Source organism: Neodiprion lecontei, chromosome 1 (genome assembly GCF_021901455.1).
Source record: "Neodiprion lecontei isolate iyNeoLeco1 chromosome 1, iyNeoLeco1.1, whole genome shotgun sequence".
NCBI classification, from domain to species: domain Eukaryota; kingdom Metazoa; phylum Arthropoda; class Insecta; order Hymenoptera; family Diprionidae; genus Neodiprion; species Neodiprion lecontei.
Genome location: NC_060260.1, coordinates 36685956 through 36746903, shown reverse-complemented (window position 1 = coordinate 36746903; position 60948 = coordinate 36685956). Strand labels below are relative to the sequence as shown.

Here is a 60948-nt window from a genome sequence, read left to right as displayed (position 1 = left end):
CCTCCACCCCCACCACCGCCACCTCCACCCCCACCTCCTCCGCCACCCCCACCCCCACCTCCTCCGCCGCCAATACCAGCACGAGAGTACGGTCCTCCGGTAGTCGAAGAACCCGCGCCAGTCTATGGACCACCGGAAATAGCAGCTCCACCGCCGCCACCACCTCCACCCCCACCCCCACCACCTCCTCCTCCACCGCCACCGAGGCCCGTACCCGTCTACGGCCCCCCGGCCCCGTATCCGCCAGAAACGTGCGGGCCTTCAATAGTGAGAGAATCACCAGAGCCTGAGCAACCGTTTGAACAACCATCGCTGCCCGATATTCCACCACCACCTGAACTAACGCCATTCGCACCGTACGAGCCACAGATTTCTGAACCGGGTCCAGTGGAACAACAGCCGGAATCAATTTACCCGACGGATGTTATCGACGTGCAGGAACCCGAGCCAATCGTCCGCGAGCCACTGCCTATTATTCCGGCAGCACCTTCTCTAACGCCTTTCTCTTATAACACGCCGGAAGCACCTCCGCAACCTCAAATCACTTATGGGGCGCCAGATATATCCCAGGAGGTCACTTCCAATCAATTTGTTGAGCCACGACCTGTCTTACCGAGGATTCCTCCTCCTCCGCAGATAGCCCAAGGTCCGTATTGAGGAGCTTAGGGGTACGTTGAGATCCTTCGTATAGCGGAGAATTGTCAAAAATGGTGTTTACACGCTATTTATGCAGAAATGCACATATTTAATAGACATTTCATAGTTGTTGACATGTTATTTACCCAATTGAATAATACTCAACAGCCGTGTCATTTTGTTCAACGACTTGTAATCTACGATTGGAAAAAAAAAAATATTAATACTAATAACAATGATAATTATTATATTTTGTATAAATACTTGTGCAACGAACGTCTTTGAGTAAATCATATACGCCTAATCTATTGTCGCTATTTTTAATTCGCCTATTCTTTACGGTTTATACTCTTTTCAAATGTAAGTTGAGTTTTTTAATAAACATTTTCTTGTTTGTCATTCTGATATTCAATCGAACAATTCAATCTCGGAATAAAATTGACGAATATTACATTATTTTTTCATCCAAACACGAGGTATATATGTACGAAGACTGTGATTATTGATACCATAATTTTTCATATGTTGAGCAAAACACACCTATGTCAGTATACATATGAGAAAATAATCGTTTCACGTTTCATTGCTGCAGTTGAAAACTGCTCGAGTCCGTGAGCATTGAGTGAACGGAAAACTCGTTTGGAAGTGAAACACACGGCTAACGTAAAACAAAAAAAAACAACAAAAAAAAACAACAACTAATTAACATAAAAATAATTTATTTTTGATAAAATACATATATAGACGTTACATAGCTTGTGCGAGACTTACTCTACGCTAATTAAATCAAAAATAAAAATAATTTATCCTGTGTTCGATAGAAGGGAGCAGTTGTTCAACTTCCACAAGATGCCGCGAACACTGCTTGCCCGGAATACCATGGACAATCTAATCCCAATCACCAGTGAGACGCTCACTTGATATAATCCTTGGAAATCTGCTCAATCAGTTCGGTCAAATTGTGAGTCGGAAGACCAACCAACTTTATGCTTGTGTCCCAAAGTCTGGCTGCCTTCGCGTCGTCAAGTGCCACTGACGAAGGTGAGGTTGGCGCACACTCCCTGAAAGAAATTTTTTTGCAGTCTTACCGTTGGATTTATGAGTGAGGCTAACTTGGACTTTAATTTACAGTAATGCCGATGGCAGGCAAGATTCACTGACGAATGCTAACTGGGATTTATCAACGATCACGATACCGTAATGCTCTTCGAGGCATTAGACAGTTTTTGTGATTAGATAAAGCCAAGACGGACGTGACAAAGCAATTGACATAGAAATTTCACAATTGACGGTTGTCGATTTGTTGAATTTGGGGGCGAATGGACTAGTTGCGAATTAATCAGTTTGTACTGCTTTTGAACTGTGAAAGTTTATTTATAAAATACGCATCGTCAAAGACGGTCGTAATGCCCGGATTTTTCTCGTACTTGTAATAAAGGCCCGTCTCTTTGGCTGCTTCCTCGTCAACCGCACAGTGAATGGTTGTCTGAGCTCCTTGCTCGATATTCTTGATGAAGGGTCGAAAAATTCCCAATAAAAATCTGGGACCTGCGCTGAGATGACGACCCAAGTCAGACTTGATGACCCCCGGATGGAGGGTATAGACGTTAATACCGGTGATGTTCGCCTCTAAAACACCAAGTCATTTATAGGTCAGTATCAGTGTTTTCGTGTGAAGTGGTGAGTGCTTTTCAACATTGAAAGTACGTTGACATCGTTTTTGTATCGCTTTTACCTTTCAATCGGCGAGCCAATTCTCGCGTGAACAACACGTTGGCCACCTTGCTCTGGTTGTAGGCCTTCAATGGACTGTATGACTTCTCTGACATCAGATCGTCGAAGTTGATGTCGCCTCCTAAGGGTGAAACAAGACATCGTCAAACTGGATGCGATAGTCAAATACATTCTCGGGTTCTCGGAGCTTTGCCCACATTAGTGTGACACTGAACAAAAGCATGATAACGTCATTCGTGCAGCGGTATGAGAAGTTTTTTACTTAAATCTTATCCCGTTAAGACTAGGAAAGACTAGCACCGTGAACAAGTCTTATCGGTTATTAACGCGTGGTTTTGCGTTACAGTTTCTGCTTAGGTATAATTCTCACGTGCGTGAGCCATGGATGAAACATTGATGATCCTGGAGCAGGGGTCTGAGTCCTTTCGACTTTGAATGATCTTTGGAAGGAGCAGCAGTGTGAAGAGGAAGTGACCGAGGTGATTGGTGCCCAACTGAGTCTCGAAGCCGTCTTCCGTGACCCCTTTCGGGCACATCATGACCCCGGCATTGTTGATAAGAACATGAACAGCTGACTCCGTCGTCGAAATGTGTTTCGCACATTCTCTGACGCTGGCTAAACTGTTCAGATCCAGTTTACAAGCGACAACTTCGCCAGGTTCTCCGACGAACTGTTCCCGGGTCGGACTAAAATTTGCCAAACGTACGTCAGTGGAATGAATTTTCAATTTTCTATACTGTGAACACAAAATTGAAGTAGATTGCCGCGTTCGTACCATGAGGGTGGAACGCTTTTCAGTTCCTCAATCGCAGCATTGGCCTTGTTCAGATCTCTGCATGCTAGGACAACTCTGGCGCCTGTAAAAAGTTAACAGCACAAGGCGCGCGCTTGTTATTCGACTTAAATCGTCTTACACACATATTTATGCGAGCCGATGCAATATCAATTAGAACATGACGCGCGTGTTACTCGGAAATAAAATAACCACGCCTAAATAATAACTGTTCTTCGTCATATTACTTCTGATACGAGTTACAGTAATCGAACGGGACTCTTTGCTTGTAGCGGTACCTCGAGTAACAGAAGGTGTATTCGATAATGGAAGTCTGTATTCGCTGAGATTTCTAAAACATAGAATGGCGCAACGTCAAGAACTCTTTCTTGTCTTTCCTCTTTAAAGACTTATACGTCATGAGCTACGACGAGTGTAAATCTAATCGATCTGACGTCGGCACGGAAATCGATAAACCCCATGACACGCGAGAATATCAGGGGAAAAACAGCCGTGTCATCGTGAAACGGAAGCAACACGTCACGAGCTGTCAAGTTCCGTTTCGTCGGTGACAAAACGTACAAGGAACCGGAACATTTACCGGTTTCGGTATCGGAAAAACTACGTGTAACTGGGTTGCAGGTGCATTCATCGACCACAATTTACCAACCGTAATAACTGGATCAATCATCGGATGGGTTTTTAGCAGTCGTAGTCGTATATCGTGGTTTACCTCTTCTGTAAAGATCCCGTGCGGTCTCCTTTCCGATCCCCGTATTGGCACCGGTTATGACAACGGTTCTTCCGACTAAGCGAGCCGTGCTTTGACACGATCGACTAAACGGCCACATTTTAGAAACAAATCCAGAAGCGCAGCTTCTTGTAACGTCGTTAATACCGGGCGTAGACTATGCGCGGGTAAAACGCAGTTACGAACGAGTCATGTGGAACCTGACAAAGACCCAAAATTACACGCAACCGAAGCTGCTCTGTCCAGGACACTGAAGGTGAGGAAGACTGTTGAACTTGTACGTTGTTTACCAGCCACTTGAAGTGAATGTTACGGCTGTTCCCTCGTCGCGGTCGGTTTTTCCTCGCTGAGCCAATCAGCACTCGGAGTAAGTGGCAATCGCCAATTACAGGCGAACTCGTCATCGCTAACTCTGGAACGAACATATCCGGTGCTTATCACGTATATGCGACCGCGTTGTGTGAGTTAAATATACCGCAGTGGGGGAGCAGATCGAACGGTACTAAGGCCACCGGCACACATACTGTGCGGTTAAAGGCTGAGTCGAGGCCAAATATTTAATATAATGTAACTTTCTTTGCTCGAGCAATAATAATGGGCTGATCGTCACGGTGCTCTTCAGATGATTTTTTTTATTTTTATTTTTATTTTATTTATTATATAGACCCAACAGCCTATTGGCCACTAACAGGGTCACTGATTGTTACATTTGCAGTATATAGTAAATAGAGAGATTTTACAAAATATTTGAGATTAATAATAGGTATTACTAAATTAACTAAATTAAAGTATTTTAAGATAAATTTAATAGAGCTAATTAATTTTTCATCATGATGATCCATTGATAAATTTTTGTTAAAACTGCGGACTTAATCTTCGCTCGGCTCAGCTGTGATTATTTCGCAATTCAAACACACGAGTGCTTTCAGATCGAAAATTATCCGACTTCCATGTAGAATAAAGGATAGTGAAATGGTTTTTAATTATAACCGACCGCTGGACTCGTACTAACGAATTATTGCAGATAGTGAAATGAGCACGGCGTAATGCTCGGGGGATTTTTTCTGCAATTACTTATCCTTGATAACCAAAGGCGACAATGTTCAGATCGATACACTGAGAACATAAAATTCATTGCTGCTATAATGCATTTTTCAGATTTGTTAACGTAATCGTATTGGCAACATTTCCGCACTCTTCGTTGTTTAACGTTACACTGTTGATTAAAATGAACTGATAATTTATCATTCAAATTTTGCAAATTCAGTGGAATATTCTACCACTATACAATTTTTATCTAAATTACCAATAATGCAATAACTGTAGCCCTTAATGGGTACTTGATACAATATACTTGTGAACAATTTCAGGTGACATCGTAGTATCAAACGTCGCCATCAGCAAACCGTTCACATGGCATATTCCTTGGAAATTATTTGGATCAGATCCCTTAAATCGCTTGTTGGAAGACCAACAAGTTCAATACTCGCATTCCAAAGTTTGATTGCGGTTAAGTCGTTCAGCGCCGCGTTTGAAGGTTGAGCCACTGCGCATTGACTGAAATAAAAAAACGATTGCCAGTTTGACCATCAGATTATCGAACGATGGCTGTACTTACATTCGTCTCCTGACTGAAAAGTCTGCCGAAAAATTTAGTGGTTTTCAACTTGGCAATTTTACTCCGACACTTTTCCTTACCTGTAGTAGAGACCCGTCTGTTTTGCGGCACCCTCATCGACGGCACAATGGATAGTTGTCTGGGCGCCCTCTTTCGGAGTCTTTACAAATAATTCTCCTATTCTGATGAAATACCTTACACCCCTAAACAAAACCTGATCAAAATGGCGGCTGAGGTTGGACTTGAAGATTCCCGGATGAAGTGTGTAGGTGTTTACACCGGCGACATTTGCTTCTGAAATGCAACATCCTCCGATAAAACGATGTCTCGATGCAAGTGATGTAATCTCTCCGTTATTAACAGACATTGATCGTTATTACCTTTCAATCTGCGAGTCAATTCACGAGTGAATAATATGTTCGCCAGCTTGCTACGGCAGTAGACCATGAAGGGGTTGTACGTCTTATCTGACATGAGGTCTTCAACCTTGATCTTCACCACTAAGGATAGAATAGAATTCGATCAAACTTGAATTCCAACTAAATGAACGTTGACAAGAACGTGGGTAAATCTCGGACATACGGTCACTATTTTCAGTCAGCGATGAGAATCATCAGCATGACGATCGGAAGTATGATCTTTGTTCTACCGTTATTTCTGCTTTTGAAATTCATCACCGAAGTGTAAGGTCTTACAATTATGAGCTGAGGACGAAACGTTGATGATCCTGCCGCAGGTATCCGGGTGTTTTTGACTTTGAATGATCTTCGGCAGGAGTAGCAGTGTAAAAAGAAAGTGACCCAGGTGGTTGATACCAAATTGTATCTCGAAGCCATCTTCGGTAACCCCCTTGGGAACCATCATAACCGCAGCGTTATTGATGAGAATATGAACAGCAGGTTCTGTTTTCCATATCTGTTTCGCACATTCCCTGATGCTGGCCAAGCTGTTCAGATCCAATTTGTAAACAACGAGTTGGCCAAACTCTCCGATGAACCGTTCTTCGCGATATCTGAAATCAATCGGAAAAAAAACGTAACTAGAATCTTAGTTTAGTTTTTGGTCATTTGATTGAGGTCGTTTCATACCAACTTACGTACTGTCGCACTTGCATGTTATATAAATAAATTTATTCGTACTTAGATGGTGGAATCTTGTATATATCCTTTACAGCAGCTTCGGCTCTGGCCAGGTCTCTGCATGCCAAGATCACTCTGGCTCCTGTGATAATTACAAGATGTAGAATATACCACATATCTGATGCAACATTCAACGCTGATTCTACGTATACTCAAAAATGCGATCACTATGCATAAGCATTTTCGGCCTAAAAATGTTTTGATTATTAAATTTTGACAAATAGGCAGTAGATAGACTCACCTCTCCTGTAAAGGTCCCCCGCAGTTTCTTTTCCAATCCCACTATTAGCACCGGTTATAATGACCGTTTTACCGTCTAAACGTGCTTTGCTATTACAAGATCGACTGAACAACGGCATTTCTAATCACAATCCAGACAGAATTCAACAATTAAGTTTTGGTTTGAAGAACACGGCTTAGTTTTAAGTGACGCTGCAGATGCCTGTAACTTTGTGCCAAGTCTGAGAGAAATTTATTATTCCAAGGTGTGTCATTGAAAGAATGAACATGATGGCAAGTGTTGAAGGTACATTTGCTGACATCTAACGGTGAAATCTGGCTGTCGTCATTGGTTTGTGCGTATCAAACAGTACAGTTCCTTTCTCTAATGGTGGGGTAAAAGCGAAGATAAAGAGACCGCAGGTTTGCTCCAAGAACCGGTTTTATACTCAAGACGTCCCAATCTAGTATCGCGTGAAAAATGTTTGATTTTGAAACTTTATTTCATATTTTATTATTTTAGAATAGAACGATTTGCTTCTTTGCGTTTGAGACATGCTCGTAGCAAATTATCGATAGGTTGAAAAAGATACCGTGTGACGTCAACTGTGCTGAACTAAATCTGTAGACCTTTGTGTACATCAACGCAGTAAAATTCAAACATGGTCATAATTTATGTTACGGAGCGAGTTACCGCAAAGCGTTTTACCGCACTGTTCAGAAATTTGGCAGTTTACGCACGCTTAACAGACTTCGAAAGTCTTTCCCAGCATGTGTTGGAAAAAAACTATTTTGTTGACACATAAAGTGTATATAATATGTATTATAATTTGAGAAGTAATTGTAACAAAACTTCTTCCGGCAAGTCAAGTAACTGTGACAACCGATCACTGACACAATACATGCAGCTGCTCATATTCATAACTTGTTTCAGATCGGACCATCCGATGCCTGGTATGCAGCTTACCTATTTCCCAACGTCCTTCGATGATCAATAATTTATCTAATATACTCGGTGGAGATTTTTTCGATCAACTTAGTTCAATCGCTTGTGGAGAGACCGACTCCTCAACCGCCAAAAAACCCCAAACTCATAGATAATGCTAAATTCTTATAAGAAAAAAATTGAGGATACGAATTTACACCCAAGAGTGGGCATTTTTCCGTGAGGAACAAGCTTTGCACTAGTGTCCTAAAGTCAACTCTCTGTTTAAATGCGGCTAGTTTTGACGGTTGAAGCTTTGCTCCGAGCGATGATTTATAGGCTACATCATTGTATTAGACGGAGAATTGTCTAGTGATGAAAAAAAATGTTTTGTTTGAGGTTCAAGAATTCACAACTTTGAAGGCGTATAAAATATTTTTATTGGTAGATAAAGTATACACGTATAGTTTGAGAAATATTCTTATAACAAAACATTCTTATTGCTCTCCCAATGCGGCAAGTCAAGTCATTCGCGTTGTTTCCAGTCTATGCAGATGAAACTAATTTATAGTTACTCAAGTTCATAATATGTTGCGGATCACCCAATCCGATGCTTGTCGTAAAGTACGCCAATTCCTCAATCGTGGTCTTCGGGCGAGCAATTATTTACCTGTCATACTCGGTGGGAATTTTCTCGATCAGTTCGGTTAAATCATTCGTTGGGAGACCGACAAGCTTCACACTCTCGTCCCAAAGTCTGGCGGCCATTTCCTTGTTCATTGCTGACGACGAAGGTGAGACTGCGGCACACTCCCTGTAAAAAATTATTTTTACTGTTTTACCAGCAGGATTCTGAGCGCAGCTGATATACTCGTTCGATAGGATTAATTTCTTCGTAAGGTTTCGGAATTCAATAATTTAATGACAGGTTGTTTCAAGATGCCAGACAGAGCGTTTAAAAGGGCCGAACACAGTTTTTTCTGGATTGCCATGTCAGGATTTTCCCTTACCTGTAATAGAGGCCGGTTTCGTTGGCAGCCTGCTCGTCGAGGGCGCAATGGAGGGTTGTTTGGGCGCCCTGTTCAACGGTCTTTATCATGAAGCCCACTAGACTGTACAAAAATCGCACGCCACGGAAGAAAGAGTCATCGAGATGACGGCTGAGCTCTGATTTTATGACTCCTGGATGAAGTGAGTAAGTGTTGACACCTTTGATATTCGCCTCTGAAATTTGACACCCCAGCTCAGTCAGTAAAGCCGCTTGATAGAAGCGACGAAAGCTTTCGCACGCTGGAAATTTCCCAACGTGTCTTAAAACTTTGTTTACCTTTCAGTCGGTGAGCTAATTCTCGAGTAAAGAGCACGTTGGCCAACTTGCTCTGGCAGTAAGCCGATATGGCACCGTACGATTTTTCCGACATCAGATCATTGAAATTGATACCAGTTGACACTGTGATGGAAAAAAACGTTCCGTGAGAAGATCAGTTCTCAGTAAACTTGGGCATATTAACACTAATCCAAGATCTGTTTATACGGTTATTTTATAGAAATTAATGGAATTCCGTTCCGTTCGAGAGTGAAAGTTCAACCAACCATGAGTACGAAAAGTCTCAACGATAATCAACACGCGGTTCGTGATATTGGACGCCTTACTTGAGTGGAAGACTTACACCTGTGAGCCAGAGACGAAACATTAATGATCCTGCAACAAGGATCAGAGTCCTTTCGACTCTGAATGATCCTCGGCAACAAGAGCAAGGTGAAGAGGAAATGACCGAGGTGATTGGTGCCCAACTGAGTCTCGAAGCCGTCTTCCGTGACCCCTTTCGGACACATCATGACCCCGGCATTGTTGATTAGGATGTGAATGGCTGGCTCGGTTTCCAATATTTTTTTCGCACACTCTCTGACACTGGCCAAACTGTTCAGATCCAGTTTTTGAATAACAAGTTCACCCGGCTCTCCTTTGAACTCTTCCTTGTTAGGCCTGAATCAAGTCCAGCACAAAGGTGATGAGAATTATTCGTCAGCATATGTTACAGATCTCGAAATTCAAAGTGCAAGTTACGTAATAGGCAAAGGAATGTTTGTCAAATAAAGTGTTTTGACATGAATATCTTATCGTGTGAAATTCTAGTCTTGGTATGTCTCTTGCGTGTTCATGTTCATTGACTAACTTAATCACTTCCAATTAAGAATCGATGTGTCCATCACTTATACCGCCTTGGAGTATTCCAACTCAGTGAATTTCAAAATAGTAAAAAAAAACCGATTCAAGCTGAATAACATGCACGTTTGACTTCATAAAACACACGTTCAATGTGGTAATTATATTCATACTTGGAAGGTAAGGTTTTTTTTACATCCTCCAGCGCTGCCTGGGCCTTGACAAGATCTCTGCACGCCATGATTACCCGAGCCCCTGTAATCAATATTAAGATACACGTTCGGCCTCATTAAGCATGTACGGTCACGGGCAGAAGATATTACGGGCTTAGTTCCGTCAGAATTCTCTACTTGAATTCAGGTAAATATTTTATGGGCAAGCAACCTCGTCCACTTCCAATGCTTCGCCGTAGGTATAAGTTCCCACATTACACGATAATGGGTTTTGTTGTGTATGAAATAGGGCATGGCAAGGTAGGTGTATATTTGTACTCTTTCCAAAGTGCTGTCCCAAGCGTAAAATTGACTATAAATAATTTGGAATAGAGTTTCGAGTCATGATATAGTCTCGCCATAAAATTGTGAGCTGAAGTTTACAATTCAATATTAATTTGTTTTTTTTTTAGATGGGAGTGTAATGGAGCTTAGATGTGAACGTTTTTGACGCTGGTATAAAATCTCTTTTCTTCAGCGAAGAAGAATAATCTAAACTCGTTTCAACCTACATCAGAAACCAGAACGTGACATGCTATGAGAAAAAGTACCTAGTTGAAAATATTTTTTGGACATCATAACATTTCTCGGTAATTGTCATCAAAATGTTGGTGCCAGTGTTTTGACAATTGTGACAAGTACAATCACGGAGCCTTACCTCTTCTGTACAGATTCCACGCAGTTTCCTTGCCAATACCAGTATTGGCACCGGTTATAACCACGGTTTTACCTTCCAATCGAGACTTGCTTTTACAATATTGACTAAAGAGCGGCATTCTGACTATAATTTTTACGAGCAATGGTATTGAAACGTAACTGTGGCCACGCGCGACGTTAATTTATGACGTTGGTTGCCTCTTGAGTGGGATTAAGAAACGAAAACAGAGATGCCTCACTCGAAGCACTGCAACCACCGGCTGGTCATATTCGGACCACACTGAATTCGCAGACTTGTTATCAACGCCTGGCTGTCTCGACGACTCTTCGAACAGTGCGGGAAATGAAGATTTTTTAGGCTCAGGTGGTCGGCACAGGATCGTTAGTGCTCGCGATAGTTTATTCGTTGACTACGGTATAAAGTCCAGGGACTAAGCCAATAGAGGTTCAAGATATATCGGCCATCGCCAACGGCAATCTCCTTGACTTCAGAACTCAGTTACGAACGACAAGTGTCTGCGTCTCATCGTGCGAGTGGGAAAATCAAGTGTGTGTCAAGGAGACTTCTGGAGGGGGAATCGAACGTGCGCAAAGTCGCAGGCACTGGGTTTTAGTCTCCAGCCACCGGTTTCACGGTCAATCGGTCTCTACTGCCTGGTGAACACTGCCAGCGGGTCATCAGACCTCTGAAACTGTTGATGTCGATATCGAGTTTCAGGAATGTGTTTCTACATGTAAACAGGAAGTACTAATCTTAACCGCAGCTTGTCGAGCTCGAGTTTAAACGTGATTATTCGAGAATTACTTCACGTATTGAATATAACGAGCATGTGTAACAATATGCCTGTGTTCAAACGATACACCCTCATATCTCACTTGCAGTTCTTCTACAATCGGGTTTTTTTCGTTCTATGTTAGGTTTCACTATCCTCGTGTTAACTTCTTTTCATATGCTCAACTGATCGCCAATTATCAGGAAATACTGAATACAATTATTTTCAATGGATTTTTGTTTTCAGTGTCCCAGTGACGAATGAAATTACCGGTTTCTTGATCAGTGACCCCCTTCGTAACATCGATGATAGTGTTTACAAGGTGGGTATAAGATGTCTCTACATATTGTTGTCGCGATTGGTTGCGGTAAGGAGACTCTCGGTCATTGATTTGTCCTTGCGGAAGGTTACAACACTAATAAACATTAACGGAAGGCTTAATTGCTTAGTTGCCAAATTATCCAATCGGAATTTTCTATAGCGCACACGCACTGCGTCCCGTAGCAATCCGCTAATCGAATAATTAGAGAGTAAGTTAGTCGTACTTATCATTTATTCTTGGCTTACTCAGAATTGGCTTTGCAACGTCACAATTAATCGTTTATGCTAATCGGTTAGAGTTGTTCGTCAAAGCTGACCTCAGCAAAATTCGAAAACGAGCAAAACTTCTTGAAAAACACAATGAGTGCGCGACTGCAAGGTGAAGATCTGATCGATAACACCAAGACTAAAATTAAAATAAGATTACATTTACTGTGTTTTTCCGGTGTAATATCGACATCGATTTACTTGACTTATTATCCACGCACAGTGTCTAAACTTTGGGACAATCTGATATCAGCCATGGCTAACTTTCTACTTCATTATCGTTACTCCACGTTACACAACGGAATTACAAAATTTTGTCACGTTCTTCGACTATAAATACCGTAAACGATTATAGTGGGACCGTCTAAAAATCTTCGAGGGCTATATTAACATAGATGATTGGAAACGGAACTGAAGTATCAAAATCAATTACAGGAAATAAGAAAATATCTTATTGGTGGATATTATGCAAAGGTGATATTATAATAAAAATGATCGGTACAAAACTAATCTAATGTGATGCAAGTTGTTCATTCCGAAGTGCAAGGTTCCTGTGAGAGTTTATCGGTTTCATCGACCGTACCGGGAGAACGAAATTCTTTGGTAACATGCTCCATTATTTCCACCAGATTCTCGCTAGGAAGTCCAACGAACTTTACACTTTCTTTCCAAAGTATGGCGGCCTTTTCATAGTCCAATGCGCCGGGTGAAGGCTGGCGTACCGCACACTCTCTGGGAAAAGAAACAACTTTTGTAAAAAAAAAAAAAAAATTACAAATGACAGAAATCAGTTCGATTTGGAGTTGGGATTAAAGTTGATTAAGTTTAATACGAGTAATAAAGTCCCGTCTGCTCGGCTGCAGCTTCGTCAACGGCGCAATGAATGGTCGTCTGGGCACCCTGTTCAACAGATTTAATGAACGTCCGGAAGAATCCGAAAACTAATCTCAAACCTCGGGAGATGGTTTGCTGAAAATGGCGGGCTAGTTCAGAGTCGATGACTCCTGGATGGAGAGCGTAGACATTGACACCGGTGATGTCCGTCTCTGAAATTGAGGGTTCCTTGGTCAGTGCTGCCCTTTCTGCAGGAAAAAATTTCTCATTTTCTCCACATTTCGTAATAAGTTTCACCTCTCAATCGACGAGTCAATTCTCGCGTGAACAACACATTGGCCAACTTGCTTTGGCAGTAGGCTTTGAAGGGGGCGTAAGACTTCTCCAACATTAGATCTTCGAAGTCGAGTTGACCTCCTGAGGGGGTGGAGTAAAAATTTATCAATCTAGGGTGTAACTCGGATTGAGTATAAGTTCCGATCGCAATGAGAGCTTTGGAACTGGTCTAAGGTCAAGGCGTGAAAGAACAACGACGTGAACAAGTCTCGTTGATGTTTGATTTATGCAATTTTTACTTATTGTTAGGTGTGGAGTTCTCACGCGCATGAGCCGCCGACGAAACGTTGATTATCCTGGAACGGTTATCAGAGTCTTTCCGATCGGGAACCATCAATGGCAGGAGTAACAGCGTCAATAGGAAGTGGCCGAGGTGATTGGTGCCGAATTGTATCTCAAAGCCATCCTCCGTGACCCCTTTCGGGCACATCATAACCCCAGCGTTGTTGATGAGGACGTCGACGAACAACTCCGTCTCGTATACGCGTCTCGCGAACTCTCTGACACTGGCCAAACTAGTCAGATCCAATTTGCAGACAACGAGTTCACCGGGCCCGCCAATGAATTGTTCTCGTTTTGGACTGAAATGAGGAGAAGAAAGGCCGCGGTTTAAAATTCAATCCAAGTGTATCTTATGCGGAACGCTTGTGTTTTCAATATATTCATTCGTCTCGCATCTGCGAATTATTTTTGATCGATTCTCTATAAATTTTCAGGAAAACGCCGAGACCTGCGATGGACAATTATAATATCATTGGATACTGGTTCAGAAAACTATTGAAACCAGCTCGAGAAGATCAAAAAAATCTTCCAAATCCGCGGTACATTTAGTTCAAACGCATACTGAGAGGTGTGTCAGTTTGCACGAGTCGTGCATAAAATTCTGTTCGTACTCGGAAGGTGGGACGGCTTTAAGTTCCTCCACAGCGGCGTTGGCCTTGTCAACGTTTCTGCAGGCCAAGATGACTTTAGCACCTGCAACAAATGATTTCGAATTCGAACTTACAACCAGACGTGTCATTTTACACGTAGTCGAAGTGTGTATAATGTTATTCTAGTCTGCGGTGTCACCGCAAACGGTGATTATCACAGTGCCAGCAGCAGCAGTAACAGGAAACCGCAGAAAGCCTCACCTCGCCAGTAAAGATCCCTCGCCGTTTCTTTTCCAATGCCTGTGTTAGCCCCTGTTATTATAACAGTTTTTCCAGTCAACCGCGCCTTGCTTCGACAGGAGCTACTGAACGGCCACATTTTGGTTCACCCTCTGTCCGAAGAACGGCAACCGTTGATGAAAGCCTTTCACAAACACACGCGGCACAATCACCGCTCGATTTTCCAGCTTGAACTTTTTCGCTCGACGTATTTTACCGTCAGCCTGAAGTCACCGGTGAGCAATGTCTCCAAACTTGTTCAACATCCATCGGTAACCACGGTTCGAGGCAAACTTGTAAACTGCGATGGGCGCTGGCGTCAGTTTCTTGCAAGGCGGTAGCACGTAATTACGTAGTATCTTATCGCGCGAGTTTCGAGATAAAAATACGTATTAAAATAGACTGGGAGGAATGCAGTCGGAGCACGTGGACAGCAGCCGGCAATTTCTCATGCCGAACGTAAACACTGTGTATTATAGTCATTGGAAGGTCGTCGCACTTTCCATATATTTCCAATCAATTGCATGCGGTTGAATACCGATCAGCGTGAATTCAAATTTGTGCAGATCTGCTTCTACACTTTGGGAAACTAATCACGTCGTTATTCATTCGTCCTATCTTTGCAAGGATTTTCACCTAATTCGCCTGCGGGTCTTTTTTTGTAGAATCCCGCTTATCCGATGTGATGGGTAAATATTACACAACTGCAACTTTCCAGCAGGTACTCCCCCTATCACAAGGGAAATAATAAAACGGCTTACGTAATTGCCCGGGGAAAAGAAAGAGACGATATCGAAAGATGTTATAAATAAAATTCTTCGGAACTCGAGTGGTAAATTTGTGGACGTGTGAAGTCGACGAGTATCTTACGCGCGTGGACAAGAATACTATCAACTTTTGACGCTTGGTTAGACGGAATCCTCATACGTCCACTTATTTCGCAGACTGTTTGGAACGAGTGGGAAATTTATGAATGTTGCGGTTTAAACGGCGGTGCCAAACGTCAGTCGAAGACGTTGACGCGTACGGGGATTTCAATCGAAATTTATCACCAGATTATCGCCACACCCGAGCAGATCTGCTTCGAGACATGAGAGCACGCAGCTTCCTCCATTTGGACGTAATAACGAAAATGAGAGAGAAGAGGAAAGCGAAACCGGAACTGATAAGTCCCAGCACCGAGCTGAGCGCGGTACTCGCAGATTCTGAATTTTACGTCATGTGGGAACGGTTAGGAATGTTTCATTCATCCGGAATCGTTTTGCGTAAAGAACGATCTCGGAAAATCAACGGCGTTTTCTCGTCGGCAAATTCCATTAAACGGAACCACATATATCACAGGATCCGTCAAACATCCTGGAGCTTCAGAAATGACGCGAAAAAATCGTGAAAGTGAGGAAACGATTACAACAAGGCCCTTTAAATCAAGTGAGTTTCTGCCCAAAACTGCGGTTTAATGATGTAAATCATAGAGATTTCCTTAAAATCGTAGGTAAGATCTGAAACCATCCATGCACGAGTATTTCCGTAGTAACACGGAATACTTGAAAATAATGCTCAATACTTGTATATAACGAATCAGGAAATACTGACTTTCGCCGACTCGCAATATAGAGTCGATTTTCCTTTATTGTCATCCGGAGTTTTTCACGATTACACATACCGAACGAATTTACCCGTTTACACTGTAATATTGTATTTATATGTATTACGTTTTGTACTCGCGCAATATGTTTCATCATTTGTGCAATCCGATGAAATTCATACATAAACGGTTCGCATTACGAAAATATAGGTAAAAATCCGACGTTGTCTTTAACGCTTAATCTTCATATTTGTAAAAACTTAAGAGCTCATACATTATTGACATAGATTATAATTCTGGATCATTAGCATAACCGTGGAATGATGCTGCAATTATTATTATGCCGTCCGAATATAGAAGAATGTTAATTGGACAGGTATTTTATAATCAGTAGGTAAAATCCGACATTTTTCGGGTTTTTTTACTATTATTTCCGAACGGGAGTTACCAAGTTATTGCGACATTGACCGTTGCGTTTGTTTTTTCTCAATCCACGTTATTATTTTTGTCAGACGAACGTGTTTAAGGACTAGATTTGATTTATTATATCCTACTAGTTGTTTCAAATAACTGATAATGTCTATTCGACAATAATCGATAGATAAAATATATAGTCATACGCGAATATCTTTTCTCGTCATCATTTCCACAATGTGAGCAAAATACGTGTTGTCATGGGAATTTTGAAATTGCGCATCATTTTCCACATAAAAATATTAGATTCACACCATTGCCTGTACACGTACTTATAACGTTATAGGTGTCATAAGCATTTCCGTATAACTTGTGCATCCAAATTTGAAGAGTTAATTACATTGTTGATAAAATGTAAATAAGTAAATACTAAACGTTGCGAGTTTGGTCATTGAAAATAATAGATGCAATTAAATGTAAATCAAATTACCAAATTGTCGCGGGTTTCTGGTACGCATAAATTTTGTAAAAAATGTATACAAAATTCGCAAATTTGACGTGTAGAGAAGAAAATTATCAGTAAAAATGAGAAATCTCGATTCTGCCGAAAATCCCAAAACCTGTGAAAAAGTCTACAGAATTTGAGTTTTCTGATATTGTAATTTAGCAATAATCGTAAGGCAGGTAGTCACTTGGTTCGACATGACTGCCAAGTCAAACTTTCCCTGTAAAAAACAAGGTCCACGATCTATGGGCGTCATGGAGTCTTATTCTGAGGTCAGAAAAGCCAGGGAATTTTGAAAACCCACAGAACCTGGTAGCCTAGGATTCCCGCTGGCAATGGGGAAAGTCCCGTAAGCGGATGGGCCGATGACACATCCGAGTAGCAGATATCCACTCTTCGACGTCCCCCGTAATTTACTTAAAGACCGGCAAACGAACGCTCTCGAAGTCATTCCAGCCTTGGTCATTGCTCAGAACCACCAGGAAAACAACGAAAGTCGGTCGGAGCTTGTGGATTTTCCCCTTCCTTCCAAAATCAGCCGGCAAATTTAAAGTTTAATCGCGAACTCGTCTTTGGATTTGCCCAAAATAAAAGTGCGCGACGTGACATAGGCGACGATGGACCTTCGACCCTTATTTTTCGCCGGAATCGGTTTTCTCGCCATCTCCGTTTTCGGCCTGTCAAACGGACTCAAGAATTCGAACGTGGTGGAAACATCGTCGGATGTGATGCCGATTCAACTGGAAAACTGCTCCAGCATCCCGGCTGCGAATTTCCAGTGCGTCAGAACCGAAGATTGCATGGACAAAAGGCGACCGGCTGACCAAAAATTCTGCAAATGGGAAGGCAAACCGACTCACGTGTGCTGCTTGAAAAAACGGTAAGGAGTCGAGTGAGTCACGTGCGTGGCTGGTTGAAATTCAGTGTAAAAAATAATAAAAGTAAAAAATAATGCGGTGAAACAATTCGTGATTTCCTTGTAAAAATCCGATCGTTACACTATCGATACAGGCGTTTTTGCAAGGAACAATTAGCACAAATTGGTTTATGGTGTTATGGTGTCGGTAGAAATTTGACTGATTTCGAGTCAAAGTTATTGAGAATAATTTGGTCTACGGTGATTTTCATCGGCCTGGAATGTGGCAAATAGATTTTCCTCCTCCTTGCGGATGTGGTTTTAACGCTCTGACCTTTAGCAGTGATCGTCTTATGGGGGGATTGGCCCGGAGACTTAAGCGAGAGTATCAGTCATACTACGACGATGATGACTACGAATCCTCGATAGAGTATTTCAATCACGACCATCGTGGCTGGAGGCAGGAGTACTATGACTGGGAAACGCCGTGGATGAAAGATAGGCGACATGCGGGTGACAGGACTAAGCATGATTTTGGCCGTGACTACGATGACGATTCCGTAATAATCGAAAACATAGGCTCGAGAGGTGCATTCGACAGTGACGGTAAGAAATTGGTAATTCATTCGATCGTTTCAACGTTTTATCCTTTCTTGAGGATTGGATTTTACGTCACGTCGGCACACCGATTGTGAAATATATTAAGCTGTATCCTGTCATTGATCCTGTCTTCATTACGTAGCGTTGCGAGGAAAAATTTCGCCTGCATAAAACTGTCAGGATAAAAGTATAATTTGTTTTAAATCGGATACGCGCGACGGTATCTAGTTCAAGAATCAAGGAAGTTGGTTGGTTTAATCGAATACGTTTCACCGCCACGAAGGCAACGACACAAGCCGCTTATCATTATCAGTCCAAAAAAAGGAGAAAATCGTAAAACCTTGAATTTATACATCCGTGACCCTTGACCGTAATAGAATATCAATCCTGCGGTTTCCTGACCGAGCAGTACGTTCGTTTGTGTGTAATAAACGGTCGTGACACTCGGCTGATGTGATAAAAACGGCTAATTGCAATTACGCTCACACCACATTGTCACTTCCCGTAGATGCGGAATGCGGCGTTTTGGCAAAAGAAACAAACGACAAGGTGGCGGGGCGAATTTTCTACGGCACGCCCGTTCAAACAGCCGCGTCGTCTCCATGGATGGTAAACACGTAAAATTTTGTGGTTGTTTAAAAAAAAAAAAAAAATTCCCACCACAAAAATAAACGTATTGAGAATAATTATAGCGCACGAATGAGTTCGTTAATCTCTTCTTCCGACGCAGGTTGCCATCGGGAAAACTGAGCCAACTGGGAAGCCAAAATTCTTTTGCGGCGGAGCTTTACTCAGCAAAACAATCGTCTTGACCGCTGCCCACTGCGTTACGCAACGGTGAGAATTGCGCTTTTACTTTCGGCTGTCTTTTGCAAAGTCATGCTTATTCTTCCGGCCGTCTCCTCGCTTTTTCTCGTCTTTGAACAAAGGCGACCACGGTGTACTTACATTATCTTGCATTCGCAGGTCGCCCAACATGGTCAGAGTCGGCGAGCTGGACATGAATTCAAACACGGAACCTGCTGAGCCTCAGGACTTAAAAATCGAGTCATCGACGATTCACCCGGATTACAGCAAGCCTCGCCACTACAACGACATCGCCGTTGTCAGGCTGAAGACCCCGGTCAGGTACTCCGAGTATGTCAGACCGATATGCCTTCCTCCGGACGACGGAAATTTGTACGAGAATGCTGTAGTCACGCTGACCGGATGGGGAGACGTCAAGTCCGGTAAGTGTATCCTGATCGTCCTTCGGTGACTTCGAAAATGACGTTCTAATCCTGCTTATTTTCTCCAGACGGTAAAGCCAGTCCTTTGCTTCATAAAGTGGAGATAAACGTCATCACCAACTCTCAGTGCAACGACAGGTACAGAGATGCTTTGAAAACCAGTCGGAACATCCGGGCCTTGCCCAGGGGTATTATTGACTCTCAAATGTGCGCCAAGGACAGGTTTGGAGGCAGAGATGCGTGCGAGGTGAGTTATTATACAGTACCTAAGCCCTGGCGAAACAATGGCTGAGAATGTGCTTGAATTTTGAAATTTTATACCCTGACAGAAAATTATTCGATTCGTGTAGGGTTTGTTTCATTAAAAATTATTTTGATCTAGATATCAAATTATAAATTCAAACAGTCACCGTGTAATGAGAAAAAGAATAAATAAATAAATGAACCCCGATAGAATCGAATGATTGGCTGTCGAGATATATAAATTTTCAATATTTTCCTACTTTTTTAGCGGTCTACTTGTAAATATCCCGTCAATTTACGACCTGCCGCGTTTTCGTATTGAGAAATCGCTGCACAGTTGCCGGACTTTTTGAAACATTTTCCGTCGTAAAACCGACGCACAGAGTGCACGAGGATAATTTCTTTTTTTTTCCCATGATAACGTGAAGATTGACTCGCGTATTGAAATCGACGCAAGAATTGTAATATCCCGTTGTTAATACGGAATGAAAATTATTTGTAGGGGGATTCTGGAGGGCCGATAGTCAGGCATGACGGAAGAAGACGGATCGTCGTAGGCATCGTATCGTCGGGACTTGGCTGCGGAGAAAGAGATCATCCGGGAATTTATACGCGGGTTTCGCGTTACACCGACTGGATTCGCAGCTTCTTGTAGAGTGGTTTTGATTTTAGATTATAATTTAAAGGATAAACAATCCGAAACTTGACTGATCTCAGTAACTAAAATGCTCAGAAAATTGCGCGGTAAATAATACGCAATTTTGAAATCTCACTTTTAGTTTTCGGTATCTCACTAACTTTTGGCAGTATTTATGTCTATTTATTTGCAATTAATTTATTACGAGTTGTGAATATCGGGTGTTTTATAATTCATTAATAAATAAGATCCTGAAAATTCGGAATCTGGTCGTTGGTAGAAAACTCAAAAAAAAAACAAAAAAAATATTTCCGTACGAACCTTTCCTCGCCCTAATGCATAAACAGGCATTTCCAAACTAATTTAGAACGTTGCGGGATTGAGAAACAAAAAAATATTTTCGGTTTTAGATTCAACACCGCCTTATTCTAATAGTGCATTAAAGCCTTTTCGTCCGAAAGGCATGAAAAAAAAACCAAAAAAAAAAAATGCAGCCAATGGACAGTCATTGTTAGTTTATTTTCGCAGTTGCAGCTTTGCTTCAAACAGTGATTTATAGGCTGAGTCATGGCATTAGCAGAGGTATTATCGAAGGTTGTTGAAAAGAAAATGTACGTTTGAGGTCCGAAAATTCACAAGTTTGTAGGCGTAGAAAATATTTTATTGATGGATAAAGTTTACGTGTATAGTTTGAGAAATAATCGTGTAATAAAACATTTTTACTGCTCCCCTAACACGGCAAGTCAAGTCATGTACAGTATTTTTGCAGTCATTGCAGATATAATAATATTATAGGTACTCAAGTTCATAATACGTCGGTACCAGTCGAAACTGTGAAAAAGAAAAACCTTCCGTGAGAAGATCAGTTCTCACAATATTAATACTACCCCAAGGTCAGTTTATACGTTTATTTGCTTGAAATTGATGAAATTCAATTCCGTTTGAGAATGAAAATTCAACCAAGCATGAGTAGAGAAAGTCTCGATGATAATCAACACACGGTTCCTGATATTAGACGCCTCGCTTCGGTGGAAGACTTACACCTGTGAGTCAGAGACGAAAGATTAATGGTCCTGTAACAAGGACCAGTCCTTTCGACTCTGAATGATTCTTGAATTAAGAAACGAAAACAAAGATGCCTCACTCGGAGCACTGCAACCACCGGCTGGTCATATTCGGACCACACTAAATTCGCAGACGCGATATCAACGCCTGGCTGTCTCGACTACTCTTCGGATAGTGCGGGAACTGAAGATTTTTTAAGCTCAGGTGGTCGGCACAGGATCGTTAGTGCTCGCGATAGTTTATTCGTTGACTACGGTATAAAGTCCAGGGATTAAGCCAATAGAGGTTCAAGATATATCGGCCATCGCCAACGGCAATCTCCTGCACTTCAGAACTCAGTTACGAACGACAAGTGTCCGCGTCTCATCGTACGGGCGGGAAAATCAAGTGTTTGTCAAGAAGACCTCTGGGGGGGAGAAAGGAATCTGCGCAAAGCCGCAGGCACTGGACTTTAGTTTCTAGCCACCGACTTCACGGTTAATCGCTCTTCACTGCTTGGTAAACAATGCCAGCGAGTCATTAGGCCTTTCAAATTGTCGACGTCGATATCGAGTTTCAGAAATATTTTTCTGCATGTAAACAGGACGTACTAATCTTAACCGCAACTTGTCGGCCTCAAGCTGCATAGCGGCTTAGCCTAGAGCTTCTCTAATTTGTCCGAAAAAGTCACTGCACTTTGCTATCTGTCTTCTAGCACCCATCGAAGCAGAGTCTATATATGATCTTTATTGGGTCCGCCCTGACCTGCAGTGACAAGGACAGTGCGATGGTCCTAGTATAGCTCTCATTGCCGAGATTGGTGTGCACTTTCACATGGCCATGATTTCTCTGAGAAAAAGATCCTGCATTCGGTAAAGTAGTTGGCAGTCCGTCTTCCGCAGAATCGTTCTCCACCAGACAATCGAGGTGAACGTGATCCTGCAGACGATGATGGCCTTCTACGAAATCGCAATAGCAAATTCGTAGAAAGCATGCCGTTTCTTTACTTTCGCGTCATGTGAAAATTTATCGGGGTGTTTTCATTTATTTCACATCGGCAAATTATTCTTGACCGATTCTCTGTAAATTTTCAAGGACATGCTTAGGTTCGTGATGGATGATTTTAATGGCATTGGAAACTGGTTCGTGCTCACGGTTCAGAAAACGAATGAATCTGGCTCGAGAAGATCAACAAACATTTCGGAATGCGAATTACATGAGTTCATTAATAACGTGAGCTCAAAATAAGGGGGAAGGAGTCGACCAAATCTCATCAAGGATCAGAGGGTTTCAAATAAAATAAAAAAGAAACACTTCACGTAATTAATGGACACCCCCAATCTACTGAATGGTGACATTTTGTTTGACCTTCTATCCGAAGAAAGGCAATTAATATGTTTCTTTTGCAAACAGTACGGTTCAAGACGAATCATAATCGACCACTTTCTTTTTGTTGATATAACGTTCCGATTCCAAGATGACATTGATCAGGAATTTTTCAATTTCTTCGACCCCAAAATTTTCGCTGATGAGATCTTCGGTACGGGGTCTTGAAATTTTTTTCAAAAAATCACGGCAGGTCCGCTCAATCTTGAAGCTGTCAAGGTGCAGAGGTGGCCGAGTTCACATGCAAAGCCCCAGATTGTAATAAGTATGACTTCTGAATGGGGAAATTTACAATTTATAGAGTTGTGTAATGCATTCTACATGCAAAATGCTTTCTTTGTTTTTATAACCGATATGAACTGCCGAAGCCCGGAACCGGTTTAAAACCTTCAGTGATCGTGTAAGCGGAATTTACGCTTTGATTATTCCACAGCTAGAATCTTATTTCGACCTAAGTAAAACTGTTTATCGTACATGGCGGTTACTCAGCACTAAACAATCTTACCTCGGATCAAATTAATGCATGGTATTTGAAATTCTATCGGCTTGGGGCACACGGATTACATGAATAAGACGATCCAGGGGAAGGAAAAGGCTAGCTTGATCGCTTCTGCAAGAAAGAAGGAGACGAAAGAGACGGAGAGAGGATGGGAAGCGACAGCAAAGATGGGCGACGAGATACGTGCAAGAAGCCGTCGACAGAACGTCCAATAATTTGAACAGCTCTTAGTTTTCGGCTTACATCGTGACACAAAGGTTGTTATTTTTGAAAAATAGTGCGTCGAGTAAAGTAGGCATGAAGTTACGGTTTAAAATGCTTCACGCTCGTGCCCTGAGACCGTTGCGATTGATAAAACGATTTCAAAGCGGAGTAAAAACAGCGCAGGATGTCAAACCCTTCAAGGATATTCCGGGGCCGAAATCTTTCCCTGTAATTGGAACCCTGTATCACTATTTGCCGTATTTTGGTCAGTATAAACTTTATTAACAATATCAGGTATACAATTATTATTCTCATTGTGTGCTGAATTCGGCACCGTTTGATCGCGGATAGTAGTATAATAATCCATTAATGAATGGTACATCGTAGCTGATTCACTCCAAGATCTCGGCAAATTATAATCTCTGTTTACAAACAAAAATATAAATTAAGAGCGAGTTACATTTAAGCTGGTACCTTAAGCCGCTTTCACTCACGACCGTGGATGCGAAATAAGCCTAGCAAATCGATTGATGCTTGAGACTTTCTCTGGTCATAAAAATTTTCATCGATTCGATAGGAAAATACAATTTTGAGAAACTCCACGAGAACGGTGCGAAGAAATTGAAGCAGTACGGTCCGCTGGTTCGTGAAGAGATTATACCGGGAGTTAACGTCCTCTGGGTCTTTCGCCCTGAAGATATAGAGGAAATATTTCGCATGGAGAGTCGCGAACGAGGCTTGTATCCAAAACGAAGGAGTCATCTTGCACTGGAAAAATACCGCACCGACAGACCCGCCATTTACAATACTGGCGGTCTTCTGCCTACGTATGTAAAAACATGAAATAAGCGTTTCGACATCTGTGAATTGGGAACACTGTATAAATTAAGTTTACTCAAATTTCTATCAGAATGACAATGAGACGCAGAATCGTAAGAATTTTCTTTTTTTTCCCCCTCCAGTAATGGATCAGACTGGTGGAGGATTCGACGGGAATTTCAAAAGGGTTTGAGTCGGCCTCAAAACGTTCGAAGTTATTTGCAAGAGACGGACGAGGTGATCGGCGAATTTATCCAGTTCAGTACGCAGGCGAAGCATGAAGATTTTCTACCTGTGTTGTCAAGACTGTACTTGGAATGTAATGGGAATTGGAATTTCAAACAAAGATAACGTAAAATTAAGAAAAACGCGATCCAACTATTGAGTGTGCGATGAAAAATGACCTGTCGTTAATTTCCAGTAACGTGTCTCGTGGCCTTTGACGTTAGACTGCACAGCTTTTCGCCCGATGAATTGCACAGTGATTCGCGAAGTTCGAGACTAATAGACGCGGCCAATTCCACGAACACTACTATCTTAAAGTTGGACAACGGGCCGCAGCTGTGGAGGTTCTTCGATACGCCGATGTACCGGAAATTGTGCAAAGCCCAAAGCTTCATGGAGGAGTAAGCGCGCTAAGATAACAGAGGCCACCTTCGTTCTAGTTGCACCAGTTAATGTTCCATTTTTTCTTTTTTTTTGCAAAGAGTCGCTGTGGACATGGTGAGCAGGAAAATTGAATCGATGAAACAGACGAGCTCACCAACCGAGAAGCAATCGCTGCTCGAAATGTACCTGAGCAATCCGAACATCGACGAGAAAGATGTAATCGGAATGGCGTGCGACATGCTCCTTGCGGGAATGGACACGGTGAAGAATAATCAAAAACTTGCGGACTGCAACAACCGATACGACTGTTTCCTTAATTTTTTACGGGTTATTTCAGCTGGCGAATAGCACGTCCTTTGTGCTTTATCATCTGGCCAAAAATCCCGAAGTTCAAGAGAAGCTGCACAGAGAATCGATCAACTTGTTGCCGACGACGGACAAACCGATCGACGGCGATGTGCTGAACAACGCGACTTACACCAAGGCAGTGATCAAGGAGACATTCAGGATGAATCCGATTTCCGTTGGTGTTGGAAGGATTCTGCAAACGGACGCAGTTCTGAACGGGTATCACGTGCCGGAAGGTGTAAGTAAAAGGAGTTCGATCATTCGTTGGCTTAGCTGCGTGAAACTACCCAAGACCCACTGTCGCACGACGTTTATCTGTGAACATCGATTTTTTTCAGACCGTTATCGTGACTCAGAACCAAGTGATATGCAGACTTGAGGAAAATTTCAACGATCCGATCAAGTTCAAACCCGAACGATGGATTCGGGAGGGCGAAGCGTCATCGGATGCACCTTTCAACCCCTTTTTGGTTATTCCGTTTGGCCACGGTCCTCGATCATGTATCGCGAGACGATTGGCAGAGCAGAATATTCAAATATTCTTGCTGAGGGTGTGTTGAAAGTTTGATAGTATTTTTAGATCCTTGGTTCCGGAAGACAAAGTCATGCTCATCCTTCTTCTTCAGATCTGTCGGGACTTGAAATTCTCGTGGGAAGGAAAACTGTTGGACTGGGTTTCGCTGCTCATTAACGTACCCAACGTGCCAATAAAACTGAACTTTAGCCGTAGAAAATAAGGCTAATTCGGTCTGGAAAATCAGATTTTGTAACTGATCTTCATCTATTTTCGTTCGAAATTTGAAGAAAAAAATCTTTCGCATATTATGCCAGAGCATATTCATATTGTTTTTCTAATGTTTCATCACCCGTTCCTCGATTCGCCACTTTTGAAACAGTAGCGATTTGGTTTCAGTCCGAATGTCGAGATCGAATCTTGACAGGTGAGGTAAAAATTGTCCATATTAACAGCGATGATTGCGAAAAGGAATGACGAAAACGACAAGATCGCCGAAGACGAAGAAGAACGGAAACACGAATCCATAAGCGACGTGGAATCTGTCGGACATAAACACTCTGTTATTATCTCGATCGATTTCCTAGATTTAAGCTAGAGTTGACCGATTACACCCTAACCGCTACGTGAATTTTTAATTCGAGTGTCTTTTCATCTTCAGGAGAATCGGCGGTGGGATGAGAACAAGGTATTTCGAAATCGCCTGGAGTATTTGGCTATCCTCTTCATTCTGCAGTCGGGAAATAACAATTTCATCGTTACCGTTACAAAGTCCGCTCAGTATAACGGAAGTACGTACTCAGAGTAACAAACTGAACTCCAAAAGTGAGAAACCCGTTTCGAAATACGATCCAGAAATTGATTCCGATTTAATTCTCCTTGAGGGACACATTGCCAATGTTATTTTGGTTCTCGGGTTACGTTACAGTATCGTTTCTGATACTCTACTACGGAATTCACCACATCGTGATAGCGCCGCTTCAATGTCAACATCTCTTCCTTGGATACTATTCAAAGTTTGGCTACATAAAGATATGGAACATCTTCCCAATCGGTTACGGTAAGGATTTTCGCTTCACGGATTACGTGATACCAACAACTCCAAATTTTCGCGAATAATTTACAGGCATTGGCGCGAGCATGATGGCCTTTTCTTTATACACTTGTATTTACTGGAGTGCGTTAACCGGTCAACTCGTCCTACAATCCATCCTGATACCCTTCATGCCGGAAAATTACTGGTCCGATTGTACCTACGAGTCTGAAAACTTGCCACCCTGCTTCGAGCTCAGTTCAAAACCCAAAAATGTCGATTGCAACAACACCTATTATCCAGGAATCGCTCAGTACTATCGGTGAGCTCCAGTTCGGTAGCCGTAAGGTGTTCACCAAAGAGTGGCGAACACATAGTTCATCCCCTTCGCTCATTCCTAAATGCATTTCATCTGCTTAATACTAGGGCGTTAAAGAACCCTTCGATACTTTGGTCTGCAGCGTGTCGAACCTCTGGCGACCGGATGAAAAACCCGACGGTATCGGTCCGGTAAACTCAAAATGGGTAGCGGCCTCAGCGCTGGTCTGGATAATCGTCGGTATTCTGACCACTCGTGACTTCGGATCGTTCAAAGGAGTACAAGGCCTTGCTTATTACTCATTCACTGCATCTCATTCCAAATCATTACCGAAGAAGAAATTGACTTTGATTCATTCTTTCCCAGATGTTTGCTAAGCTCGCTTATTCCGTAACGACCATCTACTTCCTGATGCTACTAATAGATTGGGCGAGCGAGGGTTACTCGGAAAAAGGCACCCTTCTCATGCTGGACTTCAGTGGCTTGTTCAATTACAAAGTGAGCATTAAGTTGACATCACGATGTCTCCTAAGCTTTTCAACTCTTTGATTTAACCCATTTTTTACTGGTGCGCTGAAACCTGGTTCACTCTTGGACTTAAGATCTGGGTCAAAGCATTGACTCACGCTATTCTCATGTCGCACATATGCGAGGGTACCGTCATACAACTGGGAAGCTACGGCCCAGATAACTCCATGCCCGACACAGACGTCCTTCTGGTTGGCTTTCTTGCCAGCATACTGCAGTACCTTGGAATCTATTATGTCTTTTCCTGTTACGGGTCAATGGCTGATAATCAGGGCCTTGATATGAGCTGCTTCATCTGGCCACGTTCGTTGAATAATTATTCTTTATACCGGCGTTGCGTTGACTTCGGTTGCCTTTAGTTCTTCACCTCGAGTAAACTCGAGACAACAACTAGCCAGGTTTTTTTGTTGCAGACGAGGTGGTCGTCACGGCTTTTATCCCAACCCAATTATCCTTGCTGCCGATGGCAAAGCTTTGGATCGTTGCGGTTTTTTTGATTTTTTTTATAAAGGGAGTCATGGAGATGGTGAGGCTTTATTATGTATGTCCATGCGACCGAACTGTTCAGTGTTTTCGCCGACAAATGATACCTTTTCGATTTCAGACCATAGTCTTCACCGCAACGGTCAATTCTTTCTTGGAAGCTTTTCCATCTGTAAAATCGTACCGGTCATATCTTGTCAGCATAGTGACGCTTTCCTGTTTTGCAGTTAGCCTTATTTTCACGACAAAGGTATAAAATGCGGTTTAACAGTCCTGGAGATGAAATTTTTTTCTCAATCCGACACCCTCTTCAGGTTGGAGGAATATTTATCAACGATTTTCTCGACTTTGTTGGAACCTTGGTGACCCTGTTGATCCTTGCGATCATGACTTCGCTTATCCTATTTTCTTACTCCGTAACACGGCTCTGCGACGATATACAATTCATGTACAAATTCGAACCGAATCTTCTCATGAAGGCCATGTTCTATTTGACGCCGCTGATTGCCACGGTTAGTGAATCTTGCTTTTTGTCCATGTACACGAGGTGATTTCTAAATGCTTGTTCAATTCCAGTACTACACGATCTACCACCTCGCAGTCTTCTTCTCTCTGCCCACTAGGATAAATACTCTATATGACAAACTTTGGGAGCTTGAGGCTTTCCTGATCCTTTCCTGCATCAGCCTCGTAATTCCTCTTCTCATTGTTGGTCTAATCACGTACGGCATACACGTACGAACTCATGTGAGTAATGTTTCTAGTAAGCGAAAATCATCAATCATCAGTATAAGATCGATCGTTTCTTAGTTACTATATGCATACGACAAGGTAGACAGTGGGGCTACTATTTTATCCGACGAAATACTGGGGCTGCCCCGACGAGGAGATGAACGTAACACGACGAGGCTTCAATCCCAGGAGAGAATTGCGTTACAAGGTGAATAAGCCGTGCGCTCACATCTGTCTGCTCGACAACAAGCGAATGGAGGCGGAAATCCGAAAGAGGGAAGCTATCAGAAACAAGCTGAAGCAGTACGGATTGAAAACCTTAAAAGACGGCGTTTGAAGAGCCCTGTGATACTCCAATTGAAATCCTAAAAAAGTTCCGTTTCTTGGTAATCAGTGAATCGAGGAGGTGAGGGTACAATTAAATAACGACAATATTACAATACGATGATTCTTTATAAGACAAATTATCATAATGAAAATTCGCATTGGATAAATTAGCAAAATTCAAAGCACGAGTAGTTGTTAAAATTTACCAAACTGTTGATACAAACAATGGTTGAAGCCTAGCGAGATTAATTGTAGGTCATGTATCTCGGGGTGGCGGAGAACTTGGCGTACGATTTAATCACTTTGTGAATAGCTTCTAGGAAGTCTTTCTCCGTTGCTACCTTGCGACGCGCTCTGATTGCGAACATGCCGGCCTCGGTACAAACTGAGCGAATTTCAGCCCCTGTGCTGTTTGGACATAATCGAGCGAGTAGTTCGAACCGAATATTTCTTTCGACGCTCATGGAACGTGCGTGAATTTTGAATATATGCGTTCGGCCCTCTAGATCAGGCAATCCGAATTCTACTTTTCGGTCCAAACGTCCAGGACGCATTAAAGCCGGATCTAGAGTGTCTGGTCTGTTAGTTGCCATCAGTACTTTGATGTTACCTCTCGGATCGAACCTGGAAAATTGTGGTCATTATATCGGACTGTGCAGTCAATAACCTGGCGACGATTGGTTATGCATTATCTAAAGACACTTCTATTTATAGTATTTCTAAAACTCACCCGTCCAACTGGTTGATCAACTCGAGCATAGTACGCTGTACCTCATTGTCTCCACCGGCGCCATCGTCAAACCTTGCACCACCGATCGCGTCAATTTCATCAAAGAAAATTAGACAGGCTTTCTTGCTACGCGCCATTTCAAACAGTTCTCTGACCATTCGAGCACCCTGTTCAGGTAAGTATCAATGAGTTATAATTAATATTTCTTTCACGAACAGAGCTTTTCCTTGTTTGCTACATACCTCTCCAACGTATTTCTGAACTAATTCAGAACCGATAACACGAATAAAGCAAGCGTCGGTTCTGTTTGCTACGGCTCGAGCGCACAGCGTCTTTCCCGTACCTGGTGGTCCGAACAGTAAGACTCCTTTTGGTGGCTCGATACCTAGGTTGACGAATTTCTCAGGCTAGAAACGCGCAGAGGAAAAAATTAATCAACATTGAAAACAACGACAATTGATGTTACTATTTTTTCCAATCTCAAGTACTCCTGACAGTATGTGACGCCGAGTTTTTGCATAAAAGTTAACGACTGTGCAACGAAAAATGACAGTTTTCATAAAAAATTATTTAATAAAAAGTAAAAAATATCCATATTTGTTACTAACAGTTGTCTCCGCGATTATGAATTATTGACAAAATTTGTTCGTACATGTAAAAGTGGCGTTTCAACAACTTCTCTAAGCTTTTCAATCTGCTCTTTGCATCCTCCCACATCGCTGTAGGTGACATCAGGTTTTTCCTCTACTTGCATCATGGTGACGGTGGGATCGATCTTCGGAGGCAGAGGTATGTGGATTTGGTACTTATTGCGGTCGACACCGACGCGCATTCCCTCTTCTATATCCGTGGGGGCGACAGAGTCGGCGAGATCTACGACGAACTTTGCAAATTGCTTCACGTTTATTATGTACTTGGGATCATCCGAGTCGGCATTTATGATTTTGGTGCATCTCGCTACTTGCAACGGCTGCTCATTCTGCAGCGTCTGTTTGTCCGCTGCCAAATCCCAGAGCGCAGGCGGCGCCAGTCCCGTGTCCGACTCTTTGATGCCCGTCAATTCATTTACGCGCTTTATTATTGTCTGAATGTCTTCCTCGACGACTTTTATGCTCTTTGTGTATTGTCCCTGGCCCTGAAACAGGAAAGAGAGTGAATCAGGTTGAATATAATTTTGCGATGTGTTTTAACACAGGTGTTTCTATCGCAATATTTACAAACTTACGTATGTTTTAAGTAATGCGATATCTCCCTCGTCAAGAGCTGAAACAGTAAAATACAATTCAATAACCGAATAAAATGCCGTGTAACAGAGCATCGATATTTCGAATCAAGCGAAAGTTTCCCTGGCAGGATTCTCACATTTTATTTCCTTTTCTTCCTTCTCTTTCTCCGGTTTCACCTTACGCATATCGTCTCCTAGATGGTCCGGCATTTTTATTGATTTTATTATCAATACTCCGGAATTATAATATGTTACACTTCGTAAATTTGAGAATGACAAACGGTCGGTCGACTAGGTTAGGTTAGGATCAATCTGTATTACAAGCAGAATTACCGTTCGTGACAGATGGGCATGAAATTTTTTACGTATGCATAGATGGCGAAGGCGAATCATCAAAATGGATAGGCTTCGTTCAAGTAGTATTTCATTTTGCCGCCAGATAGAAGCAGCAGTATTGAAAACTAGTCCAAATTTGTACCTATGTTACCATCGGCGGTTCGAATTCGTTCGAATCACCGTTGGAATCACGACCAACCGCGAAAAATGGTGATACAAAACTTTACGTTGAAAACGGGAGGCAGAACGGTTTCTGTAGCAGTTCTACACAGCCTGTTTGAATCTAAGATAGAAGAATGTGTTAAATCTTTATAATTCGTATTGCAAAGAGGACAATTCTTACGTATTACATCTGAGTTCGATTTATTGGGATAATCGGTCAACAGTTGTGACGCTCGTTTTACTTATAAGGAATGCGACGTCTCAACGACGGAATGAAGAGAATGTATTACGCAGACGGTATTTCGTTATTGTGTATAAATCTTTCATGATTCATTTTAGCACTGCACTGTATTACATCTGTATAATTATATTATTCATAGAAATTTGAATTAACCGTAAGAATTTTCCCCTTTGTTAAGTGTTCATTTTCGATCTATAGAAAATATTAGGTGAACGGGGTTTGGAATTTTTTTGTTCTGAATATACAAGTAGAAGTTATTTACATCCGGGTACACAATATTGCCTTGTGTTTTGGAGATAGCACCATATATCACGATAGATGTGTTCTAATCGTGATCTGACGTAATTCTAAGCCGCAGCTCGCTTTCCACTAGGTTTGAATTGTCGATATTTTTAAGGTGACTATGACTATAAATTCTGGTATTACCGATTGAAATATGCGAAAGAATATTGACATGACCTATTTGGGTGGCAGCGGTTGGCATATTGTATAAACGTTGCGTACATCGATGTTTCAGATTAAGGCTTGTATAAATTGACGCTTTCCAGTTCCACAAAACCTAATGTTTATTGATCGTTATCATCATAATGTTATCATTAATATTTTTCCCTGAAATTTCTGTCTACAAATGTCATCTGCTCTTGCGAAACATTTAAAAGATACGCCCACCTAATCTCGAACAGCGAAATACTCGTTTTTTTCTTAGCACTCCCTGAGTACGCATAAAAAAACATTTATATTCTATGAGAAAAATGTTCGAGGTCATATTTCTTTGCGAAAGATGTATGATCCTTATACATTGGGTTAATGCGGCATAGTGCAAGAGAATACGTGTCCGCAAATAATGTTCGCAAATATATTTCTCATGCGGGCAATTGCGTTCCAATTCTAGACCTGTTTTTGCTGTTCGAGTTACGGGACGATGAATATTGGATAACATATGTTATAAACATATTAAACGTGTCATATATACACACCTACCGTGATCCGGATGTTCTGTAACACGGTCATAAATTCTCGCTAAATTCCGATCAAACTAAAGTATATATAAGTAATATATGTGGTACAAGAACGATTCACTAACGGTAAATGTCATATGCTGATGACTTTATATATTTTTGAAAAATGGGGATTGAAATACTTATGGTCGTCGGTATATGTTTTTTATTCAAATTCCGTTATACATCGGACGTTAATTACAATAGCGTTAATCGCATATAGCTGGATTATCGATAAAAAATGAAACAGATCTAACATGAATTTATGTGTCATAATTAATATTAGTTCGTTTTAGGGTTCGACGGCGGTCGCAGCTCGTAGCCTTGTCGGTCAGCCTTGACAGTCTTTTCGCCAAGTCTCATTTTTTAGCGGCAGAAGCGGCTCTTTTCTGGTATCTGGCGGTGCTCGGGATGTGGACTCCTTGGGGATGGAAACCGTTTTCATCAGCGGTGTAACGGACTTGGATGGGAGTTCCGTCGGGGGCGGTGTAAGCGTACTCTCCGACCACAGCCTGAAACAAAAATTGAAAGGCAGTTGAGCAGTGACTTCCGTTCGAAAAAACGAGAAAGCCGAAAATATCAGAAAGAAGGAAAAAGGGAAACGCATAGAGAACGCGAGAGGTATTGCAGAGTCGAATGGTTGCAAAGACGGTAAACCTCATTAAGGATGATGATCGTGCCAAAATAAAAAGAGTATTTCACACATCAATTTCGATTACAACACCTAGGCGTGGCAATTTTATGCCACCAACTGAGAAGCTCGCGTTGAATGTTAAATCAAATTCAGAACTAGTGTTCGCTCATTCGGAGGTGATCTTCTTTCGTAAGAATTTAAATAACACGAATGTTTCGACAAGTTTTACAGCTCTTTGATTAGCTTCGCGAACCACTTTATATCGTCGCGCTGATTTTTAAGTGCCGATCGATATCAAGCTCGTCTAGATTCTTCCCCTCGGTAATGGATCCGAACTTCGACCAGTTTCAAGAAATCAATTCATTTGATATTATCTCGAATCGAGAGTGTTTCTGGGCTGATTAAACGCATCGACTCGCTCTTCAATATATAAGACATCGGAAAGACGGATGGTGACGCATGGAGTTAGGATTACACGGCTGTTCAATAATTGTGCAAACCTCTGCTGGACCGTTGCGACCAACGACTGATGAGCCGCTCTCGGCAGCAGTGATTCCATTCTCAGTCTGGTAGCTGTACCTGTAACTACCATCCGGAGCGCTGGCCTGATCCTGGTTGACGATGCGGGCGTAGGATTCGCTGGAAGAAAAAACAAGGATAATCGTTGAATAAAAAATACCCAATCCACACTTTCCGCCGCGGAATTGGAAAAACTGGCGATTCATCCGCGAATCTGGTCCTTCGAGAGCAATTTCACCAAGGGTTTCCCTCGTCAGTGAAAGAAGACCTTGGTCCCGAGTAGCAAATCAAATTTTCGTACCTTCCCAACGCCTTCGGGACGATCGGGACGACTGGAGCGACTACCGGATACACTGGGTTAACCTCGGCTACCGTTGCAATTGTCTTGAATGCTTCCTTCGCCTTTGATTCGATGGGCTTGACGGTCTGGTAGCCGGCGTATCCGGGGTAGCCACGGTATCCGTCGTATCCTGCGTATCCTGGGTATAATCCAGAGTATCCTGAGTATCCCGAGTATCCTCGGTATCCTGGATATCCCGTGTATCCTGGGTATCCCGAGTATCCTCGGTATTCTGGGTACACGCCGGAGTATCCAGCGTATCCTGCGTATCCTGGATACCCGATGTACTGGCCAAGAGCCACTCCCAAAAGAGCACAAGCGACGATCTGGAATAATATAGAAGTTACGCTGGGTGAGTTTCACTTTTTCCGATGTTTCCGCAGATTCGAGTATAAATATCACACTGTTTCCAATTTTCGAGACAATCGAAAAAGAGCTAATGCGTTTGTCGAGTCTTTGTAATATTTGAAAAAGTACTCACTAAGAACTGCATGTTCAACGATATGATGCTGTCGAGAGGATTGAGCTCCGGGTTAATTTGATTTCTGGAGTCCGAGTTCGCTCTATTTATATGAAAGTGATCAGGACTCCTTCTCCGTATCTACCAATCGGATCGCCCGTATTCTGAAACCAGTTCAATCCCTTAACAGTTTTAAAGCATGTGTATAATCGTCGCACGTGAATCGGCGAATGAGTTTGAATAAAAAAATAATAATAATAATAATAAAAAATGAAGACAAAATTAAAACTCGTCCGGTACACACCCATCAATTTACCAATATTTCTCAATCCGAACTATTAGCATTAACATTTATACAATTTTTTAGGACTGTGTTCAATGCCCGTAGGCGTAAACATACGATGATGAACGGATGTGACGAATTCAGCTATGCGAGTAACATCATTGATCTCAATGTCACCAGATTAGAGAGAATTCAAATTCGGTGGGTGTTACCATTTATGGAATGTCAACAGTCGATCGTTTATTTATATAACATATTTAATGGCTTTCGAAGGCCAATCGTTGGACTTGAGATAAGATTAAATCCTCGTGTCAATTTGGAAACTGGTATACCACAAAACTGCGGAATTATCAGGACGACATTGTTTTTCCAGGCGCCAATTGTACAGGACATTAAAAACAGCCGCATAAAGCTTTATGGAGGTGTGAACACGTAGGTACGATGATAAATTTATTCGCACTGAAGCCAATTATCATACGGAAATGTTTTCGGATTTGCTAAGGATCGAAACACCGATACGGCCATCCAAGAAATTTAATCCGTGAGGCAGATGATCTCATTGATCGAACCACATCTATCCGGATGTAATCGAAATGGCGCCACGCTAATTATGACGTACTATCGCCAATTCGCAGGGCTTATAGGTGAAGTAATGAAAACAAATCGTAAGGACAAAATTTTTCGGGGTACTCTTCATCGCCATTGAACCCAAAGCGATCACTGGAACAAGTACCGTCAATTATCATAAAAATATTTTAGAACGAGTAATTTCATTGCCAAATTTGATAGCAATGTTTCATGACCATCAATTAACTGTCAAGTTCTACAAATTTCAGATTTTCCTATCGCGCCGTTCCCGAGATCATCGCGAGAGTTTGTCGGGAGAAACCGAAATCTTTCTGGCAATCATTTTTTGACTATTGTAATGTTCCAAAAATGTCAAAATTGAAATTACAAAACTTCATTTTCAACCGAAATTAGAAACTTTTTTTTCAATCTATATGTGATTTAAAGCAAAAGGACAGGAGAACCTGGCAGGGGAAAGAAAATGTTAAGTCGTGTCGAACTCGCTATGCTTTTAAGAAGGGATCGAATTTCTAATTTCCCGCTTCGGAACCGCGCGCAAATTTCGAAATACCGCTCGCAGAGCGAGCCGAATTTCACCTACGTATTTAAATGCGTCTGAAGCATCGAAGCGGGTTTCAGAGCATGATGCATACGAGCAGTTGCCATAGGTTCATTAATGTTACCGATATAGCGATCCATCGGGTTGTGTTATTTTCGCGAAGTCGATACTTTGCCTTGCCGCTAGGTAGAGACAGCGGTGGCAAAAATTTGGACAATGTTCATCGTAGCTGCGGCAGCGACTTTGAATTCGCCCGAGAATCTCACAATCCAATGCGAATAATTAGGACGAAAAGGAAACTATACATTTTTTTAATTTGCGAAAGATAAAATAGTTTCTCCTCGATAAATTAATTTTTATTATTATAAACCTATTTTAAATATGTGACATACGATAAAATTAGAAGCGTGCGCGCGGCTTTCGTGAATTTTGGAAAGCGTACAGTGTTTCAAACTTCGTGAAAATAATATATTGATATTATTTTCTTATAATGTTCGATTCTGGCTAGCAATCAACAGAATAACGAAATCAGTCCTTTCGCTACGCAATTTTTATTTTCGTTTTTTACAATTTTCTCGAAACATACTGCATATTAAATAATTGTCAAGTATATGAAGTGGGGGTAAAATTTCTGAGAAATCGATTGCCGCTATTTATTTTTTTAAATTATTCTCACATTGCGAGAAAAACGCAAATTTTGAAAAAAAAAAACAGCTCTTGAAACTTGTCCAAAACATCTCAAAATCGGCCAAAAAGTGTTTCTTCACTCAAATGAAGGCATTTTGAGTCAATGTTTTCATTTTAAAGTGAAGGGGTTGAAAAAACTGCGAAACAGGATTCACTTTTTTCCGATTCACATCGGTAGGTACGCATCCCCTTGTAAAATACGGTTCAATCAAGGTCTGTCAAGCTATTCGGTCTCTGATTTATATGCACAAATGAAATTCGCCTCGCATTACGAAATAGAAGTTCTTGTATATTACTTATCTTGTCTGATTGATTACTGTAATTTGTCAACGATAATGCGCGTCTCGCTTATAAGGATAATGTTGCGTTACAATGTTTCACGATGGACTAATGACAATATTTTGCAAATACTGTACAACATGCCATCAATGTATACAAAAATAATGTTAAATTAATGCTGTTTTCATTGTTCACAGGAATTTAACCACGCCTAAGCTTGTTTTTCCCAGCAGATTTAATTTCTTATTCATCGAAACGTAGCACGTGAAGTGCATGGCCTCAGTTTGCGAATTCCAATCCTAATCTATGACACTATTTGCAAATAGTTGTCAATAATACACTCGTGGCTAATTATACAATTAGTCATACCGCACAGCAGTTTGAGATTACCCGAAATTGAAAGTTCTAGAGAATATTAATTCCGTATCCGGGATATCACAATCCGCTGAAATACGGGAATACTTTTTCATCGATGACCTAATTGGATATGAAGACGTGGCATTTTGTGCCAAATACTTCGTTAGATCGATGCAACGAACAGTTTGCACGGATCACGATATGCAGTTCTGTAAAAAGGTCTATCGAGCGTACATGCGGTTGGTTGACGTAACGTGTAATTCGAAATATTACGAGCGTTTATACGTCTGAAAATATCATTTGCCATTGCCCAACAACACCTTTTGATAGGTAGGCATACTATATACGTCCGCCTACACTGGAACGGATCCACACCGACAAACGAGCGCAAATATACGTATATTAGACGGTCCTTGACCAGTATAATAAAATAAAAAATGCAAAATCGTGGAAGATACTTGGGATGCGTAGAGCACTTTCACCTTTGCCTAGGCGGGCCGAGCCGCAGCCTCGCCCTGAGCCTATACACACGGGTGTTGTTCAGTGCCAGACATCGGTTCGAAGGGGGGGAAATGAAGATGGAGATAAAAATAAGAGGGAAAAAAAGAATGGTAATAGACAAAAAGCGGTTTGGTCTGTCATGTGTCAGCGTGAATAAATTCCAAGCAACTAAGTTATTCAAGGGTCCAAACGAAATGGCATGGTCTCGATTTTAAATTTGAATTTTTATTTTATCCTCCATTATTCCACCCGAGTTGACGTTGTATGTGTATTGGGGCATTCCACGTCAAATCAACCGCCCATGTGCCTCATCCTCTTCGATTTTAATCATTTTTTGATACGATGTTCATACCGTCTCGAAAAAGGTCTGTGAATTTTTTCAGATTTTCTTCAGCCACCGGTAAAATTTGGAAAAAAAAAGTAAATATCCAATTCCAAAAACACCATTTTTTTAAAACTGTACAAATTCGCACAGGTTCCATGATTAGAAATGTGATTTTTAAGCACCGCATGATAACGGGATCTCAATATTTACTATTTTTTTTTTTTTCAACATTTTAGTTTTCCCATGTTCGAATTGGACTTTATTTTCCTATTCCCCGGTCTAAATAGATCACGGAATCATACAAATAATGTGATTCTGCAGTCTATTTAGATCGAGGCGCATGAAAAATAAAAAAGCACGACCACTTCGGAAATAGTAAATAGTAAAAATAATAAATAATATTGAGACCTCATTATCATGTCTTGCGTAAAACCCATATTTCGAATCACAGAATCAGTGTGAAATGTTAAAAAAAAATTCAAATCGCGTTTTCGTCATTGTTTCTGCGAGTTTTTACCCATTCCACTGGTGGCTGAAAAAAATCTGAAAGAATTCCCGGGATCTTTTTGGGTTGACAAGAACATCATACTAAAAAATGATGAGAATCGAAGAGGGTGAGATGCATGGGCTGCTAATTTGACGTGGCATGCCCCATATATCGCATTGAGAACGTGTTCGTCCGGCTACTCATCTCGACCTTCGAATTTGCCCAAACCCGTGGGATTGAACGTGGATGCCTCTTGCTACGAGGAAGTTGTATTACACGGTCGTAAATCACGGAATTTCATTAAAACTTAAGGTATAATAGGCAGACAGACGTGAGAATTTGATTCGCCAGCATTGAAATTTCCATAGTTCCGTAGGTTACTGTAGTACACAGTCCTTGACTATTCTCATTTTTTACCATCACTGAAAAGTGTAGTTCTGAGCGTGACGCGAAAATCAGTCTTGTACCTGTAATCTGCTGAAAATCTAGCATGTATTACTGTACAGTTTTTGATCTACGGTCACTGTTCGTTCCAAACTTTTTCCAGCCATTTCGATCATTTCACGTTTGTACAACAATAGATTGATATCAAGACCTTGTTTAGCCGAACAAGAAGCAGAAATCTAAACAAACACATTCGATGTTGTAATAACCATAAAATGTAATAGCAGCGACAATCACTACGATTATATACTGCAAATAGTTTCTTGCGTCACATTTTCCTGCAATTCTAAAATTATTCGCATCGTTTTTGCAACTGTACCCTGGATTTTGCTGAAATTTTCTATAATAACAATATCTATAATGTGATACTCGTGAGGATCAGATCAGGATGTGTGTAACAATATGATAAAGGCAAATTGTTTTGTTTGAATTATAGTTGAAACTTTATTAATTCATCTTCCACTTCTACAATTCTCATGTCGGTCGGTGAAATTGCACATTACAACAAATTTGGCCCTCAAGCCAAGCAGATTAATAACTAACGCTAGTTTGTTTCCAAATAAATACGCAGGTCCTTATTCCTTGTTCTTTGCTGCTTCTACGGGCTTAGCCGCAACGTTAAGGGCGCGACCCTCGTACTGTCGGGCGTATCCTGAACCTACAGTGCTGATGTGGACACCCTGGGGGTGGAAGCCGTTTCCGTCAGCGACGTATCGGACTTGGAAGGGAGTACCGTCGGGGGCGACGTAAGAGTACTCTCCGTTTACAACCTGGAACGGAAATGCGCATGAGCGTTTGACATTCGGGAGGAAGAAGGGTTATCGCTCCGTATCGAGAGCGGTACGAGTAGTGGAGTGCGGTCTTCGTACGCGAAGGTGCGTGTGCATCGACGATTGATAAAGTGAGATAAGGGGACGTAAAGTCCGATGCAAAATGCCGGGGGGTTTGTCTGGATCCTGACATCGCGGTCGACTTTATACCTCGCACGGCGGTGTTTCGAAATTTTTAACTGCGGTGGCCTTAAAATCGTGACCTTACTCATCAGGTATTGTTTGACTCTTTTACCTTATTTTCCCCTTCCCAATTCGGTTTGCTGGTAATAATCAATCGTTTACGACTGGCGTGCGCAACGGAATTGCACGAGAAATCGTAATTCTTTCAACGGAGGGGGAGGAGTGAGAGAGAGAGGTTAATTAAAAGGCAAAGCGAAGAAGAATAAACTGGGCAGTAACCGGTCGAGAGAATCGATTACTCGGGGATAAAAATGTTTTGCCACCAATTAGACCGAGTATTATTTACCTCTACTGGACCGGTGGGACCGTTGGCGGGAGAGCCGCTCTCGGCAGCGGAGATTCCGTTGTCAGTACTGTATCTGTAGGAGTAAGAACCGTCCGGAGAGACATCCTGTTCCTGGGCCAAAATACGGGCGTACACTCCGCTGGGAAAGATGATGCAAATTTACAATCGACGTTCGTTCCAGGGTAGAAAATTACCATTTATAAACGGTCAAAAAGTCGAAGGCCTCATGTCGACGACCGAGTCAATAGTCAGGATTCGAATTCTGGCCTACCTTTCGTACGCTCCCTTGGTGTAGACTGGAGTGACGACTGGATTGACGGGGAAGACCGATTTGACCGGGACTATTTCCTTCTCTTTGGTCTCAATAGGCTTGGCGGGCTGGAATCCGGGGTAGCCACGGTATCCCTGGTATCCTGGGTATCCCTGGTATCCCTGGTATCCTGGGTATCCCTGGTATCCCCGGTATCCCTGGTATCCTGGGTATCCCTGGTAGCCCTGGTAGCCTGGGAAGCCTTGGTATGTGTTGTACTGGCCAAGAGCCACGCCCAAAAGAGCGCAAGCGACGATCTGGAATTAAAGAATAATTAAGTTCGTACGACAATAATTCCTCGGGTAGTAATTTAGTCCCTTATTTTTTCGCTTCGATTACCGAGTACCAACTCTGCCTCGTTTTCGATTATTAGGTATATTTTATCGATCAAAAATTATAAGTGACTGTAGAAACGATCGTCCGGTGATAATAACTCGATAACTATTCGGATAGATCACTCACTAGGAACTGCATGGTCAGAGTAGAAGATGCTCCCGATAGGATAAAACTTCGGATGAATCTGATTTCTGGATACGGATCCCGCACCATTTATACCAAATTGATCAGTAGCGGCTAATCGTCTCCTCCAATCAGGTGCCGGCGCGGTATTGTCAAATCAGCTCATCCCTTGATTAGTCTCGACTTGTAGATGTTAATTCGCGCACGCAAATCCGAGGATGAGTTAATGTGAAGGGAAAAAAGAAAAGATAAAACAAAACCAAACGACAGAATTCAAAATGGTAAAAAACAAATATTATTACCACTTGTCCGGTGTACATCCATTAATTTACAAATATTCATAGATCCCCGGCAGTTTAAATTTGCACGTACACGTACACGGATTTCGCGGTTTCTACGTGTTTGTTCGCCTCAGGCATACATATCGAATTCAGGTTGTCGTTAAAATGGATGTCGCATGACGACCCTGCGCCAACACTATCATACCACGTGTGGAATTCAAATTCCCTGCGAATTTGTTACCGATACCGGAATGTCGCCCGGACGCGATCCGTAATTTATATCACACATCCATGTTATACCTAGACATTTACAAATGGATTTTTCATTTTTCGAAGGTCGATCAACAGAATTCAAAATATCATGAAATTCCGATGTCGTACATGGCAGGTATATCATCCCAGCAGCCTTGGCTCCGAGCCGTGATCGCGACCCTTTCTCGTTACGATTCCTCCGCGACTCTTCTGCAGCCCCAACGTCGCGGCGATAAAACTGCACTCAGTCAGCCGATATTTGCACGATATTCTCACTTATTTCCAGACGGTTCAGCATCCAACTATCCTCACCTCTGCGCTCGAGTGATGAGCCAATAAAGTTACAAAGGTCAATCCCGAGATCAAGTCGCTGGTACCTTAGCTATTATAACTACTCATTCGAACTCCGTGCTTCATTATAACCCGACCGGCATGTTCCACACGGAGCTGGATCAAGAACTAGAACCGCATCGCAACTGTATAATTGCACCTGCAGACTGCAACTATCCGTGGTACTCAATTTTGCAATGTTGTTTTTTCGAATGTGTGCGCAGCGCACAATTATCCGTTATCCGTTAACAGCCAACCCCTGCAATTACCGTCCCGTCGTAACATCTGTCACAGCTAATTACAATCGAAACGATTATAATAACTCTGAGAAAGTGAGGGAGTTTAATTTTTTTTCATCTTATCTCACCTGCCACATCGTTTAGAGATTTACGGGCTTATCGTTACTTTCGCGGATGTTTCGCAACGCACCTGTCTCGTATCGCATACTCGAAATCGGATTTGTGTGCAACCAAGAGCCATGCTGACAGGTGTCTTCTTGATCGTTCGGAATGCCTGATAATCATTGCTTGCATTTTGAATATTTAGTCGACAATTCGTGCCGACGAAATCTTTCAGGGAGTAATTGCGTTACGGAGAAAGTGCTTCTTTAAAAATACTTGAGGACATCCATTCGGTTCGGAATTGGAAATCCCGGCGTTAATCTAGATATTATATTCTCCCTCTCGCTCTCTCCCTCCAACTCGCGATTCTCTCTTTATCGATGGTCGTCTGCTGGTTTTGTGCAAAATTTTATTACGTTGTAAATAAGTGATTTTTTGTTTATCGTCACTCAACATTGAGAGCTAACGCGGGATCCGCCCACAGATTTCGTATTTTTTATTTTATTTTTTTTCTGTTTTTTTTATTATTCATTCTTACTTTTCTTTTTTCCCTTCTCTTCGATATCGATTTTCATCGCGCCTCCCAGACGGCCTACAGCCTTACGCTGTATAACGTAATCGCCGAGCCTCCGTCTCACCGCGTACGTGTAGAATCGGCGGAAACAAGAATCCCAGATCATCCGCGAGTCGATCGTCGATAGATAAGATGAGAACAAGACCTATCGGAGGGAGGAAATAATGACGAGATAAAAGTAGAATAAAAAATTGTATTTCTGGCGCAAGATCAAACTGTAATGAAATTGTTTTGTACGCGTTGTAGCGCGCAGTTGCACCTTGGCCGAAATATTTCTAGTGGAACGGTAGACCGAGGCGCCGTTTTCCGATTGTATGCAAAATACAGATTTCGTGTGTATCGTTAGAATTTATAACCATAATGGGAAAGGGATTCGGGCCGTGGTGCGTGCGATTCTCACGAGCTATCGCGATTAATATCGTATCGACGTAAAGGATGTTCGGCCGTTTGTCCAAGACCCTCGTGTTTGATAGAAATCGCCGCATGCCGGAGAGATGTAATATCGCAACTCCATAACTGATCGAAAATTTTTAACCGCTAGATACCGTGTTAATTCAAAATATACGCCTGTCAAAGTGAACACGTTTACCTGGAGGAAAGGGATTCGATGTTGCTTGATATTTGTTTGCTCATCGTTAAAATTTATACACTTATGGGTTACAATTTAATTATATAGTAGGGATCGAAATCTCGTCAATTTTCAACGTTAATTACAGGGCCTTAAAATTGGGCAAAAAAATATTACGCGTTAAATTTGACCTCCTGCACACCGCGAGGTGAGGTAACGTGTCAAGTTTCAAATCTATTACAGCTGTGCTCTGTTACACAGGTTATACTGATATCGTTACATAAACGATCGTTAATCCTATTTTAGAAACGCTAATTGGCCCTGCCGAAGATCCGATAGTTCCAATCGACCGTATATCATAGAATTTCACATACAGATAAAATCTACGCTTCCTCTACCGAGTTTTAAATTTCATCTGTTGTAGTCACCAGAGAATCGTAGTCAAATACAAGATTTGTTGCAATAAAGATTTAAGTATTGTTTGAATTGCGAGAAAATGTGGTACAAGTAACTATTCAGTACCGTTTTAGTTACGAATACTAAATTTTCTGGTTACTTCAACGTCAAGTTAATTTATTTAATTTACCATATTATTTTTTTTTTCTAGTTGAGTGAGGTTGAAAATTGATTTATCCTGGAACCAATATAAAATTTTTGGTATAATTGGAAAAAAAAGTTGTACAAATGATGATAAAACCGAGCCGAATAGTATCGTGTATCCAGATTTTTTGGTCGAGGTTACAAAACTGATTTTTATTTTGTATTGAAATTTATCGCGGTGTGGGATTTTTAATCTTTTGTTTATCCCTGGAAATTTTCATCTCGTATCTGTTTCGAGACGCGTTTGATCCCTCTTGAAGAGATTTGGAAAAATTCCATTGTTATTTTCATTCTGCGTAATTAAAAGTGACCTGAAAGTCAGCGGTATAAGGAGCGGTGGGGATAACATTGTACAGCGTTGACTTTATCGATAGAGTTTGCACTCTGCCCACGGAACAGAAACAACATTCAATAACAATTATTCAAAAACCGGTGTGTTTAAACGTAATTAATGAAGATCGCGAGATGAAAAGAGAAATTTTACTTGCAGACCAGCAATTAATTTTACGTAACTCGGTATTTTGGCTACATATCTTCAAATCTCGGTTTAAATGCGTAAATCGTGTCGTCACAAGCAGAGCCTCTGCTGTTTTCGCTTGCATGCCATTGTCTATCTCGAGAAGCGTACGTTCTCCAAAACACAAAATTTACGTAACAATCTTATTCGTCTCTGGTAGAAAAAAATTATGCGACAATTTTTCAACAATGAACGAGTCTAATAAGCCAGTGCAACACTTTTGAGTTGATACGAACGCGGAAGAACAATCAGAGAACGCGAAGTCGAGAATGCCGAGCTTGTCTTAGAAAGAACAATAAATTTGCGCCGCATAACGTGAACTCTTGTGTCTAGATTCAAACAAGAATTCCCACGGTCATTGTTCACACGTCATACGTTGAAAATCATCCATTGTATGAATTTTTCGCGATACATCACAAACATGTTTCCATTCGCGGATTAAAATCGTTTCGCTAACAGGTTTGCAGATATTGAAAATCTCTCATGGTGAAACAGCGCCCTGTTCAACGCTGTTGTAGTTTTCACCACGTGCAATTGAGAAGACATCAATCATCGTTGTATTAAGGCCTCGTAAATTTTTCTCCGAGAGAAGATTAATCGGCAACGGTGAACAATGAATAAGGTTCAAAGACTGCGATTGATTGACTAATTACAAGCAGTACTTTCGAAACTGTAAAATCAGTTAAGACTCGAGAGTAAAAATTGCGAAAACGTTTAATACGAGCGCAATTAAAAGCTGTGAACAAAATCGCGATCTGGGTGGTTTATATTATTTGATTTTGTAAAATGTACGTGAATCGCCTGACCGAATGCCGCGTTAGACCCTGACACATTGTTGTGTAATAGGTCTAGGTAAGTGATGATGTCCTGCTTTCACTGGCTCACCTTTATCACGATATTACGATCACTAATATTTCATCGACACGAACCCGGTTTTAGCAAAATTTACATACGCATACAATAGTATATATCCATGTACATAATAATTCCATGGTTTATAGCAATTATACATATTATAGATACGAAATTGGTATTCGACAACCTCCAAGTTTTACCCATTTTATTTACTTTTGTTTATTTTTATTCAGCCACTCCTTGACAAACCACGCCTTGCACCATACTAAATAATGAGCTGTTAAATGCCAATCGTCGCTCTTGGTGTTAATAGATTTTGCTCAATTATGCAAAATTTAACGACCCAGCGCCAGTCGATATGCATAAAAATTGTTATATCAAGTACTAAATCGCGTGTAAAACTGCATTGCGAAGCCAAGTTTTACAGTTTCAACCGAAGGATGCACCGCGTAATTGGCTTCTTGTCTTGACAACTCTCTGAAATTAGCCTCTTTAAAATATTCCCATACTAAACTCAACGATTTATGAATCCAGTCGACTCTTCTACTCCGCTCCATTTCCGACCGAGAAGACAAAATAATCGATGTAAATTACAGGAGAAGAAGGGTGGAAAAAAAAACGTCAGCAACGAGACTCGTATAACTGTAAATAAACTGCATATGCCAGGTTTTTATTCGTGCATGGATATTACAATAATACCAAAAATAATAATAATTGTACAATCACTGCACTGGGTTAATCAATGAAAAGAAAATAAGACAGGCGTATAATCCGACGGAGTATACCGTCTAAGATAATGATTGGATAATTTTTTAAATTAGATAACACTTGAATATCGCGGGCTAAACATAGGTGTTATACAGTCGCGCGAGTTGCAATAATTGTGGCATCGTTAATTGGTTAATTGGATCGCAAGGGAAAAGGAGGGAGGAGAAGGCGGGGCAGGGGAGGGAGGAGGGGGGTTGGCCTCGGACTTAAAATGTAGGCATAGGGTCGCGATTCGGGGCGATCGGTGCGAGTTCTCGGTTCCTCAATTTCGCTGCAGGCACACCGTATCAGTATCTCCTGTAAGGCGTCTGGGGCTCCGGATGCGCGGCGTTGAAGGCCAGGGATTTCTGGATCGCCCGGGGGATTGGCGGCGGTGTCGGAAGGTGGGCCCCGCTGGGATGGAACCCGGTTTCGTCTGCGTAGTACGTCACTGTTATGGGGGTGCCGTCCGGTGCCGAATAGCTGAACTGGCCTCTGACCACCTCGACTTGGTTGCCGGGTCCGAAGCTCTTCGGTTGTCCCTGCTCGGCGACGGAAATTCCGTTCTCCGTGTCGTAGCTGAAAGATTGGAATGCGGAGAGAATGGAGTAAGGGTGAGTCGAGCTAACGATAAGCCAGATATCTATTTTTCATTTTATAACGAGAGTTTTCGGTGAAACTTGCCGATCTGCGCCGGCTGATAGGCAACACAAGGTACACCGTGTATCTCTGCCTGTTCGAGGCGTACCTAAGATTGCCTATCTGACGGCGCTGAGCGGCAAGTTTCACAGAAAACACCAGAACGTGAGGCTTTTGTTACGGGAAACGGATTTAATTTTTATTCGAAGAAACTTTTTGTCAAACTAGTTTGTCTAATGAGCACATCAATTTTTTGTAGAAACAAGATAAGATTTTACTGTTGATTCAAGTCAACATTTTTTTATGCGGATCGGATGAGCTTTCTAATTATCGGTTCGGAAAATGATACTAGATAATTGAGCTGCTGCTAGCACTCTGATTTTCTGGATTTTCATCAGAGAGAAAAATTATGCAGTCGGATAAAATGTTATCCCTTTATCCGATTCCGTTCAAGGATATATATGATCGACGCGATGCGACGGTTTACGCAACGCCATTATGAATCCCAACGATTATCCTGTAACGAAAGCCTCGAGGCGTGGCTTCCGTGCAATATTTTCTCAATGCATCGCAACGAAGTAATAAAGAATATTTAAATACTTCACAATCCGAACGGCCCAAGATTTCTTGGATTTCATAATCAATTCTCCCCAATTTTTTTTTTTTTTTCTCTTTTGCACTAAGTTGACTTAAAATTTTTCATCATCTAATTCCGACAAATTGAATAGAAAAATTATCACCTGCACTCAGGTTAGGAATCAGTGAATGCAGAATATATAAACGGTAATTTCTAAAGTGCGGATTTTGAAATAATTGGCCAGCTAGAATATCGCGCGCGGGCTGCAACCAGCTTCCAAAAATAGCCAGTGATAAATTTAATCCTCTCTCCGCACCGTGCCGCCGATATCCATGCGTAATTGCCGGTCATTCGCTGTCAATTACGGCAGATGATTGCCGGTAATAAAGCTGTCGGAATTTATAATCGCGATCCGAAGATTCGACAAGTGACTAATCCAAGTCGAGGATTCGATTGGCGATTGTTTTTACCGACCGAGGATCGAACTGGGTACCAGATTGACGCCTGATTAAAATCGTGCTAGCCAGCTAATCGGACGGAGACAAGAAAAACCTCCCGTAGGTCAAGGTCCTCGGATTAGACGGACAAAGGATGTCCCAGTTTTAATTACGGAAACGTGTGGGCCACATGGTCGGGCTAATTATGTCGTATTGCGCAAGTGTTGCGAACCGCTGTATAATGCCTGTATTCATGTACTGCAGCCTCACGGCGTATTATTTCAACGATTAAAATCAGAGGTAATTATCCACCGTTCCTTCATGCTTGTGTAGCCGTCTCTTTGTTCGGATAGAAAAAAAAAATGATATACACCAAAGAATTAGGAAATAAAATTCATACCGAAATTTCAACTATCACTTTATCAGTCGTTTCAAAGATAGTTCAGTTATAATGTACTTTTGAAATTGCAATTTTTCCATACCACAATTTTCTCTTTTTATTTACAAAGTCTTTTTGACTAAATCCAGAACGAGAACCAAATCTTACAGTAGCTTCGATCGCCATTTTGAATTTATGGGGAAATTCGTTTTTGTCAAATGACTCGTTCATTTTCAAGTTTTTACTGAAAATCGTTATAACTAAACTTGTAGGAAATTTAATTATCTACAACTTTGGTTTTGATACCGATTTGCGATCGGTATTTTCCTACTTGAACCGTAAATTCGAAATGGTAGTGAAAGCTACCGTAGAATCTGGTCGATACCCTGGATATAGAACACAAAAAGCTCCCCTCCCCTCAGCGATTAGAAAAAGAAAATTATGGTGTCTAAAAATAGCAATCATCGATGTTTTTTCGTACACGCCGGTGGAGCTGACGTTCCAAGGATGAGAATAAACCCATCCCATCAAATTCGCCGGACAATTAAAGTATAGGTGCCGATCATAATGGCGTTATACGTAATACCGAGTGAACGACACGTCCTTCGAGTAGGCAAGGTATGAGAATAATTGCGAATCATAAAATGAATCAAATGACGTAAAAAAAAAAACAAGAAAAAAAAACGAAGAGAAGAAAAGAAATATAATATGAAGCACGAAGAAGCAGAGAATCTTGCGAAACGAATGTCGTTAAATAAAATTAATAACGATAATTCAGACTGGAATGCGGTCCAGGAAAACATAATTAATACCGGATAATACGAGCCCTAAGATTAACAATTTACGACGGCCGTTCGACCTTCGCGTATTATTATTATTATTATTATTATTATTATTATTATTATTATTTTAAATCGAAGTTTGCAATTCACCTGTAAGCGTACGAGCCATCCGGAGAGCTGTCCTGGTTCTGCTTGAGGATCGCCCAATTTCTACCCCCGTTGGTGTTGTAGTTATACTGAGGGTTGTACCTGTTGTACTGCGCCTGGGCCACCGCCACGAGTCCAAATACCGCTATAATCTGCAACGCGTTAATCGGTGTGATGAGAAATCGGGTATTTACGCGGGTGTGGAAAAAAAATTCCCGTCGAAAAATATAAAAAATAAAAATCCACGGTCACGCGAAACGGTAACGAAAAGAGTAAAAAAAAATAAAAATAAAATGGAGTAGGTACAAGATGATACAGGGAAGAGAGAAAAAAAAAAAATGGAAATCGTTCACTCACGAAGATCTTCATGATTGCGAAGGGATCCAACCGCGCTGCAGAGCTCAGTGAATCGGGAATTGCTGGTAATTTGATACTCGGTCGAATCGGTAGGCGAGTCCTGCAGGTACTGATGCAAATACGGATGAGTACGATGCGAATTTATACTAACTTGCTGAGCGCGGTTCTTGGTTAATAAGGGGGTACCGTGGGTAACGCGCCCCCTCCGGGTTCGCGAAGAGGGGGCATCGGGCGCCCAAGAAACAACCTCTGAGAGTACCTGCCTGCACCTCGTCTTTCAGCGAACACAATGGGAGGCACAAAGAAGGCAAGGAACTACGCGTGCACACGACCGTCTAATATATATATATATATAACATTTATAACATTTATAACACATGTATACGCACACGCACACACATACACACATATATATATATATCCTTTGTACGTATCCATCTGGAATTGCGTTCGCCACGAGTATCATACGTATATACATATGTGTGTGTAATACCGACATGCATGTATATTACGCAGACAATCTCGGCCGGGCAGGTTGCTTGGATTCAAATCCGACACGGATCATCGTCGCAGGGCGTATTCCTTTCACTGCAACGCCGGGCCCTCGTAGTGCAGATGATGGCCTGGATGGACGGATTCCGCACCGATCCGATCCGGTCCGATCCGATGCGCGGGATCGATCGAACTTTAAACTTGCAGCCGCTCGTTTATTGCATGCACTTTCGTATACGTATATACGAGATTCAGATCGCGGTAAATAGAAATGCACGGGTCGCCAGTTAGTTACAGGGGGCACGGGGAATTTGTCGATTTTGTAAAATCGATATTAATTATTGGATTATCGGGGCCTTTGTGATTCTAGTTTGCACTTTTAAATAACAGGTTCGCAGATAAAAGTAAAGAAAGTGCAGAAAACACGGAAAAATATGGATAAAAAATTGTGTTTTATAAATACATGCTCCAGCATCGCACCTTAACCTTAACATGCGACTATTCTTTTGTTTAAACATACAAGGTGGGAGGGTGAGATCTTCTGTATATTTGTTCGCCCGGATGACCCCGAATAAATTTATTTATTGTTTTTTTCTTTCGCTTTCTCTTGGCAAGTTCTCAAAATCGATTAAATTTCAATATTATTGCAAAGTTTTCATTCGCATTATTATTTGTATTATCGAACGCGTTCCTCGCTTAATTACAGATGATAGAAAATGTGGTTAAAAAAAAAAAAAACAAAACAAATAATTGTACGGGTCATTCTCTCATCCTCGTCATAATTATATTCAGTATAACGTTAAACGGTTAAGTCGACGCGTTATTCCGTGTTTGTGAAATTGCAGGTATGAAATCTCTATTGCTCCAACTGCAAATGACGTATTATTCACGCGTTGAAAGGCAGAGGCGCACTGTCGTGTCCCGGCATCGACATCCATCACCTTTGCGGCACTTTACTGTGCGTTCCTCTGAGCGGACGTAAGAATTTTATTCGTAATCTCTGAAATTGTCGACTTATGAATAAAAAATTACCAAGGAATGCAGAAAGGAATTAATAATCGTAACAGATAAGGCCGCACGTATCTCAACCATATTATATTACAATAATATATTGGTCGAGAGAAAAAGTGTCTCATTATTTTAAGGCGAATATATATATATATATACGTCGTTAAAACAACACCGTAAAAAGTGATTAATTTTCATGCTTGTGCAGGTTACGCGTGTATTATTACCTGTATAACTGGTATAATAGACAAAATCCTCCGCCTCATTACCACATTCCATTGCAATATTTTAAAAACTATAAACTGGCTTCTAAACCGCGTTGCTCGACGTAACTACTCCGGGGGTCGTAAAATTCTCCCATTTTTGGCTTTATTATGCGAGCTGAACACAGTCAGTCCGTTGCAAAACTGGTGCAAAGCGATTGTAATCGTCGAAAGCACCGCCCTGGAACAGCTCTTGCATACAACGTAATATCACACCGAAAAGGGTGACGAGATTAATCGTCCTGCGCCGGAATTAAGGGGCAGAGCTATGATCGAGCCGATAAAGTAGGTACCCACGTCACTTATCAGAAACGATTATTCAGCCGAGTAATCGTCCTGCCTCGTTGTGATATCTGGTTTGTCACGCGGACGACGGACCGTCTCACGATCAGGTGGAAATACCCGACGAGTCGCAAGCTCAAGTGAGAGCAAGAGTGCGAGGCGTAACGCCCACTCGGCAACTTAATGCAACGCCGTATACGCACGCATGTATGCACGCATGTGTTCGTGTATACGCACACGTGAGTGAAAAAGTATTATACGGTAATCGGTGTACCTATGTTGTCACCGCATTGCGGCGTATCGATGGCAATAAATTACGGGGAGTCCGTTGCCGCCAGATAATTTCTGTAAGACGACTCATCATCCGGCTCAATTAATGATGCTGCCGGCGTTGTAGGGAATCGGTCGAGGCGATACGATCATCCTGCCGTGCGTTACACCTCGTCTATGTATTTATGTAACACCATGCAACTGTCTGTTAAACGTGAGTGTGCTAATTTCTGCATATCGTAACATTTACCGTCTGAGCGATTTATCCTTTCGTTCCTATTTAAATATGTATTTACATATTATTTTGGGATTTGGTTTTTTTTTTTCATCTTTTGTTTTTCTGGTTTCGTTTTACTACAAATATTATTCTATACGGATCTTATAACTTGCCAGAGTCATTTTTATTTTTTTATCTTCGTTACGCTATAACCGCTGATCAAGAGATTCGGGAGAATCGGATAAATTTATCACAGTTTTTGGTGAGTTTTATGGACAAAAAGAGAAAAAAAAAAAATACGATGTAATATTACGGTTTGGGGCACCTTTACATATCGTTCTGACTGTGCGTGGGATTAAGTGCCCAATCCATTCAACTAGTTAATTTCAATTACTGTTTAACCTCAATTTGTTTCCGTGATGGTTAAGGATTTTTTGTTTTCTGTAATTCCTTCATCAATCACCTAGAAATATGATAGTCTTTGATGTGTTGTGTGCAGCGTTATAATTGCACGGATTACTCGTATGTGTGATGAGATTTATCTTACTTAGTCAATTTGATTAGAGACGCTTTTTCTTTCATGTTCAGTATATATATATATTCAGACAATATGTTCCATACTTAAATTCGCGCAAAATCTCTTGACGGACCCAATCATGAAACTTGACAAGCGAGGAAGCAAATAATAATTCATTCTCACGGATCAGCGACGATTTTGCGTAGGAAAAAAGTGAGCCATGATCTTGATTATGATATAAATTGATCCATGAATTCTTTTGTTTTGAAGATGATCGGAAATGAAGGCCTCGAATTTTGCATCCATTTAATACTCGCCTTTTCGGTTTTTTTCTCTAGCCATAGAGTCCAATTTCTTTCGTGTTGCATAACTGTAAAAGTTTATGAAAAGTTGATGCTGGCTAGAAATAACTTTTCATCTGTTAATTTGTAACAACTAGAATTATTCACTTATCCTCCGTTTTTTACACATATTACATATTTGATGCGTTGCGTCTTTCAGGGTTGAAAATTTTGACAAATTTGTCTGTTTCTCAATGCATGTAACAATAAATGCGAAGCTGCGCTTTCGAAATCACGTTCAAATGTATAATACGCAGTATTTTCATACGTATACAGGAAGTTTTGACGTTAACAAAATGTATTTCTGAACGCTACAGCATGATCGCAAATTACAATTCAGTCAGTCTCGTTGATCCTGAGAAATTTTCAAATAATAATTATATGCGGGTGAGACGCGATTGCAACTGTATAACAGGTTTAATAATAAATTAGTGCCCACTTGTGCCGTGTTGCGTTTGGGATTGGCCAATGAACCAAATTCCGCACAAATGGTGTGAATATTAGCGCGATCCCAGCAAAGTGTAATATGCAAAGGCGGTGTTTTATGCAAATGAAATAAAACTTTAGGTGGGACGAAAGCGTTGCGTGGTTCCCTTTCGCCTTTTTCATTGGGTTGCGATAGTCAAAATAAATTGTTCCATTATACAGAGGAGCCGATAGGCAATCGCGTAAAGGTTTCGTTACCGGTATAAATGAGCCGCGGGTCTCGACCCAATTCCAAGGATCTCGAATTCCCCTCCCCCGCCAGAATCTTACACGTTTATTCTTGTGTTATGTTACACGTAAAAAAAATACTCAAAGTAATGCCATGAGAGCGCTGATCGTTCTTCAAAGGAACAAAAGATACCTTGACATTAAAAACTGGATAAAATATTCTTTCCTCGTGGCTTTCAGCTCATTGTCAGCCTAAACCACAAACGAATCCATCCTTCTTTCGGTGTAATACAGTGACCTTTCCTTTATTGTTGCGGTTACGTATAGTACGAATTGAAACGTTCTTCTTCGGACATTTCTCGTCGCTTAAGCATCCGGTGTGATACGGTACGTTACGGATTGTGAGAATTACACGAACAAGGTAACGACGAACGATTACATATTTTGTTACACCTCTTTTTGTAAACTATAAATTTTTCGACGGAAAAACGAGGCGTCTGTCAAACTCCACCGATAAAATGTAGGTATGTAAGAAGAATTCAGTCGTGTCGTAATCACTGTCTGGTAAAAGTCCCATCTTCTATCATCATACTAACCGTAAAAATCACTTAAATTTATGTCTGTGGTGAATAATGAATATGTCATTGATTCTCGTACAGCGTTACATAAGTTTTTGAAAATATTCAAACGCATCCATGGAACCGTATCTTCACAGTAATTTTCTGAAATAAGAAAACAATCAACTGTGCTCCCAAGTGATACCAGTGAAGAGAGTTCTCTTTGCGATTGTGCAAACGTGATGGCTTATTTTCCGAATAGGTAGAGACTCGAAATTTGAATTCAGACTGCACATATTGACCTGCAAATTCGAAAGTTAACAATAACGAGTTATATGTCGGTTAAAAATAATGACCCGTTGATTTCTTTCGAGTGTCGTATCATCGAAGTGATGGAATAGAAAACAACGTTCCAACATTCGTATATCGACGGCACAGAACTCGTCTGTTACTCGTCAAAAAAAAAAAACAACCAAACTTATTTATTCCTCTACTGAAAATGATCATGTGTTAAATTATAAAACGTTGTGACTGAAATTCACATGTAATTTATTACATTATTCATCTTGTGAATTCGATGTAATATAGTACAAAAAAATCACGTAGTAAATTACAAAAGCACGAATCGTCAGATATCCTAGGACAAAAATCAAACAGTGAATTATAAATAATCGTTGTATGATTTTCGATCTAGTACATCTAATGATTTGTACTGTTGTAATTTATTATGTGATTTTTTACACATCTGATCGAATTCATGAGATAAATCATGTAATAAATTACACGTGAATTTCAGTCACAACGTTTTATAATTATACACGCACGATCATTTTCAGTAGATTCACCCTCGACTACTTTTTCTAGTCCTTGAATTTTCAGGATTATGTTACTTTTCAGTATAATGAGCGTACGGTTTCGTACTTTGTAGAACCGATTCCGGAATTGCTGGACCAAGGCTGCTACCGTAGGTATAACGTAACAAAGTCACCTCCGGGCATCGGAGATGGAAAGGTCATCTGCACGCAAGTGGGCACGCATCGCCGCAGAAACCTCTGCCTAACGGCGGCGTAATCGTTTCTCTACGGTACGTGACGGTGATTTTATCAGAGTTAAAACAAGCAGAAGGATTAATCGGACAATGGAGATGCTCCGAGCGCCATCCGGAAGACAACGCCTAATGTCAAGGTGAGGTCAATTTGTGACGTCAGCGAGGTCCCTGTGAAAAAACGGCGATTCGTCACGACGGATACACGACTTATACAGGGTGGCTCATTTTCATCAATTCAGTCGAATATCTCGAACTTCCAAAACTGTGACTGAAAAACGTTTCGGTCAAAAGTTGTGAAAAAAAATTAATTAATTAAAAAAATTCTAAAATCTAGACAATTCAAGATAAAACTTTAAAAAAAAAGAACCTAGTACGATACAGAACTTTCCGTAGTAAACCTTAGGTGGTGGGAGTGTGAGTATCTTTTGATGCGGAATTTGATGCCTTTTCAGATGCCGATGAATTAGAAATACACTGTTCTGTGTAAAAAAAGAAACAAGGTTAAAACTCAAAGCTAGTGATACTCCGTGTCTACATACGGAAAATGTGACACTCTCATCTTCTTTCCCCCTTTGAACCTTGCAATTTTTGCCCGAAAGATTTTTCCTTCACACTTTTGGATTTTGTGATACTTGACTGGATTGATTAAAATTAGACACCCTGTATATAGGGGTTAGGCTTTGGTTCTCCCCGATTCTGCAACTAGTATCTCAACCCTAGTACTTCACACCGTAGTAGAATCGCCTAACGGCCAATGGGTGAAATTGGGTGAAATTGACCCGAAACATGATATTTTGGTGAAAAAATCAGGTCTCTGTTTCGCATGAAGAATAGCGCCACGAGGCCCATTTCCACGACTAAGAGACTCTGTGAGAAGTTGAAAAAATGTTTGGGGTGAAATTCACACCAAGTGACCTGATAGGCTTAATTCAAGATTCTTCGATTTCACAGTGTAATATATGTTTTGCTTAACGTTTCAACGGCTATTGTGATTTCCATTTGTCATTGTACGATTAAGAGCTTTTAGGAGATTGAATTAATTATAATCAGGTACTCGACTCCAAGGAATTACTCGGTGACTCACTGCCAGCTGACGATGAGAGACTGTAAGAAATAATTAGCAGCGAAGGTATAATTATGTAAGCCAAAATCGATGTTTGAATATTCCAAACTCCATTTCGTTTCAAGTTTCACCACAATTTTCGACACTCTGTATTTCAATTTCAACGGACTTGCAGTCACCTAGACTCGAAACATTTAGAAAATTGTGGGGTCCGTACCTGATCCAAGTAGGTATATTAGGGGACTTCTGGACCCAATCTACCTTATCGACAGAGTACTCGGTCGGTCAGGCAAATTTACCCAGAACCCACTCTTATACATCTACTGATTCATTTTAATGACATTTTGTAACGTATTAGATCAAAATACAGCAAGTAAATATGTGTACTAAAATAAAATATAAAGTTTTGCAACATCCGCTTTACATGACCGTGAAATCTGAAATCACCTATTCTGGATGATCAATTGTTTTTTTTTTTTTTTTTCGTAATACACATTATATCTCACGGTGGAAATGCGTCAACTCCGTTTACACATTTCGACCACACCACTCTTCGGCAATCAAAATATAGTTTGACAATAATTGATGATTTCAATCGCCGCTCTTACCAGTCCGTTAGCGTACGTCGACTAATAAACGTTGTTGAAGTACCATTGCGGTTGATCTTTACGTTCTTGTCATCCAAGAGCTTCGAGGACGAACGGTATGTTTGAAATTCATGATTTCCAATTGGCTATTATAATTTCCGTTATTCTTTTTGAAAAAACAGAAATTGCTGGGCCGACACATTTACCGATTTGGGGGATACTGACAACGATCAACAGACAGGCAGTGGACGTTAGCCACTGATCTCGGGAAGTTTGAACTCTGAAAATTGGGCCCTTTCTCATACACAACGCTGAAGTAGCCGAATTGGCGGTGCTGCCAGAAGGATGGCGTATGTTTTTGGCAAACCAAATACACAGCGGTAACGGCCTCCATTTACATGTCTGTATATTATATAGACTTGTGTGATTGTGTTACTCTCGTTGATGTTCGAATGAATTAGAGATGTTTCGGCATCTTGATAAAATGATTGAAGTTACAATGTGTAGTAATGTAGGCCCGTAAATGTTTAAACATCTGTATTATGCGGCGATGGAGAGTGTCAGTCAAGAAATATAAATTAGCGAGACAACGAGATGAGTAAAAATAAAATATACAGGTGTACTTGTATTAACAAGGGACAAAGCTTAGCTTAAAATAACTCTTATATATTCTTACAATTTATTAAATACAAGTACATGTATCTATAGTTAGGATTATGTCTATACCACAATGAGATATCTACTACACTGTTTACGGATATGTTGTATGTTTATGAAAAATATAGTTTGCTCAAATTCCGTATAAGGATATTTTAACAGAACAATTCAATGGAGGACATTTAATTATAAGACACATGTAGTATGATGGTTGGGGACTAACAAGCTATTGTTAGTTAGTTGATATATGACATGTTATATTAGGTTTGATAAATGTTACTTTAAGATTACGTAACTGTGTCTAATATAGTGTCAGATGCGCCAGCAATTAATCGAATTTATTATTGTAATATTATTCTGCAATTGTGCATATATTGGTCATATTTTTTCTAGACGCATTAAGGGGTTAGGTGGGTTTCAAAAGCTCAAAATAGGTACATTTTTATGAATTTTTTTTTATTTAATCAACAGAATATTTCATTCCATTAATTTGACACATAAAAGATACATATTTTATAAGTAGTTTGTGAAATTTTCATTGAAAGATATTGAAAATTAAGGCGTGGACACGTCGTCTGCTATGACCCCTCAAAAAAAAGTTCTCTCGGCGTAGTCAGGATAACTCATGACAAATTCATCTGAAATGCAAAAACCAAAAATTTTCTGTTATTAGATGTTTAAAACTCGTGCTTGGACGAAGGAAAAAAACAAAAACAAAAATTACATTTTTGGCGGCGTTGAAAACAAAAAACCCTTATTTTGAGTAAAATTTGCACCCTTCATGGCCTTGAAAAATTACTTGGAATAGAAAAAAAAAAAATTCCTTCGTTCAAGCACGAGATAATGTTATTTTGAAGAAGTGTGCAAAATTTGAAAGAGATCGGTTCATAAGTTTTCGAGAAATCGTGACTACCGATTTCAAAAATGTAGTTTCGAGAAAAACGCGATTGAAGATTTACATTCAAATAACATGTAAATAATCGTACTTACACCGTATAATGATGCAAACCCACGTTTTTTCCACGTGCCATCACCTGACACGGTAACATCTGTCGTATCTTCAACATTATTTTCATCACACGTTAATTTTTTTTTCTTGATTTGCAGCAGACAACAAAATTGATTCGGCAACAGTTATGACGCACTCATTTATTTTATCAACGTAAAAATTGTTTGTTGATGCATTCAAGAATGAGGAACTTATATCCATCAAACCACAGAATTTTTTACATCCGGCAAGTCCTAAGCCTAGTATTCGCATCACAAAAATAAACGAACAATAGCTAAGCAGCTTCCTCGATATACCTGCCCCCATATACCTGCGTCACGCTCGGTTATAGCCTGATGGGTGAAACATCCAAAGGCTATATCTCTTAGAATATGACTCGGATCGTTTTAAAATTTTAAAGGAATATTCTCAACATATTCAATTATAAGATAAGCAAAAAAAAAAAATTCGATTTTTTCAAATTTTGAAACCCACCTAACCCCTTAATTTGAATTAAAAGTACAGATTCATGCAGCTCACATAGATACTGTCCACACTCACTAAAATTACGCCCTCGAAAAAGAAGAAAGGGAATTTCATTGCTCTTGCACAGACTCAACAGAATTTAAATAACTTTGACATAGTCAAATTTGAGAATAATTTGAGTATTGTGTGAAGGAAGAACGAGTTCAAATTTTCTTCGCAACAATGTTACCTATGATTCTTCCGTGATGTTCAGCTTATTCGAATGTCGATCGGAACTGCAGTTTGTCGGTCATGATTCTTCCGCGATGTTCAGCTTATTCGAATGTTGAAAGCACAGTTTGTCGGCCAAGATTCTTCTGTGATGTACAACTTATTCGATTGTTGATCAGAACTGCAGTTTATCGACCATGATTCTTCCGTGATGTTCAGCCAGATTTTAACGTTAGAATTACATTCGTGTCACTAATCACAAGTTGCATAGATATTATTCAATTTTAAAATCTATATTGACATCAAGGAGTTAAAGAGAAGCAAGTTCAAGCAGTGACTGATGTGATATTCTGTACAAAACATGCAATAAGCAGAAATTGATTATAAAATATTTGCATTCAAGAATTTTCCAATAAAATAGCTGCATGCCATTCAAAGTTAAACATTGAGAAACAAAGTGGATATCGTTATTTCCGTACTTTTTTTTAACCAATGTTGTTAGTGACTTGTTGGAACTAAATCGTTTAGCGTGAAAAATGTATTCCGCGAGCATCGGATAGAACAACACCCGTTCTGTCGCATCCGTTACGTCAAGTCTGTCCCGAGACGTCATTTAACTTATTCACATTTCAATCAAGAAGCAACAAACGCTGATAAAAACAATTTACAGAGTTCATTGTAATTTTCGCTCTGATTGTTCCGTCGTTTATCCAGATTATACATATTTCATGCGCAGCGCTTGATTCGATAATTTCTTGTAGCGTTGCATCAATATCTACTTCTCGTACGTCATGCGCAACGTAATCATAAAATCCGGGTCCAATTTTTCCATTGAGCAACAAAGCTTCTATCAGCTCGCGGGTACATGGAATTTGCATATCAGCGTGGTAGTAAATATAAATCTCTGAGAAACCGAAGACTACGTTTATTGAATTAAACTTTGCAGTCGCGTCTTTGAACCATATTATATCTCTTTTGTTCGTAGGTTCCTGCATTTTGAGGTTCCTTGTTATTTCTATTTTTAAATTATTTGGTTCCTTGAAGAACGATTTTTCGGTCTTCCGATCGCTGCTATTACTCAATCTTCTGTGTATAATCTGTAACTGTGTGAGTGAAAAACGATGGTCAAGTCAATGAACATACATCATACGTATAAAGGTATATATATATATTCTTATTAAGAATTATAGGTATACGTGCAGAATGTAATGGGTAAAAAATATGTGAGAATTACTATGAAGATATGAAGCTCTTGTTGTTTAATCATGTGCTCAACAAATCTGACAAGACTTGAGA

At 40.9% G+C, this 60948-nt stretch overlaps 9 protein-coding genes and 1 long non-coding RNA gene across 13 annotated transcripts; 4 read left to right on the top strand and 6 right to left on the bottom strand.

The window, feature by feature from the left end:
- Positions 1-1338: 1338 nt before the first annotated feature.
- Positions 1339-7166, bottom strand: LOC107219828. The gene is made up of 12 exons (XM_046746683.1): positions 6893-7166; positions 6652-6733; positions 6208-6524; positions 5893-6012; positions 5593-5821; positions 5307-5451; positions 3877-4051; positions 3147-3228; positions 2741-3057; positions 2372-2491; positions 2064-2265; positions 1339-1697 (listed from the first exon to the last, which is right to left on the bottom strand). Exons 1-12 carry the CDS (start codon positions 7008-7010, stop codon positions 1550-1552), a joined length of 2055 nt encoding a protein of 684 aa, XP_046602639.1. The 5' UTR covers positions 7011-7166; the 3' UTR covers positions 1339-1549.
- A 1045-nt stretch (positions 7167-8211) lies between these two features.
- On the bottom strand, positions 8212-11294 carry LOC107219839 (retinol dehydrogenase 11). Its single transcript, XM_015658179.2, has 6 exons — positions 10833-11294; positions 10136-10217; positions 9466-9782; positions 9123-9245; positions 8806-9019; positions 8212-8609 (listed from the first exon to the last, which is right to left on the bottom strand). The coding sequence occupies exons 1-6, from the start codon at positions 10948-10950 to the stop codon at positions 8462-8464; spliced, it is 1002 nt and encodes a 333-aa protein (XP_015513665.2). The 5' UTR covers positions 10951-11294; the 3' UTR covers positions 8212-8461.
- Positions 11295-12139: 845 nt separating this feature from the next.
- Positions 12140-14636, bottom strand: LOC107219831 (retinol dehydrogenase 12). Its single transcript, XM_015658174.2, has 6 exons — positions 14496-14636; positions 14256-14337; positions 13627-13943; positions 13324-13443; positions 13025-13238; positions 12140-12924 (listed from the first exon to the last, which is right to left on the bottom strand). Exons 1-6 carry the CDS (start codon positions 14611-14613, stop codon positions 12723-12725), a joined length of 1053 nt encoding a protein of 350 aa, XP_015513660.2. The 5' UTR covers positions 14614-14636; the 3' UTR covers positions 12140-12722.
- Positions 14637-14812: 176 nt separating this feature from the next.
- LOC107219829 (venom protease-like) lies at positions 14813-21182 on the top strand. Of its 3 annotated transcripts, none has more exons than XM_046746715.1 (8): positions 14813-15941; positions 17252-17897; positions 18214-18479; positions 18982-19082; positions 19204-19310; positions 19440-19702; positions 19771-19949; positions 20448-21182. In XM_046746715.1, exons 2-8 carry the CDS (start codon positions 17635-17637, stop codon positions 20598-20600), a joined length of 1332 nt encoding a protein of 443 aa, XP_046602671.1. In that variant the 5' UTR covers positions 14813-15941; positions 17252-17634; the 3' UTR covers positions 20601-21182. The 3 variants fall into 3 exon arrangements, with proteins under 3 accessions (XP_046602671.1, XP_046602672.1, XP_015513658.2); XM_046746716.1 differs by having other exon boundaries at positions 14813-16005; XM_015658172.2 differs by having other exon boundaries at positions 14813-17897; positions 18217-18479.
- Positions 21183-23491: 2309 nt separating this feature from the next.
- Positions 23492-26328, top strand: LOC107219832 (cytochrome P450 302a1, mitochondrial). The gene is made up of 8 exons (XM_015658175.2): positions 23492-23980; positions 24293-24542; positions 24678-24853; positions 24956-25160; positions 25242-25404; positions 25481-25729; positions 25830-26042; positions 26118-26328. The coding sequence occupies exons 1-8, from the start codon at positions 23809-23811 to the stop codon at positions 26226-26228; spliced, it is 1539 nt and encodes a 512-aa protein (XP_015513661.2). The 5' UTR covers positions 23492-23808; the 3' UTR covers positions 26229-26328.
- A 134-nt stretch (positions 26329-26462) lies between these two features.
- LOC107219830 (sodium- and chloride-dependent betaine transporter-like) lies at positions 26463-29521 on the top strand. The gene is made up of 12 exons (XM_046746682.1): positions 26463-26549; positions 26667-26796; positions 26934-27065; positions 27132-27360; positions 27500-27635; positions 27724-27855; positions 27960-28188; positions 28299-28411; positions 28490-28618; positions 28683-28880; positions 28945-29115; positions 29204-29521. Exons 1-12 carry the CDS (start codon positions 26463-26465, stop codon positions 29435-29437), a joined length of 1920 nt encoding a protein of 639 aa, XP_046602638.1. The 3' UTR covers positions 29438-29521.
- Positions 29522-29534: 13 nt separating this feature from the next.
- LOC107219848 (26S proteasome regulatory subunit 7) lies at positions 29535-31729 on the bottom strand. Its single transcript, XM_015658188.2, has 6 exons — positions 31520-31729; positions 31383-31420; positions 30810-31292; positions 30400-30564; positions 30158-30324; positions 29535-30051 (listed from the first exon to the last, which is right to left on the bottom strand). Exons 1-6 carry the CDS (start codon positions 31590-31592, stop codon positions 29673-29675), a joined length of 1305 nt encoding a protein of 434 aa, XP_015513674.1. The 5' UTR covers positions 31593-31729; the 3' UTR covers positions 29535-29672.
- A 1539-nt stretch (positions 31730-33268) lies between these two features.
- LOC107219851 lies at positions 33269-41789 on the bottom strand. The gene is made up of 8 exons (XM_015658192.2): positions 41633-41789; positions 41132-41427; positions 40861-40999; positions 40140-40331; positions 35094-35213; positions 34574-34938; positions 34254-34392; positions 33269-33631 (listed from the first exon to the last, which is right to left on the bottom strand). Exons 1-8 carry the CDS (start codon positions 41717-41719, stop codon positions 33479-33481), a joined length of 1491 nt encoding a protein of 496 aa, XP_015513678.2. The 5' UTR covers positions 41720-41789; the 3' UTR covers positions 33269-33478.
- A 4797-nt stretch (positions 41790-46586) lies between these two features.
- LOC107219837 (endocuticle structural glycoprotein SgAbd-2) lies at positions 46587-50166 on the bottom strand. The gene is made up of 3 exons (XM_015658177.2): positions 50013-50166; positions 49659-49807; positions 46587-47273 (listed from the first exon to the last, which is right to left on the bottom strand). The coding sequence occupies exons 1-3, from the start codon at positions 50022-50024 to the stop codon at positions 47003-47005; spliced, it is 432 nt and encodes a 143-aa protein (XP_015513663.1). The 5' UTR covers positions 50025-50166; the 3' UTR covers positions 46587-47002.
- Positions 47188-58757, top strand: LOC124294467. 2 transcript variants are annotated; one of them, XR_006904337.1, is made up of 3 exons: positions 47188-47308; positions 55542-55798; positions 57494-58757. It is a non-coding gene; the product is annotated as an uncharacterized LOC124294467 (long non-coding RNA). The 2 variants fall into 2 exon arrangements; XR_006904339.1 differs by lacking the exon at positions 47188-47308 and adding an exon at positions 54333-54477.
- Positions 58758-60948: the final 2191 nt, after the last annotated feature.

Excerpts from the sequence above, each read along its gene's own strand:
- LOC107219828 (XM_046746683.1), bottom strand. The coding sequence starts at position 7,010 with ATGCCGTTGTTCAGTCGATCTTGTAATAGCAAAGCACGTTTAGACGGT. Across the intron at positions 4,052-5,306 it reads TTTCCAAGGAATATGCCATG|TCTACGCCCGGTATTAACGA; the intron begins TGAACGGTTTGC and ends ACCCGCGCATAG. Across the intron at positions 2,266-2,371 it reads ATTGGCTCGCCGATTGAAAG|AGGCGAACATCACCGGTATT; the intron begins GTAAAAGCGATA and ends TTGGTGTTTTAG.
- LOC107219839 (XM_015658179.2), bottom strand. The coding sequence starts at position 10,950 with ATGCCGCTCTTTAGTCAATATTGTAAAAGCAAGTCTCGATTGGAAGGT. Across the intron at positions 10,218-10,832 it reads GTGGAATCTGTACAGAAGAG|GGGCTCGGGTAATCATGGCG; the intron begins GTAAGGCTCCGT and ends TATTGATTACAG. Across the intron at positions 8,610-8,805 it reads GAAACCGGCCTCTATTACAG|GGAGTGTGCCGCAGTCTCAC; the intron begins GTAAGGGAAAAT and ends AATTTTTTACAG.
- LOC107219831 (XM_015658174.2), bottom strand. The coding sequence starts at position 14,613 with ATGTGGCCGTTCAGTAGCTCCTGTCGAAGCAAGGCGCGGTTGACTGGA. Across the intron at positions 14,338-14,495 it reads GAGGGATCTTTACTGGCGAG|GTGCTAAAGTCATCTTGGCC; the intron begins GTGAGGCTTTCT and ends CATTTGTTGCAG. Across the intron at positions 13,444-13,626 it reads TTCGTCGGCGGCTCATGCGC|GAGGTCAACTCGACTTCGAA; the intron begins GTGAGAACTCCA and ends CCACCCCCTCAG.
- LOC107219829 (XM_046746715.1), top strand. The coding sequence starts at position 17,635 with ATGGACCTTCGACCCTTATTTTTCGCCGGAATCGGTTTTCTCGCCATC. Across the intron at positions 18,480-18,981 it reads AGGTGCATTCGACAGTGACG|ATGCGGAATGCGGCGTTTTG; the intron begins GTAAGAAATTGG and ends CACTTCCCGTAG. Across the intron at positions 19,703-19,770 it reads ATGGGGAGACGTCAAGTCCG|ACGGTAAAGCCAGTCCTTTG; the intron begins GTAAGTGTATCC and ends TATTTTCTCCAG.
- LOC107219832 (XM_015658175.2), top strand. The coding sequence starts at position 23,809 with ATGAAGTTACGGTTTAAAATGCTTCACGCTCGTGCCCTGAGACCGTTG. Across the intron at positions 25,405-25,480 it reads TCCTTGCGGGAATGGACACG|CTGGCGAATAGCACGTCCTT; the intron begins GTGAAGAATAAT and ends GGGTTATTTCAG. Across the intron at positions 25,730-25,829 it reads GGTATCACGTGCCGGAAGGT|ACCGTTATCGTGACTCAGAA; the intron begins GTAAGTAAAAGG and ends GATTTTTTTCAG.
- LOC107219830 (XM_046746682.1), top strand. The coding sequence starts at position 26,463 with ATGATTGCGAAAAGGAATGACGAAAACGACAAGATCGCCGAAGACGAA. Across the intron at positions 26,550-26,666 it reads CCATAAGCGACGTGGAATCT|GAGAATCGGCGGTGGGATGA; the intron begins GTCGGACATAAA and ends TTTCATCTTCAG. Across the intron at positions 27,636-27,723 it reads ACTTCGGATCGTTCAAAGGA|ATGTTTGCTAAGCTCGCTTA; the intron begins GTACAAGGCCTT and ends ATTCTTTCCCAG.
- LOC107219848 (XM_015658188.2), bottom strand. The coding sequence starts at position 31,592 with ATGCCGGACCATCTAGGAGACGATATGCGTAAGGTGAAACCGGAGAAA. Across the intron at positions 30,565-30,809 it reads TTGAAACGCCACTTTTACAT|CCTGAGAAATTCGTCAACCT; the intron begins GTACGAACAAAT and ends GCGCGTTTCTAG. Across the intron at positions 30,325-30,399 it reads TTCAGAAATACGTTGGAGAG|GGTGCTCGAATGGTCAGAGA; the intron begins GTATGTAGCAAA and ends TTACCTGAACAG.
- LOC107219851 (XM_015658192.2), bottom strand. The coding sequence starts at position 41,719 with ATGGTGCGGGATCCGTATCCAGAAATCAGATTCATCCGAAGTTTTATC. Across the intron at positions 41,000-41,131 it reads ACCAAGGGAGCGTACGAAAG|CGGAGTGTACGCCCGTATTT; the intron begins GTAGGCCAGAAT and ends CATCTTTCCCAG. Across the intron at positions 35,214-40,139 it reads AAGCAGCAAAGAACAAGGAA|ATACGGAGAAGGAGTCCTGA; the intron begins TAAGGACCTGCG and ends TCCGATTGGTAG.
- LOC107219837 (XM_015658177.2), bottom strand. Across the intron at positions 47,274-49,658 it reads GATGGCTCGTACGCTTACAG|CTACGACACGGAGAACGGAA; the intron begins GTGAATTGCAAA and ends CCAATCTTTCAG.